Source organism: Oncorhynchus kisutch, linkage group LG14, assembly GCF_002021735.2.
Source record: "Oncorhynchus kisutch isolate 150728-3 linkage group LG14, Okis_V2, whole genome shotgun sequence".
NCBI lineage: Eukaryota > Metazoa > Chordata > Actinopteri > Salmoniformes > Salmonidae > Oncorhynchus > Oncorhynchus kisutch.
In genome coordinates this window covers 62,100,566-62,172,654 of record NC_034187.2, presented here as the reverse complement: position 1 = coordinate 62,172,654, position 72,089 = coordinate 62,100,566, and the positions used below count along the sequence as shown (strand labels likewise).

Sequence of the window (72,089 nt, the reverse complement as noted above, 5' to 3'; positions counted from 1 at the left end):
TGAGCTGAAATAAAGTTAGTGACCATTTATCCTTTCCCAAGATAATCCATCCACCTGAAAGGTGTGGCATATCAAGAGGCTGATTAAACAGCATGATCATTACACAATTGTTGGAACAATAAAAGGCCACTCTAAAATGTGCAGTTCTGTCACACAACACAATGCCACAGATGTCTCAAGTTTTGAGGGACTGTGCAATTGGCATGCTGACTGCAGGAATATCCACCAGAGCTGTTGAACTGAATGTAAATTTCTCCAACGTTGTCTTCAACATGCCTCCAACGTTGTTTTAGAGAATTTGTCTGTATGTCCAATCGGCCTTACAACCGCAAGCCCGTGTATTACATCGTATGGGCGAGCGGTATGCTGATGTCAACGTTGTGAACAGAGTGCCCCATGGTGGCGGTGGGGTTATGGTATGGGCAGGCATAAGCTATGGACAACAAACACAATTGCATTTTATCGATGGCAATTTGAATGCACAGAGATACCGTGATGTGATCCTGAAGTCCTTTGTCGTGCCATTCACCCGCCGCCATCACCTCATGTTTCAGCATGATAATGCACAGCCCCATGTCGCAAGGATCTGTACACAATTCCTGGAATGTCCCAGTTCTCCCATGGCCTGCATATCACCCATTGAGCATGTTTGGGATGCTCTGGATCGACATGTACGACAACTTGTTCCAGTTCCCGCCAATATCCAGCAACAGCCATTAAAGAGGAATGGGATTCCTCATTCCACAGAAAAGTTTGTGGTCATACGCACAGCCTGATTAACTCTATGCGTAGCAGATGTGTCGCACTGCACACCAGATACTGACAGGTTTTCTGATCCACGCCCCTACCTAAAAAAAAAAAAAGATATCTGCATATCTGTATTCCCAGTCATGTGAAATCCATAGATTAGGTCCTAATTTATTAATTTCAATTGAGTGATTTCCTTATATGAACTGTAACTCAACAAAATCTTTGAAATTGTTTCATGTTGCATTTATAATTTTGTTCAGTGTATCTCTGTCTGTTTATGAGTGTTCCAACTTGTTTACCAGGAATGAGTATTTATTGAAGTTTTTCTTGGATAAACCCTATCACTGGATTACTGTCATTAGTGTTGAGCACCCCTCCTACTTCTTGTGTTTACTGAAGCACAGAGGCCTACTTGAAGTTCAGGTCCTGAACTCATAACTCCATGACTTTTTAGCTATTTTGCTTCTCCATCCCGTAATACTACTACTTGTTGTTATACTCCAAACTAAGAAATGCTAACAATCCAATGACTGTAAACATAGCCTATTGTGTAAATATGTTGATAGTGGTGGTGAAAGTTCTTAAGTGGGTTCGTTCAGCGTTTTAATTTCTCAACCGGCAGTGACGTCAGTCCGTCAATTGTACGCACAGTGCGCAAACTGGCAGGAGCCACTGCAGGACACTGTTAGTGATCTCCCGAAACGATGTGTCAACCACCAGATATAGGATAAACACGAAGCTAAACCACGAGACAGGCCAGGCGCACCACTTAGACTATTTGAACATTACTGTCACTATGGGGGAAACGTAAGCTAAGCTAGGAAGCTGTTAGCTAGTGGTTTGCACTGCAGAATAAGAGGATACAGGGTCTAAATGGATAACCATGGCAACAGCAGCAGCAGCAGCAGGAGAAGCGTTGAGCAGCAGCTTACGACAGCGATATAAACACTGAACACAGACGGGGAAGGCATCATACATCCGCCGACAGAAAGGAAAGTGTCGCTGCAGGTTGTGAAGCCAAAGCCTTGTGGATATTAATTAGACAGTGGTGAGCGCATCAGTGAGCAAGGTAAGGTTTGTTACATTGTACTATAGCTATCCTCATTGTCCATCACAGCGTAGTGAGACAGACGGAGAATATAACGGGGCGGCTGTTGCTTGCTGTTGTGTTGTGAAACGGATAATGTTTTGACGAGATTGTAACAGACCGCTAAATTGTTAAAGCTCCCACTCATAATATAGTCACTGTTAAAAGTTCGACGAGTCTATAATAGCAGAATTGGCTATAGCAGCAGCACTAAAATACCAACAGTAGAACGTTGTGTCTGCTATGCACGCACGCAGGCACTGACACACACACAGAGCAAATCGTTTTATGGAAAATATTTGGCAAACACCCATAGCTGCTTGGTCATTTGAAATAGTTTGGGTGTTGATTTAGTGTGATTTATCTAACCACAACTGACAGGACTTAGATGGACTGACACCTACACAATTCAGATGTCTGTCATTTTAAGTACTAGGCAAAACAAACAAAGAAGCTACCCCCCCCCCCCCCCCCCCATCATTATTCAATACATGCGGAGCTCTTGGACCAATATTTGGGATAGCGCAATAACAATGAACCTCTAGAAGTGGCACCTGGTGTATGGCAAGCCCTCTTACACACGGTGTATGCAGAAACCTAGCAAGAATCACTATGAACTATGTTGCTTTCACATACAGTTGAAGTCGGAAGTTTACATACACCTTAGCCAAATACATTTAAACTCAGTTTTTCACAATTCCTGACATTTAATCCTAGTAAAAATTCCCTGTCTTCGGTCAGTTAGGATCACCACTTTATTTTAAGAATGTTAAATGTCAGAATAATAGTAGAGAGAATGATTTATTTCAGCTTTTATTTCTTTCATCATATTCCCAGTGGGTCAGAAGTTTACATACACTCAATTCGTATTTGGTAGCATTGCCTTTAAATTGTTTAACTTCGGTCAAATGTTTCGGGTAGCCTCCCATAATAAGTTGGGTGAATTTTGGCTCATTCCTCCTGACAGAGCTGGTGTAACTGAGTCAGGTTTGTAGGCCTCCTTGCTCACACACACTTTTTCAGTTCTGCCCACACATTTTCAATGGGATTGAGGTCAGGGCTTTGTGATGGCCACTCCAATACCTTAACTTTGTTGTCCTTAAGCCATTTTGCCACAACTTTGGAAGTATGCTTGGATTCATTGTCCATTTGGAAGACCCAAGCTTTAACTTCCTGACTGATGTCTTGAGATGTTGCTTCAATATATCCCCATAATGTTCCTACCTCATGATGCCATCTATTTGGTGAAGTGCACCAGTCCCTCCTGCAGCAAAGCACACCCACAACATGATGCTGCCACCCCCGTGCTTCACGGTTGGGATGGTGTTCTTCGCCTTGCAAGCATCCCCCTTTTTCCTCCAAACATAACGATGGTCATTATGGCCAAACAGTTCTATTTTTGTGTCATCAGACCAGAGGACATTTCTCAAAATGTACGATATTTGTCCCCATGTGCAGTTGCAAACCGTAGTCTGGCTATTTTTTGGCTGTTTTGGAGCAGTGGCTTCTTCCTTGCTGAGCTGACTTTCAGGTTATGTTGATATAGGACTCATTTTACTGTGGGTATAGATACTTTTGTACCTGTTTCCTCCAGCATCATCACAAGGTCCTTTGCTGTTGTTCTGGGATTGATTTGCACTTTTCGCCCCAAAGTACGTTCATCTCTAGAAGACAGAACGCGTCTCCTTCCTGAGCGGTATGGCGGCTGCATGGTCCCATGGTGTTCATACTTGCGTACAATTGAATGTAAAGATGAATGTGGTACCTTCAGGCATTTTGAAATTGCTCCCAAGGATGTGTGACATAATCTGAGGTCTTGGCTGATTTCTTTTGATTTTCCCATGATGTCAAGCAAAGAGGCACTGAGTTTGAAGGTACGTTGAAATACATCCACAGGTACAAAAATGATGCCAATTAGCCTATCAGAAGCTTCTAAAGCAAGACATAATTTTCTGGAATTTTCCAAGCTGTTTAAAGGCACAGCCAACTTAGTTTATGGAATCTTCTGACCCACTGGAATTGTGATACAGTGAATTATAAATTAAATAATCTGCCTGTAAACAATTGTTGGAAAAATTACTTGTGTCATGCACAAAGTGTCCTAACCGACTTGCCAAAACTATAGTTTGTTAACAAGAAATCTGTGGAGTGGTTGAAAAACAAGTTTTAATGACTCCAACCTAAGTGTATGTAAACCTCCAACTTAAACTGTAGGTTATTCTATGCTAGTAGCCTATGTCAGGTTATTCATAAGATAATATAATTATAAAAAGAGATGAGCTTATAAAGTAAAGGACTTCAGACATTTTCATGTCGGTGATGGTAGTCAGGTGCAGTGGATTCCTAATAGCTTATTTCTATGACTGAAGGTCTGCTTAGCGGAGGTCTTGTGCTTTGTGTACTGCACACTGCATGCAGCTGTCCGCTTGGTGAACAGTCTACTCTCCTAGCATTTCAGCAGACCCACACAGCAGATTCCTGAAGTGGTAAAACAATGATCTTCCAGCTGACTTCAACCCACCCAGGTCCATCCCACCCAGGCCTGTGTAGTCAGACCACAGGGGACCTTCGTGTGGAGACAGCATAGATGCTTTTCAGTCTGCTGTTAGACATCTTATTCCACCACCCTCAACCCTCTAACCACTGTACGAACAGCCCCGACCACTGAATCAACAGCCCCGACCACTGAATCAACAGCCCCTATCACTGAATCAACAGCCCCGACCACTGTATCAACAGCCCCGACCACTGTATCAACAGCCCCGACCACTGTATCAACAGCCCCGACCACTGTACGAACAGCACCGACCACTGTATCAACTGCCCCGACCACTGTACCAACAGCCCCGACCACTGTATCAACAGCCCCAACCACTGTATCAACAGCCCCAACCACTGTATCAACAGCCCCGACCACTGTATCAACAGCCCGGACCACTGTATCAACAGCCCCAACCACTGTACGAACAGCCCCGACCACTGAATCAACAGCCCCAACCACTGTACGGACAGCCCCAACCACTGAATCAACAGCCCCAACCACTGTATCAACAGCCCCAACCACTGAATCAACAGTCCCAACCACTGAATCAACAGCCCCAACCACTGTATCAACAGCCCCAACCACTGTACCAACAGCCCCAAACACTGTATGAACAGCCCCAACCACTGTACGAACAGCCCCAACCACTGTACGAACAGCCCTGACCACTGAATCAACAGCCCCAACCACTGTACCAACAGCCCCAACCACTGTATGAACAGCCCAGACCACTGAATCAACAGTCCCAACCACTGTATGAACAGCCCCGACCACTGTATCAACAGCCCCAACCACTGTACAAACAGCCCCGACCACTGTATCAACAGCCCCAACCACTGTACGAACAGCCTTAAACACTGTATCAACAGCCCCAACCACTGTACGAACATCCCCAACCACTGTATCAACAGCCCCAACCACTGTATCAACAGCCCCAACCACTGTACGAACAGCTCCGAACACTGTATCAACAGCCCCAAACACTGTATCAACAGCCCCAACCACTATACGAACAGCCCCGAACACTGAATCAACAGCCCCGACCACTGAACCAACAGCCCCAACCACTGTACGAACAGCCTCAACCACTGTATCAACAGCCCCAACCACTGTATCAACAGCCCCAACCACTGTATCAACAGCCCCAACCACTGTACGAACAGCCCCAACCACTGTATCAACAGCCCCAACCACTGTATCAACAGCCCCAACCACTGTATCAACAGCCCCAACCACTGTATGAACAGCCCCGACCACTGTATGAACAGCCCCAACCACTGTACGAACAGCCCCAACAACTGTATCAACAGCCCCAACCACTGTATCAACAGCCCCAACCACTATATCAACAGCCCCAACCACTGTACCAACAGCCCGACCACTGTATCAACAGCCCCGACCACTGTATCAACAGCCCCGACCACTGTATCAACAGCCCCGACCACTGTACGAACAGCCCCGACCACTGTATGAACAGCCCCGACCACTGTATCAACAGCCCCGACCACTGTATCAACATCCCCGACCACTGTATCAACAGCCCCGACCACTGTATCAACATCCCCAACCACTGTATCAACGGCCCCGACCACTGTATCAACAGCCCCGACCACTGTATCAACAGCCCCGACCACTGTATCAACAGCCCCGACCACTGTATCAACAGCCCCAACCACTGTATGAACAGCCCCAACCACTATACGAACAGCCCCATCCACTGTATCAACAGCCCCAACCACTGTATCAACAGCCCCAACCACTGTATCAACAGCCCCAACCACTGTATCAACAGCCCCGATCACTGTATCAACAGCCCCGACCACTGTACGAACAGCACCGACCACTGTATCAACTGCCCCGACCACTGTACCAACAGCCCCGACCACTGTATCAACAGCCCCAACCACTGTATCAACAGCCCCAACCACTGTATCAACAGCCCCGACCACTGTATCAACAGCCCCGACCACTGTATCAACAGCCCCAACCACTGTACGAACAGCCCCGACCACTGAATCAACAGCCCCAACCACTGTACGGACAGCCCCAACCACTGAATCAACAGCCCCAACCACTGTATCAACAGCCCCAACCACTGAATCAACAGTCCCAACCACTGAATCAACAGCCCCAACCACTGTACCAACAGCCCCAAATACTGTATGAACAGCCCCAACCACTGTACGAACAGCCCCAACCACTGTACGAACAGCCCCGACCACTGAATCAACAGCCCCAACCACTGTACCAACAGCCCCAACCACTGTATGAACAGCCCAGACCACTGAATCAACAGTCCCAACCACTGTATGAACAGCCCAGACCACTGAATCAACAGCCCCAACCACTGTATCAACAGCCCCAACCACTGTACGAACATCCCCAACCACTGTATCAACAGCCCCAACCACTGTATCAACAGCCCCAACCACTGTACGAACAGCCCCGAACACTGTATAAACAGCCCCAATCACTGTATCAACAGCCCCAACCACTGTACGAACAGCCCCGAACACTGAATCAACAGCCCCGACCACTGAACCAACAGCCCCAACCACTGTACGAACAGCCTCAACCACTGTATCAACAGCCCCAACCACTGTATCAACAGCCCCAACCACTGTACGAACAGCCCCAACCACTGTATCAACAGCCCCAACCACTGTATCAACAGCCCCAACCACTGTATCAACAGCCCCAACCACTGTATGAACAGCCCCGACCACTGTATGAACAGCCCCAACCACTGTACGAACAGCCCCAACAACTGTATCAACAGCCCCAACCACTGTATCAACAGCCCCAACCACTATATCAACAGCCCCAACCACTGTACGAACAGCCCGACCACTGTACCAACAGCCCCGACCACTGTATCAACAGCCCCGACCACTGTACGAACAGCCCCGACCACTGTATCAACAGCCCCAACCACTGTACGAACAGCCCCGACCACTGAATCAACAGCCCCAACCACTGTACGGACAGCCCCAACCACTGAATCAACAGCCCCAACCACTGTATCAACAGCCCCAACCACTGAATCAACAGTCCCAACCACTGAATCAACAGCCCCAACCACTGTACCAACAGCCCCAAATACTGTATGAACAGCCCCAACAACTGTACGAACAGCCCCAACCACTGTACGAACAGCCCCGACCACTGAATCAACAGCCCCAACCACTGTACCAACAGCCCCAACCACTGTATGAACAGCCCAGACCACTGAATCAACAGTCCCAACCACTGTATGAACAGCCCAGACCACTGAATCAACAGCCCCAACCACTGTATCAACAGCCCCAACCACTGTACGAACATCCCCAACCACTGTATCAACAGCCCCAACCACTGTATCAACAGCCCCAACCACTGTACGAACAGCCCCGAACACTGTATAAACAGCCCCAATAACTGTATCAACAGCCCCAACCACTGTACGAACAGCCCCGAACACTGAATCAACAGCCCCGACCACTGAACCAACAGCCCCAACCACTGTACGAACAGCCTCAACCACTGTATCAACAGCCCCAACCACTGTATCAACAGCCCCAACCACTGTATCAACAGCCCCAACCACTGTACGAACAGCCCCAACCACTGTATCAACAGCCCCAACCACTGTATCAACAGCCCCAACCACTGTGTGAACAGCCCCGACCACTGTATGAACAGCCCCAACCACTGTACGAACAGCCCCAACAACTGTATCAACAGCCCCAACCACTGTATCAACAGCCCCAACCACTATATCAACAGCCCCAACCACTGTACGAACAGCCCCGACCACTGTACCAACAGCCCCGACCACTGTATCAACAGCCCCGACCACTGTATCAACAGCCCCGACCACTGTACGAACAGCCCCGACCACTGTATGAACAGCCCCGACCACTGTATCAACAGCCCCGACCACTGTATCAACATCCCCGACCACTGTATCAACAGCCCCGACCACTGTATCAACATCCCCAACCACTGTATCAACAGCCCCGACCACTGTATCAACAGCCCCGACCACTGTATCAACAGCCCCAACCACTGTATGAACAGCCCCAACCACTATACGAACAGCCCCAACCACTGTATAAACAGACCCAACCACTGTATCAACAGCTCCAACCACTGTATCAACAGCCCCAACCACTGTATCAACAGCCCCAACCACTGTATCAACAGCTCCAACCACTATACGAACAGCCCCAACCACTATATGAACAGCCCCAACCACAGTTTTTTAAAACATTTTATTTAACCTTTATTTAACTTGGCAAGTCAGTTAAGAACAAATTCTTATTTACAATGACGGTGTAGGAATAGTGGGTTGACTGCCTTGTTTAGGGGCAGAACGACAGATTTTTACCTTGTCAGCTTGGGGATTCAATCTAGCAACCTTTCGGTTACTGGCCCAACGCTCTAACGACTAGGCTACCTGCCGCACCACTGTACCAATAGCACACAGGTCACACCAATGTCATGTTCCTTGGCTAGTTGGATGACTTGATGAGGTGAATTGCTATTATATATTACACTGCTCAAAAAAATAAAGGGAACACTAAAATAACACATCCTAGATCTGAATGAATTAAATATTCTTATTAAATAGTTTTTTCTTTACATAGTTGAATGTGCTGACAACAAAATCACACAAAAATGATCAATGGAAATCTAATTTATCAACCCATGGAAGTCTGGATTTGGAGTCACACTCAAAATTAAAGTGGTAAACCACACTACAGGCTGATCCAACTTTGATGTAGTGTCCTTAAAGAAGTCAAAATGAGGCTCAGTAGTGTGTGTGGCCTCCACGTGCCTGTATGACCTCCCTACAATGCCTGGGCATGCTCCTGATGAGGTGGCGGATGGTCTGCTGAGGGATCTCCTCCCTGACCTGGACTAAAGCATCCACCAACTCCTGGACAGTCTGTGGTGCAACGTGGCGTTGGTGGATGGCGCGAGACATGATGTCCCAGATGTGCTCAATTGTATTCAGGTCTGGGGAACGGTCCATACCATCAATGCCTTCCTCTTGCAGGAACTGCTGACACACTCCAGCCACATGAGGTCTAGCATTGTCTTGCATTAGGAGGAACCCAGGGCCAACTGCACCAGCATATGGTCTCACAAGGGGTCTGAGGATCTCATCTCGATACCTAATGGCAGTCAGGCTACCTCTGGCGAGCACATGGAGGGCTGTGCGGCCCCCCAAAGAAATGCCACCCCACACCATGACTGACCCACCGCCAAACCGGTCATGCTGGAGGATGTTGCAGGCAGCAGAACGTTCTCCATGGCGTCTCCAGACTCTGTCAAGTCTGTCACATGGGCTCAGTGTGAACCTGCTTTCATCTGTGAAGAGCACAGGGCGCCAGTGGCGAATTTACCAATCTTGGTGTTCTCTGGCAAATGCCAAACGTCCTGCACGGTGTTGGGCTGTAAGCACAACCCCCACCTGTGGACGTCGGGCCCTCATACCACCCTCATGGACTCTGTTTCTGACCGTTTGAGCAGACACATGCACATTTGTGGCCTGCTGGAGGTCATTTTGCAGGGCTCTGGCAGTGCTCCTCCTGCTCCTCCTTGCACAAAGGTGGAGGTAGCAGTCCTGCTGCTGGGTTGTTACCCTCCTATGGCCTCCTCCACGTCTCCTGATGTACTGGGCTGTCTCCTGGTAGTGCCTCCATGCTCTGGACACTACGCTGACAGACACAGCAAACCTTCTTGCCACAGCTCGCATCGATGTTCCATCCTGGATGAGCTGCACTACCTGAGCCACTTGTGTGGGTTGTAGACTCCGTCTCATGCTACCCCTAGAGTGAAAGCACCGTCAGCATTCAAAAGTGAGCAAAACATCAGCCAGGAAGCATAGGAACTGAGAAGTGGTCTGTGGTCACCACCTGCAGAACCACTCCTTTATTGGGGGTGTCTTGCTAATTGCCTATAATTTCCACCTGTTGTCTATTCCATTTGCACAACAGCATGTGGAATTTATTGTCAATCAGTGTTGCTTCCTAAGTGGACATTTTGATTGCACAGAAGTGTGATTGACTTGGAGTTACATTGTGTTGTTTAAGTGTTCCCTTTATTTTTTTGAGCAGTGTATATTAGAGCCATGGGATGAATACTAGATCATGTTATCAGCACAGAACAAGTCACTGCAACCCCCACCCACTCTCCACCCTTCCTCAAATGTATGTGTGACTAATCTAAACTAAGTATTTCGACAGTAGCTAATGTCCTTCGAAGAACTTGGCACATAGTTCACTATCACATGATTTACATAATCCTCTCTCTCCTTTACACAGTCAGTCAGACTCTCTCTGTATCACGTCTGTGCCCTTCAGCTCCTTTCCTTACTAGGTGCTTTATTCATCAGGATGGTGGCATTTATTCGTCCATTGTTTCATTAGTCCATCGTTGATATTGTCCCAAGATGCAAAATGCATAATACGGGGGGGGGGGGGGGGGGGGGGATCACTTCTGTATTTTGAAAGTTACATATGTTGAAAACTTGAGTACTGACAAGCAAAACATTTTGGGACTATGTCAACAAAGGACTATTGAAACAAATACCAAAATACAGTTTTCCTTTAAGAAGCGGGTAGTGCATCTCATATAGCCTGGTTATCATGCATCTCATATAGCCTAGTTCCAGTCGGTGCATGGGAGAGACAGATTAGTGTACAACTCCAGTGTTGGCCTGCTGGTATTCTTGTAACTCAGCAATACGTTTAGGCTAATGGGTCTTAAAACCAAGAAAATAGCTATTTAATTTATTGTGTGGCATATAAGGATACCCAGTGTACAGGAGTGTCTTTTCTGCTGGCCGATGTCGTTTTATTCCAGTTTGTTGCCTTTATTCGAAGGGATGGTGTCTTTGCCTTTCATTGTAGCCTGACCCATGAGATGAGGGTTAATTATAAGGTGAATGTGTGAGATTAATTTCCTGTCATGTGACGATGGTGTGTAAACATTTAACCGGTTGTCATGGCACTGTGACTGTGCTATGATTACACCTACACTTGTCTCAGTTATGCCTCTCCAAATACTCACTCCAAATATAGGCAAGTAGCAACCATAGGCTGCTACACTCTGAGTAATATCCCCCTCTGATCCTGAGATATACATATATATATATATATACAAAGGTATGTTTCTGGATTCGGCTATTTCAGCCACAACTGTTGTGTATAAAATCAAACACACAGCAATGCAATCTCCATAGACAAACCTTGCAGTAGAATGGCCTTACTGAAGAGTTCAGTGACTTTCAACGTGGCACCGTCATAGGATGCCACCTTTCCAACAAGTCAGTTCGTCAAATGCCCTGCTGGAGCTGCACCGGTCATCTGTAAGTGCTGTTGTTGTGAAGTGGAAACGTCTAGGAGCAACAACGGCTCAGCCGCGAAGTGGTAGGCCACACAAGCCCACAGAACGGGACAACCGAGTGCTGAGGCGTGTGGCGCATAAAAATCGCCTGTCCTCATTTGCAACACTCAATACCGAGTTCCAAACTGCCTCTGGAAGCAACGTCAGCACAATAACTGTTGGGAGCTTCATGAAATGGGTTTCCATGGCCAAGCAGCCGCACACACGCCTAAGTGTGGGCTGGAGTGGTGTAAAGCTTGCCGCCATTGAACTCTTGAGTAGTGGAAACGTGTTCTCTGGTGGGATGAATCACGCTTCACCATCTGGAAGTCCGACGGACTAATCTGGGTTTGGCAGATGCCAGGAGAACGCTATGTACCTGAATGCATAGTGCCAACTGTAAAGTTTGGTGGAGGAGGACTAATGGTCTGGAGTTGTTTTTCATTGTTCCCGCTAGATCAGTGTGGAAGAACTTGACTGGCCTGCACAGAGCCCTGACCTCAACCCCATCAAACAACTTTGGGATGAATTGGAACGCCGACTGCGAGCCAGGCCTAGTCGCCCAACATCAGTGCCCGACCTCACAAATTTTCTTGTGGCTGAATGGAAGCAAGTCCCCGCAGCAATGTTCCAACATCTAGTGGGAAGCCTTCCCAGGAGAGTGGAGGCTGTTGTAGCAGTAGCTCCATATTAATGCCCATGATTTTGGAATGAGATGTTCTACGAAAAGATGTCCACATACTTTTGGTCATGTAGTGTATGTGTTATACTGTGATGTCAGAAGTAGAAGCAGAGAAGGTAGCCTACCTGCAGACTCTGCAGTCTCAGCATTGTGGCGAGGAAGAACATTTGAATCAATGTTTTGAGTGCCGATGTTCTTTCTAGACCATTTCAGGTCTACCAACTACTTGGAGGTTTATGTAAGAAAATGTTAAGACTGTACTGGGTTTTGTCTTTATTTCAGTTACTAAAATGCAAGTCTATTTGCCAGCTTAACGTACAAGCAAGTTCAGGGAGAGAAGAGCCAGGGGCTTGTTTTGCTTGTTGTGGTTGAGAGATTAGTGGTGACCAACTCAAGTCCCCCCCATAGAGCCCCAGCCTCAGTAGTGTAACCTATAATAGCCTCATAGAGCCCCAGCCTCAGTAGTGTAACCTGTAATAGCCTCATAGAGCCCCAGCCTCAGTAGTGTAACCTGTAATAGCCTCATAGAGCCCCAGCCTCAGTAGTGTAACCTGTAATAGCCTCATAGAGCCCCAGCTTCAGTAGTGTAATAGCACTCAGCATTACTTACTCATCTGAAATAGTGTCTGTAACGCAAGCAGGTGGCACTTTGTCATGATTAGAGTTTAATGATTTTTATCAGCTAGCTCATCAGAACGGTAGGATATGGCCACAAGCAGCAGCACATTAGAGGGCCTATTGTAATTGGACTTCAGAGCATCCCCATCAGCTACTAGCATGGTAAATTATGAAGATCGTACTGGACAACAATCTGCAGGTCTTAGTATTCTGTCTAGACTTCATCTGTTTTAACACTTGAGTTACAGTGTAAGTGAAGGTATCTTTGAATCACAGAGGGTCTGAGTTGTACACATAGCAACAATCTATCTGGCTTATCTCGTACATACAGTAAGCTTCATTTAACTTACTATAAAGAAGTCATTTTGATTAAAAGGAGAGATCAGGTGAGACAAGGCCAGAGCAATTGACCCAGCTGGAGAAGTGCAGGTCAGGGACAATGTGACAATGGCAGAATCTAGCAGCACCTGTTAAATTCTATGGTTCAATGCACACTCTGTGCAAGCAGGCCCACACATCTCTTCTATTGCTATAGTGACTAACACGCTGCTTTAGTGTCAGCAGTCTTTTTCACGTCAACAGTAAACTTTGAAATGGAAGCTGATGGCTCAACAGAGTGGTAGAGACGAGGTGGTAAGGTCCTTTTTTCATCATCATCATCGACATCATCATTAGTATCGTTGTCGTCGTCATCATCATCATCATCAGCGCAAACAGACGAGCTCAGTAGAAATAAGGAAATGATTGTAGACATGTAATACCCTTGAAACTGTTTGTGTGTGTGGATCACAGGGATCCTAGCAAAGTTCTATGTAATTCTATGGTGTGTAGAGATGTTGCCTGTGCCTATTGCTGAGGTTGATAATCAGGGGAGAGAATCCAGCCTCCGCTATATACAGTACTTCTGCTGGCAGTGAACATGATCTAGCGGTTACACTGGGAGTGTGTGTGTGAGAGAGAGAGAGAGAGACGGAGAGAGAGAGAGAGAGAGAGAGGGAGAGAGAGAGAGAGGGAGAGGGAGAGAGAGCGAGACAGAGAGAGAGAGAGAGAGAGAGAGGGAGAGAGAGAGAGAGAGACAGAGAGAGAGACAGAGAGGGAGACAGAGAGGGAGACAGAGAGAGAGAGAGAGAGAGAGAGAGAGAGAGAGAGAGAGAGAGAGAGAGAGAGAGAGAGGGAGAGAGAGAGAGAGAGAGAGAGAGAGAGAGAGAGAGAGAGAGAGAGAGAGAGAGAGAGAGAGAGAGAGAGAGAGAGAGAGAGAGAGATTGAATGATATGCATCCGCCTGTGTTTCTGTAAGGCACACAGTGTTCAGTCCCAGCTCTAGCCTGTATATCCCAGTCAGAGTGAGGGAAATGCAGAGCTCCTGCTTTTGACTCAACGAGATACACTTGACAACAGCTGACTAGAACTGGGCTCAAGCGAAATGTGAGAAAAATGAGACTTAACCAAATACAGTATGCATTTTCCATTGTGTTATACACTCTGAGAAAAAAAGTGCTATCTAGAACCTAAAAGGGGTTTTCGGCTGTCCTCATAGGATAATCCCTTGAGGAACTCTTTTTGATTCCAGGTTGAACTCTTTAGTGTTCCATGTAGGACCCTTTCCAAAGAGGTTGTCACATGGAACCCTACCTGGAACCAAAAAGGGTGCTCCTCTCCCACCAACAACTGTCTGAGGCTGCTGGGTCAAGGCTCTGTGTCAGGACGGGTCACTGTTAATATGACCCACGGACTGGCACAGCACAAACCTCAGCACCCTATCATAACCTTTATTAAAGTAGCCAGTTTCGGCAGGGGAGTGTGTATGTGCATGTGTGTACGTGTGTGTGTGTGTGTGTGTGTCTGCCTGCCTGCCCCCTTACATGTCAATGTGACAGGAAAAGTAATGCCGTGCAGAAGGCAGCAACGCTGTGTCACATATTTCTTCCCTCCCTGCAGGCGGTTTTCATCAGCAGCGGGATAACGAACCACACAGTACAGGAGGAGGCTTTGTTATTGTGTTTCTCAGCCTCTCTGCCTTTTAAATAGAGCAGCATCTTCTAGGCCTGGGGTTCTGAATCTGAATCACATTCAAAAAGTTTGAAAGCCAAAGTTCCTTTTGTCAGCGAGAAAATACAGACAAATTGTTTTGTTACTTTATAACGCTAATCTGCATCCTGCCATTTTTATGCAGAAACATTGTCAAGATAGTGGCGTTAAGGGTGTTTCACTGCTTTTACAGCTCTAGGATTTGGCATAATGGGGACGGCATATTACACATGGTTGTTATACACTCTTCTAGCTTCAAAGACACATCAAAACTAAGGGATCACGGATAACAACATGATCGTTCGACCCCCTTAACGGGGGAAAACAAGCTTTTTGCATGGTTTTTGGAAGTTGATTTGAATGCAGATCACATAGAAAAATGCGATGCAGTATGTTTTATTTTCATTGTGTAGCTTTATTGATAGATGATGTCCTACAGGCGTGGTGGCTAAGCTGTAGTTTGATGGGGCCTCATCGGTCCAGTTGGAGGGTTGTGGGTTTGATTCCCCTTATGTTAAATGTATGCACGCCTGACTGTAAGTCGCTTTGGATAAAAGCGTCCACTAAATGGCATATCTTTTGATACTGTATTTGGTAGAGTTATTAAATGGGGATCAAACAAGCTGAATATATCAACTGTTTAATAACTGTGACTCATCAGTACAGTAGAGGTTGATCACGTCAGCATCTGGGCTTTAAATCGTAATCAAAACAGAGACAATAAACACAAGGGTTGCTACCATACTGTAGTAATGCATGGCAGTAACAAACGTACCCATGCTATTGCTAACTGCTCTTACTATTATCATGATAAAAGGCACGAGAGAGAGTGATGTCGTCATTGAGAGGAAGGCTAGATTTCCTTCTAAATGGTTGCGATATGTGGTTGTTTTATTAACCTAAGCTGATCAAAGTGTAAGTCGCTCTGGATAAGAGTGTCCGCTGAAGGACGAACATGTAAATGGGAATGTGTCAAAGAACACAGTCTACAACATGGCATCATTATGATTAGAAAACACATTAAGGGGTGAATGGGAAGACGCTTAGATTGTGAGTCGACACTTTCCCATGTACTGTAGAGCAGGAGCCGTCCCATCAATTTATAACCTTTTTCTAAAACTTCATCCCGGGTGTCTCTCCATTCATCTCAATTTCCATGCTCAGGTTGTATGCAGTCAAGGTGCCTGTTGACTCTGTGAATAGCATCCTGGGAGATGGAAGGATCAAGGCAAACGCTTCCTGAGTGACTCATTGTTTGTCTAAATAGAAACCATGGTGGAGGAGGGTGTGTGTGTGTGTGTGTGTGTGTGTGTATATATATATATATATATATATATATATATATATATATATATATATATATATATAGGTGCTTCTATATCCAGTCTGGGGTTACCTCCCTAAATGCCAGTTTGCTTCTCACTGTGAGGCCTGAGGTCAACTGAGTCACAGAAGCTCTACAGTGAAGAAGACAAATGACTGTGTTCAATGATTAGGTGATAAATGTCATAGTTGGATTCGATTTTGATTCCTTGTGAATGCCTTTTTTTGTGAAAGGATGCTTACTGGGCCATACATTTACTGATTAATCATGAAGGTACTGCTGGCTTTGTCACTGCAATCATAAAACAATGGGGCTAGTGCAATAGAGCATTTTCCAGTGTGTTCCTCACACTGCAATACCATGTATGTCTTTTGTGACAACATTTTGAGGTCTTGAAATACTGTAACTGTAAATAACTGCATTGCATAACTGTAAATAACTGCACCTTAATAACTGTAAATAACGGCACCTTATAACTGCACCGTATAACTGTAAATAACGGCACCGTAATAACTGTAAATAACTGCATTATATAACTGTAAATAACGGCACCATATAATTGTAAATAACTGCACCTTAATAACTGTAAATAACTGCACCTTAATAACTGTAAAGAACTGCACCTTATAACTGTAAAGAACTCCACCTTAATAACTGTAAATAACTGCACCTTAATAACTGTAAATAACGGCAACTTATAACTGTAAATAACTGCACCTTAATAACTGTAAATAACTACACCTTAATAACTGTAAATAACTGCACCTTATAACTGTAAATAACTGCACCTTAATAACTGTAAATAACGGCACTGTAACGGCGTTCTTCGTTTGTTGAGAGAGAGTCGGACCGAAATGCAGCGTGGTGGTTAATCATGATCATTAATAAAGAAAACGGCGATACATGAAATAACTAAATAAATACGAAAACAACAAACGGAACGTGAAACCTAATACAGCCTATCTGGTGAACACTACACAGAGACAGGAACAATCACCCACGAAATACAAAGCGAACTCAGGCTACCTAAATACGGTTCCCAATCAGAGGCAACGAGAAGCACCTGACTGCTGATTGAGAACCGCCTCAGGCAGCCAAGCCTATACAACACCCCTAATCAGCCGCGATCCCAAATACTACAAACCCCAATACGAAACACAACACACAAACCCATGTCACAGCCTGGCCTGAACAAATAATTAAAGAAAACACAAAATACTAAGACCAAGGCGTGACAGGCACCTTATAATTGTAAATATCTGTCCTTAATAACTGTAAATAACTCCACCTTAATAACTGTAAAGAACTGCACCTTATAACTGTAAATAACTTCACCTTAATAACTGTAAATAACTGCACCTTAACTGTAAATAATTGCACTTTATAACTTTTAATAACTGCACCTTAATAACTGTAAATAACTGCACCTTATAACTGTAAAGAACTGCACCTTAATAACTGTAAATAACTGCACTGTAACGGCTCTCTTCTATCTCCTCCTCTGACGAAGAGGTAGAACAAGGATCGGACCAAAATGTAGCGTGATGATGATTCATGATATATTTTAATGAAGGAAAACCTATACATACAGAAACTACAAAACTAACGAAATGAATTAATGATAACCGAAACAGCCCTATCTGGTGCAAACACAAAGACAGGAACAATCACCCACGAAAACACTCACAGAATATGGCTGCCTAAATATGGTTCCCAATCAGAGACATCGATAATCACCTGACTCTGATTGAGAACCGCCTCAGGCAGCCATAGACTACGTAGACACCCCACAAAAACACACCACAATAACCCATGTCACACCCTGGCCTGACCAAATAATTAAAGAAAACACAAAATACTAAGACCAAGGCGTGACATGCACCTTATAACTGTAAATAACTGCACCTTAATAACTGTAAATAACTGCACCTTAATAACTGAAAATAACTGCACCTTATAACTGTAAATAACTGCACCTGAATAACTGTAAATAACTGCACCTTATAACTGTAAATAACTGCATTGTATAACTATAAACAACTGCACCTTATATTGATTGATATACTATATTTCCTCTCTGCAGGGGATGACCTGGAACATATCATGTCTGAAGTACAGGGGACGTTGGAGTTTTCTGTAGAGCTGCACAAGTTTCACAATGTGGATCTCTTCCAGAGAGGGTGAGTGTAACGGAGGTGGACAGGTGAACCATGCTATGATGAGTAACCTTGCCTTGTGACCTGAAGACTTGGTTCAGCTCCCCGGGCTATTAGTTAGGCTTTAGCTCCGCGGGCTAACACATTCCTGTGGCATGTAGGAGACTTGGGTTCAAACTACAGTCTGACAGTCTCCGTCTGTATCTCTGGCTGTTTCATAGTTCATATTCATACCCACTGCCGCCGCAGTCTTAATGGTAACGCTAAAACGGACAGTTATGATTTAGAAAAGGGTCATCTTTATGCTGCACGGTAGGATGTGTCTGAGGACAGATGTGAGTTCTCTACATAGGGAATAGGGTGCTATCTGGGACACAGACACGATGAAGAATAGGGTCATCTTTATGCCCTACAGACACAGTGTATCTACTGAGAGATTGTGATCTGCCATATGGCTAGCCTCTGGGTTGTGACTCTGGCTGACGGGAAGGTCATCCTTACCCAGATGAGATTTTCCTGGGTCCAAACAGGACAGAGGGGGATGTTATAATCCTTAGCTAAACCTGAGTGCACTAATATGAGAGTTTTTCATGGATTGCCGTGTCTGCCATGTTTCTGCTCCGAACAGCAACAATGAGGGAGTAGGTCTGACGGGAGCACAGAACAGCGAGACAGAGAGTTAGAGAGTCCAACTGACTGCTGGTGTCAAGATAACATTGTGATTTGCTATTGTGAGTTCAGGAGAAATGTGCATTATATAGACAATTAGGTAAAAAAATCTTATATACAGCCCTGAAAAAGCCATTCACTTGTAGGTTTTATACAAACCCTATAGAGGAGTTATTGCATTAAACGGTTTTGTTTGATGTTTAAACCAGGAGATGGTGATAAGAGCAGCGCAGGCCTTCTAGTTGAGCTTAATGGAGGGTGAATTAGTCGCTTCTAACGTTGCTCTTGGTGTTATAATCTGGTTTGATTAATAATCCTGGCTGTAGTTTCGAGGAGCTTGTCTCCATTCGAAGTGTTTATCTGTTGATGGCGTTCTAGCTAGCAGCAGGGACAACGCCACAATGACCGAATGTTTCCGCTGTTGTTTTTATTGGAAATGTGTTCAAATGTCATAATGGTGCAGTGCATGATATCAAGACAGACTACAGGTATATTGAGTATCGTATCCACATCCCCCGCTTCTCTCTGTCATGTTTTTACTACAGTACACTCGGACTCTAAACCGTAAACAGGCCCTACAGTGCGTTGTGTGCAGCTGCGCTCTCACCTGCTTTAAGCTTCTTCCGAGCGATGACTCTACCCTTATTCATTTATCAACCTTAAAAACCTTATCCCGTGCTCTTCACTGTCACGCCTCCATCATCCAGAGGTGGTGCCTCACTAAAACCCTGCTGATACCATGTCTGTGCTCTTCACTGTCACGCCTCCATCTTCCAGAGGTGGTCCCTCACTAAAACCCTGCTGATACCATGTCTGTGCTCTTCACTGTCACGCCTCCATCTTCCAGAGGTGGTCCCTCACTAAAACCCTGCTGATACCATGTCTGTGCTCTTCACTGTCACGCCTCCGTCTTCCAGAGGTGGTGCCTCACTAAAACCCTGCTGATACCATGTCTGTGCTCTTCACTGTCACGCCTCCGTCTTCCAGAGGTGGTCCCTCACTAAAACCCTGCTGATACCATGTCTGTGCTCTTCACTGTCACGCCTCCGTCTTCCAGAGGTGGTCCCTCACTAAAACCCTGCTGATACCATGTCTGTGCTCTTCACTGTCACGCCTCCGTCTTCCAGAGGTGGTCCCTCACTAAAACCCTGCTGATACCATGTCTGTGCTCTTCACTGTCACACCTCCGTCTTCCAGAGGTGGTCCCTCACTAAAACCCTGCTGATACCATGTCTGTGCTCTTCACTGTCACGCCTCCATCTTCCAGAGGTGGTCCCTCACTAAAACCCTGCTGATACCATGTCTGTGCTCTTCACTGTCACGCCTCCATCTTCCAGAGGTGGTCCCTCACTAAAACCCTGCTGATACTATGTCTGTGCTCTTCACTGTCACGCCTCCATCTTCCAGAGGTGGTCCCTCACTAAAACCCTGCTGATACCATGTCTGTGCTCTTCACTGTCACGCCTCCGTCTTCCAGAGGTGGTCCCTCACTAAAACCCTGCTGATACCATGTCTGTGCTCTTCACTGTCACGCCTCCGTCTTCCAGAGGTGGTCCCTCACTAAAACCCTGCTGATACCATGTCTGTGCTCTTCACTGTCACACCTCCGTCTTCCAGAGGTGGTCCCTCACTAAAACCCTGCTGATACCATGTCTGTGCTCTTCACTGTCACGCCTCCATCTTCCAGAGGTGGTCCCTCACTAAAACCCTGCTGATACCATGTCTGTGCTCTTCACTGTCACACCTCCATCTTCCAGAGGTGGTGCCTCACTAAAACCCTGCTGATACCGGGGGAATGCTGGGTGGGGGAATGGGGGATGTCAGCATTGACAGGATGATAATACTATATTGAGTTGTTGTTATATTTAACCCTTATTTTACCAGGCAAGATGACTGAAAACACATTGTCATTTACAGCAACAACCTGGAGACTAGTTACAGGGGAGAAGGGGGGAATGAGCCAATTGGAAGCTGGGGGGTGATAAGGTGGCCAGATTGGGAATTTAGCCAGGACACCAGGGTTAACACCCCTAGTACCAAGTATGCAAGAGACAATTACAAATGATATTATTAGGTATATAATATCTGTTTTATCAGCTATTGTACAGAGCTCTACTACTGTTGACCTTCAAGCACAGACAGCAGCAGACTCACTGAAAGGATGTGCATTATTATGAGTAATGCATTATATATTGCCATTTGATCCTGTCCTTATTAATAATTAAGGTACATTTGTACAATTCCTTACCAGTTGTGTTTAACAGGACAGTACTAGCCTTTCCAGCTATTTCTTTCCATTCCATTCTGAACATTTGTTTCATATGCATTAGTATGTGTGTGGAATGTTTAGTGATGTGTAGTGATGTGTACAGTAGTGCCGGTATGTGTGTAGTAGCTATGTACAGATGTTTATGTTAATTTGATCATCCTGTTGTTGCAGAAATTTTTAAAAGACGGCTAAAGTTTGTAATTTCCACTTTAAGATGTCAGACTTGATTTGCCTTAATGTAAAATGTATCAACCCCCTTCAAAAAATGTCCATTAATTATAATCCACAATATAATTCACAGTTTCAGTTGCTGCAGGATTATTTTCCCGCTGTAGCAAACTGGCTCAAATTAAGATCTTACATCTGTGTAGTAACTGAAGGTATTGTATTGTTTTCTCCCTCCAGATTCTACCAGGTCCGAGCAGGGTTGAAGGTTTCTCCTCGTGTACCACACAGGTTGATAGCAACAACACCAGGGAATGCAGGTAAGAATGATGTCTTCTCACATTGTGTTATATCTCGATAACGCTGGGTGTTTTTAATGCATAGTTTGCATAGAACTGTTTCTGTAGTTTTACAGATACTAATTCCCACACAGTATGAATCTCACTGATTCCAGCAATGGGTAGGTGGGCAAGACCCACACCAGCTTGTAGCAAACTGAGACCTCTATACTGTCTGTATCTATGCAGCCTGTTAGGCCAGGGACTCTGGTGGGTTGAGTGTGAGAGGATCATGGGTTGTCTGACACTGAGAATGTTCTGGTTACCATCCTACTACATGATTACGATCATCTTCTGTGATCCACATTCTTTGGACAGTTTCCTTTGATGTTTCTGAAAACAGTCATCTTTCACCATGTGTGCTTTTTATAGCGTGTGGCCCACTGAAACTCTAGTGAATGGGAACGGTAGTGTGTCGGTAGTGTGCTGTGCTGGAGCCTTGTTCTTGACTGTTATCAGAGGGCTCAGGCCTGGGATTCTGTGTTGAAAGATGCTGTATGTTGAGTTTTATTTTACGGTCACTCTCTAGAATCTGAAACGTTTTGGGGGAATTCAGTCTGTACCACATGCTAACTGTGTGTATGGCCCATATTATTCATGTTTCTGAGGCGTTTGCCATCGGGTCCGGCCACCATTAGCTCTATGGGGTGCTTCAGTGTTGCATGCTGGGCAGGAATCTAAGACGGTCATGAACACTGCTCATCTTTGTCTTAGAAATGCGAAACTAAAAGGTTTATTGAACATCATTGTGTCGACTAATGATTTAAACATGGCAAGTGCCTCAGCTGGCTATAAATAGACTGCATGTTCTGTAACAGAGAAAGTAGTCCCTCTCTTCCTCAGAAGAGTCCCACAGAAAGAAAAGTGACCAAGTTCCCGTGGCAACCAAGTGGCGTCGTCTCAAACAATCTGTTTAGGGGTGTGAAAGTATTCAGGAGAATGTTGTTATAACATGACAGAGTTATATGGCAGAGTTGAAACAAAATTCATGTGTGTTGAGAGAACAGAGGAAAGCTGGCCTTGGACACGCCAACAGAGAGCAGCGTGTCTCTGTTTAATAGTAATACGCCTGGTTGTTATTGGCGGAGTGTTTTCTCTCTGTGGGGAAATGTGAAAATCAGTCTAGCTTATGTGCATGATGTCATTTCTCCCTTTGTGTTGCATCACAACTACAATTGTGTTGACTAGGTACGCAAGACTGTTCCAGTAGACCGGGCTGACACACTGTCATTGTCCTGTACTGTAGTCCCATCAGAATTAGCAGACAGATCTGGTCCTCTGGATAAGCAGGAAGACATATTCCAGACATATTATCGGATTTACTGTAATAAAAAAAAACTATTTATAGTTCATTATGATTGGAAAAGGGCGCAGGGAACAGTGTGTGTGTGCGTGTGCGTGAGTGTGGGCATGCTTTAGTACTTTGGGGTGTTCCTTCTTTGACAAGGGCACGCATGTTTGCGGCTACAAAACCCCCTTGTTCTGTTGGTCTGACCCTGACATTGAGATGTGATACTCAGGCATTTAATCAGACCCACCAGCCACCTGTTCCTCCTACTGAGACATTAATAATGTCATACTGACCTATGTAGGGAAGTCAGGGAGGCATTGATCAGACCAATATGACCTGTTGTATGGAGCAGCTTCTCATGGTGCTGTGCACTATAAAACAACATAGTATTTTACTCCATCAGTTTGTGAAGTAGAGTGCAGTATATAATGAGATTTTAAATGTATATTGAACTACAGTATGTATTGTATCCAGTCTTTGATTAGAGAGGAGAACTGCATAAAGTGGAGGGCATCGACTTGAGCGAAATTGCAGCATTTAGCGCCCATAATATATTCAGTCTGATGTTGATAATGTTTTAGTTTATTGTCCATAATATACTACATGACCAAAAGTAAATGGACAACATTTAATTACAAAATCATGGGCAATAAGTTGGCCATGGAGTTGGTCCCCCCTTTGCTGCTATAACAGCCTCCACTCCTCTGGGAAGGCTTCCCACTAGATGTTGGAACATTGCTGCGGGGACTTGCTTCCATTCAGCCACAAGAGCATTAGTGAGGTCGGGCACTGATGTTGGCTGATTTGGCCTGGCTCGCAGTCGACGTTCCAATTAATCCCAAAGCTGTTTGATGGGGTTGAGGTCAGGGCTCTGTGCAGGCCAGTCAAGTTCTTTCTCACCGGTCTTGACAAACCATTTCTTTATGGACCTCGCTTTGTACACCGGAGCGTTGTCATGCTGAAACAGGAAAGGTTATTCCCCAAACTGTTGCCACAAAGTTGGAAGCACAGAATCGTCTAGAATATAATTGTATGCTGTAGCGTTAAGATTTCTCTTCACTGGATCTAAGGGGCCTAGTGGGAACCATGAAAAACAACCCCAGACCATTAGTTCTCCTCCACCAAACTTTACAGTTGGCACTATGCATTTGTAGTGCCAGTCTACTGCCAATGTTTGTCTATGGAGATTGCATTGTTAGTGTGCTCAATTGTATACACCTGTCAGCAACGGTTGTGGCTGAAATAGCCAAATCCACTCATTTGAAAGGGTGTCCACATACTTTTGTATATATAGTGTATGTGCACATTCAGCATTAATAGTTTGTACTGATTATCTCTGCACTGCCATACGATAACATCTACAAATAATTAGCTGTAGTGCAGAATATTCACATAGCCTAGACCACAGTGTCAGGATTGCCTGCACATACAAAGTGCAGCAGTGTCAAAATATCTGTACACAGTGAGCGCCGCGAGCTACATTGCAGCAATGCACCATACAGTAACATTATATTTCCATATTCTAATTGGAGGGCTTAGCCAGAGCCCTCTTCCCCATCTCCCTCCCCTCTCCTGCACTCCTCCTCTACAAGGTCACGTATTACAGCTATATGCCTTAAAGACAGACAGGACAGACAGGGCTACCAACCATAAATTCACCAGCCAATGATAAGCTCCGCTCTGAACAGCCAGGAGAAAGACATTTATCAACCACAGAGACTTGGGAAATAATCCACCCACCGTACTGTGGGAGATTAAAGTGTTGTGTGCTTGACATTTCAATTGTCTGGTGCCCTTCAGACAAGGTGTGAAGGATTGTCTCGCTTCTGAATCCCAGCCATTTAATGGCTGTAATTCATATAGAAAGACATTGTGGTTTGTTAAATCAGGATGGTGTTATATGAATTAGTTTAGCGTCTACTGTTCTGCTGCCTCCTTACTGTAGCTTAACTCTAAAGGTATTATGTCACACAAACAGTAAGAGAATATCAGAGAGAGAGAGAGGAACGTGAGATGGAGAGAGAGAAAAGAGAAAGTGAACAGGACAACATACAACATTATTAAATCAGTGTACACAAACAACAAGTGTGCGGTTACAATTGACAAAAAACACACATGTTTCTTTCCACAGGGGCGTGGGGTGAGACAGGGATGCAGTTTAAGCCCCACCCTCTTTAACATATATATCAACGAATTGGCGAGGGCACTAGAACTGTCTGCAGCACCCGGACTCACCCTACAAGAATCTGAAGTCAAATGTCTACTGTTTGCTGATGATCTGGTGCTTCTGTCCCCAACCAAGGAGGGCCTACAGCAGCACCTAGATCTTCTGCACAGATTCTGCCAGACCTGGGCCCTGACAGTAAATCTCAGTAAGACCAAAATAATGGTGTTCCAAAAAAGGTCCAGTTGCCAGGACCACAAATATAAGTTCCATCTAGACACTGTTGCCCTTGAGCACACAAAAAACTATACATACCTCGGCCTAAACATCAGCGCCACAGGTAACTTCCACAAAGCTTCGAACGATCTGAGAGACAAGGCAAGAAGGGCCTTCAAAAGGAACATAAAATTCCACATGCCAATTAGGATCTGGCTAAAAATACTTGAATCAGTTATAGAACCCATTGCCCTTCATGATTGTGAGGTCTGGGGTTCGCTCACCAACCAGGAATTCACAAAGTGGGACAAACACCAAATTGAGACTCTGCATGCAGAATTCTGCAAATATACCCTCAGTGTACATTGTAAAACACCAAATAATGCATGCAGAGCAGAATTAGGCTGATACCCGCTAATTATCAAAATCCAGACAAGAGCTGTTAAGTTTTACAACCACGTAAAAGGAAGCGATTCCCAAACCTTCCATAACAAAACCATCACCTACAGAGAGATGAACCTGGAGAAGAGTCCCCTAAGCAAGCTGGTCGAGGGGCTATGTTCACAAACACAAAAAGACCCCACAGAGCTCCAGGACAGCAACACAATTAGACCCAACCAAATCATGAGAAAACAAAAAGATAATTACTTGACACATTGGAAAGAATTAACAAAAAAACTGAGCAAACTAGAATGCTATTTGGCCCTTAACAGAGAGTACACAGTGGCAGAATACCTGACCACTGTAATTGACCCAAATTTAAGGAAAGCTTTGACTATGTACAGACTCAGTGAGCATAGCCTTGCTATTGAGAGAGGCCGCCGTAGGCAGACCTGGCTCGCAAGAGAAGACAGGCTCTGTGCACACTGCCCACAAAATGAGTTGGAAACTGTGCTGCACTTCCTAACCTCCTGCTAAATGTATGACTATATTAGAGACACATAATTCCCTTAGATTACACAGACCCACATTTTTTTTTTAAACAAACCCAATTTAGCTAAACTCCCATATCTATTGGGAGAAATACCTTAGTGTGCATCACAGCAGCAAGATTTGTGACCTGTTGCCACAAGAAAAGGGCAACCAGTGAAGAACAAACACCATTGTAAATACAACCCATATTTGTGTTTATTTATTTTCCCTTTTGTACCTTAACTAGTTGCACATAATATGACATTTGAAATGTCTTTAATCTTTTGGAACTTTTGTGAGTGTAATGCTTACCATTCATTTGTATTGTTTATTTCACTTTTGTTTATTATCTACTTCACTTGCTTTGGCAATGTTAACATATGTTTCCCTTGCCAGTAAAGCACTTAAATTGAATTGAAATTGAATTGAGAGAAAGAGAGAGAGAGAGAAAGAGAGAGAGAAAGATAATGATTGTATGTGCACAGTGGCACAGTGGGTGAAGTATCTCCTTTGTTATGCTATAGAATATTCATTATTTGGTTGCAAACATACTGTATATCTGTACTCGTATTACTCATAACTAATTGCATCCCTTTAAATCACAGTGAAGCCTCTTTAGTGCCTTGCCAGTTCTGCTCACTGTCTCCCTCTGTACCCTCCCTGTAGAGCAGAACTAGAGATGCCATGTTTTTAGATGAGCCTGGAGTACTGAGCATTCACCCTCATTACAACTTTGTTGACAAACCGACTCTTCATCTGTAATAGGCTAGGATTGGTTTGGAATGAAATGAGAGTATTTCCACTAGCTGTAGTACATCATGCTGCCATCACACAACAGCCACACTGCCTTTCACTAAATTTAGTACACAATCTGACACTCATGCTGGTTGAAGCGACTGTTCTTTCTGGAGAGGGCTGCTGAGAGAGGGAGAGAAGGGGAGAACAGAGAGAAGAGACAGAGAAACAGAGGGAGAGAAAGATAGAGGGGGTTGGGGCATAGAGTTCATATCTACCTCTATATCACAGAGGTAGATAAAAGGAGAGCACCTCAGTGGGGTGCTTCCTTCACAAAGGTCTATCACAGCTGCGCCTCCAGCAACCAGCTGCAGACAGCTGCTGTCTCACATCTACTCTACAGAAGCAAGCAGAAAACACCACTGACTATATAGAGATTTACTGGAAAACCTTTTATTTTTATACCCAGAGAAATGTCAGATTGTATATAATCCACTGCTTCTGAGCCTCAATTATGTGGAGGACATGAAATGACAATGGGAATGGTGATGTGTTTGTCATGTATGATGATGATCAGGGCCGCCTCTAGCCTTTTAGAGCCCTAAGCGAGATCTGGTTGGGGGGCATAACCACCACGCTGGCAAAACATTTAAGTTCATTTCCTGCAAATCTACACTCTTTGCCATGGGGCCAAGAGAGCATTTTGCAGTTGAACACATTTCATGCAATTTCATGCAAAGTACTAATTGTGCCATGGGCTGAGAGAAAATTGGGCAGTTTTGAAGCTAACTCTCTACCATTATACACATTTAATCATTGGGTGGATACAATTTTGAAGTTTAAAATATAATTTCCTGCAATTCTACACATTTTGCCATGACCTATACCAAGTCCATTTGATATCTGAGTGAGAGTGACTAGCAAAATCAATGTGACCAGGCACGTTGTCACGCCCTGGCCATAGAGAGGCTTTTATCCTCTATTTTGGTTAGGCCAGGGAGTGACTAGGGTGGGCATTCTATGTTCATTTTCTATGTTTTGGATTTCTTTGTTGTTTGGCCTGGTGTGGTTCTCAATCAGAGGCAGCTGTCTATCGTTGTCTCTGATTGAGAACCATACTTAGGTAGCCTTTTCCCACCTGGGTTTTGTGGGTAGTTGTTTTCTGTTTTTGTGTCTGCACCAGACAGAACTGTTTCGGTCAATCTCTTTGTTGTTTTGTTATTCAGTGTTCAGTTCGAATAAAAAAAGATGAACACGTACCACGCTGCACTTTGGTCCTCACCTTCTTCCACCAACAGCCGTTACACACATACCTTGCTTGCCTGGTCAGTAATTCAGCCATGATTACTACAAGGTTTAGATAGCTGGCAAGACTAACTTATCTAGCTATCTATAAAATGTTAGCTGACATGGGCAAATTGATTGACTGTCAATAACTGACATAACAAGAGAAACTGCTGATGCACTACCAAATGTCTAAATTGCACCTTGTGTATTCTACTATTCTAACTGTCAATAATAGGTTGAGAGCCCAACTGACTTCCAAAAAATAAATGCAAAAATAGACAGACAAGTTATTATATTTTGGTCGGGGCCCCCTAGCTGCCACGGGCCCTGCGCGCAGCACGTAGTTTGCGGCAGCACTGGTGGTGATGATGATTACGATGATGATGATACTGCAGCTGCTGCTGCTCTCTTCCCCTAGGGGACTGTAGTTTCAGCTCTGCGGGGGTCCATGATGGGGTCCATGAGGACACTACGGTGTTCAGCCGGATCTTCCAGATCCTCTACCGAAACGAAGAGGTCAACGTCGATGACCGCATGCTCTTCAAGGTCCACCTACTGCTCGATGGGGAGAGGGTGAGACACACACACACACACACACACAAGGTCAATTTAACCACTTGAAGAGCTTATTTCCTAAATGCTATATCAACCAATTGATGTTACAAATGTATAATTTGTACAGTTCTTTATTAAAAATGAAGTTATTTGTTACATTTGACTGTGAGGCGGATATGTAACATTTAGCAAAAAAACATGATCAAACCAAGTGATAGATTTTAAACAAATACATGTCTGTCATTTAATGTTTAGATGGTGAGTTTTTTCACTATCACTTTCATAATTTCTTTTAAAAAAGCGAATATATGAACATTTCTGAAAATGGATATATAGCGTTTTGGAGTAAAACTCTTCACTTGTATCTTCACCCATATGGGGGTGTATGGGTGAGACAGACTGAGGAAGCTTGTGGAGCTGCCAGACAGCTATTGATCAAGTGTCATATACAGTTGAAGTTGGAAGTTTACATACACCTTAGCCAAATACACCTTAGCCAAAGCACCCCCACAATATGATGCTGCCACCCCCGTGCTTCACGGTTGGGATGGTGTTCTTCGGCTTGCAAGCCTCTCCCTTTTTCCTCCAAACATAATGGTCATTTTGGCCAAACAGTTCTATTTTTGTTTCATCAGACCAGAGGACATTTCTCCAAAAAGTACAATCTTTGTCCCCATGTGCAGTTGCAAACCGCAGTCTGGCTTTTTTATGGCGGTTTTGGAGCAGTGGCTTCTTCCTTGCTGAGCGGCCTTTCAGGTTATGTCGATATAGGACTCGTTTTACTGTGGATATAGATCGTTTTGTACCGGTTTCCTCCAGCATCATCACAAGGTCCTTTGCTGTTGTTCTGGGATTGATTTGCACTTTTCGCACCAAAGTACATTCATCTCTAGGAGACAGAACACGTCTCCTTCCTGAGCGGTATGACGGCTGCATGGTCCCATGGTGTTTATACAGATGAATGTGGTACCTTCAGGCATTTGGAAATTGCTCCCAAGGATGAACCAGACTTGTGGAGGTCTACAATTTTTTTTCTGAGGTCTTGGCTGATTTCTTTTGATATCCCCATGATGTTAAGCAAAGAGGAACTGAGTTTGAAGGTGGGCTTTGAAATACATCCACAGGTACACCTCCAATTGACTCCAGTGATGCCAATTAGCCTGTCAGAAGCTTCTAAAGCTAAGACATCATTTTAGGAATTTTTCAAGCTGTTTAAAGCACAGTCAACTTAGTTTATGTAAACTTCTGACCCACTGGAATTGTGATTAAGTGATTACTTGTGTCATGCACAAGGTAGATGTGGAGTGGTTGAAAAACAAGTTTTAATGTATGTAAGCTTCCGACTTCAACTGTATATACAGGAACCTACAACCTAACCTACAGAGTTAAACAGGAATCCTGGTTTCATCAGATTCATCTTCAGCTTGTTGGGTACATGGCAGGTCAGCTCTCCTAATTTATTTATTTAAAGTTGGCTACCTACCTGGCAAGTCTTCTAAATTTAGAATTTTTCATTAAATGCATGACACATTATTTATGTGAAGGTGAGAAAGAGAGAGATAGAGGCTGTGGGCTAGAAGGGTAGATCAGATTTCAGCCATCCCCTCTTCTTCCAGAGGTTAACTCCTTTTATTTCTCTATCTATCCCTCTCACTTTCTCCATTTCCCTCTCTCTCCCCCCTAACCTCTCTCTCTACCTCTCTAGCCCCTCTCTCTCCTTCCCTCCCATTCCTATCTTCCCCCCTCTCCCCCTTCTCTCTTTCTCTCTGTCTTTCCCTCTGTCTCTTTCTCTCTCTCTGTCTCTCTCTCTGTCTCTCCCTCTGTCTCTTTCTCTCTTTCTCTCTCTCGTTCTCTCTCTCTCTCGCTCTCTCTCTCTGTCTCTCTCTCTCTCTCTCTCGCTGTCTCTCTCGCTGTCTCTCTCGCTGTCTCTCTCACTGTCTCTCTCGCTCTCTCTCTCTGCTGTCTCGCTCTCTCTCCCTCTCGCTGTCCCTCTCGCTGTCTCTCTCGCTGTCTCTCTCACTGTCTCTCTCTCTCTCCCTCTCGCTGTCTCTCTCGCTATCTCTCTGTCTCTCTCTCTGCTGTCTCTCTCTCTGCTGTCTCTCTCTCTCTCTCTGCTGTCTCTCTCTCTCTCTCTCTCTGCTGTCTCTCTCTCTCTCTGCTGTCTCTCTCTCTCTCTCTCTCTGCTGTCTCTCTCTCTCTCTCCGCTTTCTCTCTCTCTCTCTCTCTGCTGTCTCTCTCTCTCTCTCTGCTGTCTCTCTGTCTCTCTCTCTCTCTCTCTCTGCTGTCTCTCTCTCTCTCTCTCGCTCTCTCTCTCTCTCTCTCTCTCTGCTGTCTCTCTCTCTCGCTCCCTCTCGCTGTCTCTCTCTCTCTCGCTGTCTCGCTGTCAGACTCTGATAAGAAGGACAAAAATAGAACTCAATTTCCCCAGAGCGTGTGTTTAATCAATCAGAATATCAATAGGATTTGACAGTGCTGTTTGTTCTACTACACAGAGCTGTGTGTGTGTGTGTGTGTGTGTGTAAGGCAGAAGATACTGTATTATTGTCTCACAATAATATTGTTACACTGATATGGATGTTTTATTACCCAAATATGTTTTGTTTTAGATTTGTCTAATTGAGGTTGATCCAGTCTTGTTGATATTGTGACTGTTTCTGTTCTCACAGGTGGAAGAGGCTCTGAGTGAAGTGGACTTTCAGTTGAAGCTGGACCTTCACTTCACAGACAACGAGGAACAGTATGTTACAGACTCGGTTACATATTTTCTTTTCTCTGGCACTTTCTCTTTCTCCCCATCGCTCTGTCTCTCTTCCTATCCTCCCACCCCGTCTCTCTTCCTATCCTCCCTCCCTCCCCATCTCTCTGTCTCTCTTCCTATCCTCCCTCCCTCCCCATCTCGCTGTCTCTCTTCCTATCCTCCCTCCCTCCCCGTCTCTCTTCCTATCCTCCCTCCCTCCCCGTCTCTCTTCCTATCCTCCCTCCCACCCCGTCTCTCTTCCTATCCTCCCTCCCCATCTCTCTGTCTCTCTTCCTATCCTCCCTCCCTCCCCATCTTGCTGTCTCTCTTCTTATCCTCCCTCCCCATCTCGCTGTCTCTCTTCCTATCCTCCCTCCCTCCCCGTCTCTCTTTCTATCCTCCCTCCCTCCCCGTCTCTCTTCCTATCCTCCCTCCCTCCCCATCTCGCTGTCTCTCTTCCTATCCTCCCTCCCTCCCGTCTCTCTTCCTATCCTCCCTCCCTCCCCGTCTCTCTTCCTATCCTCCATCCCTCACCGTCTCTCTTCCTATCCTCCCTCCCTCCCTATCGCTCTTCCTATCCTCCCTCCCTCTCCGTCTCTCTTCCTATCCTCCCTCCCTCCCCGTCTCTCTTCCTATCCTCCCTCCCCGTCTCTCTTCCTATCATCCCTCCCTCCCCGTCTCTCTTTCTATTCTCCCTCCCTCCCTGTCTCTCTTCCTATCCTCCCTCCCTCCCCGTCTCTCTTCCTATCCTCCCTCCCTCCCCGTCTCTCTTCCTATCCTCCCTCCCTCCCTGTCTCTCTTCCTATCCTCCCTCCCCGTCTCTCTTCCTATCCTCCCTCCCTCCCCGTCTCTCTTCCTATCCTCCCTCCCTCCCCGTCTCTCTTTCTATCCTCCCCCCTCCCTGTCTCTCTTCCTATCCTCCCTCCCTCTCCGTCTCTCTTCCTATCCTCCCACCCTCCCCGTCTCTCTTCCTATCCTCCCTCCCTCCCCATCTCGCTGTCTCTCTTCCCTATCCTCCCTCCCTCCCCATCTCGCTGTCTCTCTTCCTATGCTCCCTCCCTCCCCATCTCGCTGTCTCTCTTCCTATCCTCCCTCCCCGTCTCTCTTCTTATCCTCCCTCCCTCCCCATCTCGCTGTCTCTCTTCCTATCCTCCCTCCCTCCCCGTCTCTCTTCCTATCCTCCCTCCCTCCCCGTCTCTCTTTCTATCCTCCCCCCCTCCCCGTCTCTCTTCCTATCCTCCCTCCCTCTCCGTCTCTCTTCCTATCCTCCCTCCCTCCCCGTCTCTCTTCCTATCCTCCCTCCCTCCCCGTCTCTCTTTCTATCCTCCCCCCCTCCCCGTCTCTCTTCCTATCCTCCCTCCCTCTCCGTCTCTCTTCCTATCCTCCCACCCTCCCCGTCTCTCTTCCTATCCTCCCTCCCTCCCCATCTCGCTGTCTCTCTTCCCTATCCTCCCTCCCTCCCCCCCCTCCCCGTCTCTCTTCCTATCCTCCCTCCCTCGCCGTCTCTCTTCCTATCCTCCCTCCCTCCCTGTCTCTCTTCCTACCCTCCCTCCCTCCCCGTCTCTCTTCCTATCCTCCCCCCTCCCCGTCTCTCTTCCTACCCCCCCCCCCCCTCCCCGTCTCTCTCCCTATCCTCCCTCCCTCCCCGTCTCTCTTCCTATCCTCCCTCCCTCGCCGTCTCTCTTCCTATCCTCCCTCCCTGTCTCTCTTCCTACCCTCCCTCCCTCCCCGTCTCTCTTCCTATCCTCCCCCCTCCCCGTCTCTCTTCCTATCCCCCCCCCCTCCCCGTCTCTCTCCCTATCCTCCCTCCCTCCCCGTCTCTCTTCCTATCCTCCCTCCCTCGCCGTCTCTCTTCCTATCCTCCCTCCCTCCCTGTCTCTCTTCCTACCCTCCCTCCCTCCCCGTCTCTCTTCCTATCCTCCCTCCCCGTCTCTCTTCTTATCCTCCCTCCCTCCCCATCTCGCTGTCTCTCTTCCTATCCTCCCTCCCTCCCCGTCTCTCTTCCTATCCTCCCTCCCTCCCCGTCTCTCTTTCTATCCTCCCCCCCTCCCCGTCTCTCTTCCTATCCTCCCTCCCTCTCCGTCTCTCTTCCTATCCTCCCTCCCTCCCCGTCTCTCTTCCTATCCTCCCTCCCTCCCCGTCTCTCTTTCTATCCTCCCCCCCTCCCCGTCTCTCTTCCTATCCTCCCTCCCTCTCCGTCTCTCTTCCTATCCTCCCACCCTCCCCGTCTCTCTTCCTATCCTCCCTCCCTCCCCATCTCGCTGTCTCTCTTCCCTATCCTCCCTCCCTCCCCATCTCGCTGTCTCTCTTCCTATGCTCCCTCCCTCCCCATCTCGCTGTCTCTCTTCCTATCCTCCCTCCCCGTCTCTCTTCTTATCCTCCCTCCCTCCCCATCTCGCTGTCTCTCTTCCTATCCTCCCTCCCTCCCCGTCTCTCTTCCTATCCTCCCTCCCTCCCCGTCTCTCTTCCTATCCTCCCTCCCTCCCCGTCTCTCTTCCTATCCTCCCTCCCTCCCTGTCTCTCTTCCTATCCTCCCTCCCTCCCCGTCTCTCTTCCTATCCTCCCTCCCTCCCCGTCTCTCTTCCTATCCTCCCTCCCTCCCCGTCTCTCTTCCTATCCTCCCTCCCTCCCCGTCTCTCTTTCTATCCTCCCCCCCTCCCCGTCTCTCTTCCTATCCTCCCTCCCTCGCCGTCTCTCTTCCTATCCTCCCTCCCTCCCTGTCTCTCTTCCTACCCTCCCTCCCTCCCCGTCTCTCTTCCTATCCTCCCCCCCTCCCCGTCTCTCTTCCTACCCCCCCCCCTCCCCGTCTCTCTCCCTATCCTCCCTCCCTCCCCGTCTCTCTTCCTATCCTCCCTCCCTCGCCGTCTCTCTTCCTATCCTCCCTCCCTCCCTGTCTCTCTTCCTACCCTCCCTCCCTCCCCGTCTCTCTTCCTATCCTCCCCCCTCCCCGTCTCTCTTCCTATCCCCCCCCCCTCCCCGTCTCTCTCCCTATCCTCCCTCCCTCCCCGTCTCTCTTCCTATCCTCCCTCCCTCGCCGTCTCTCTTCCTATCCTCCCTCCCTCCCTGTCTCTCTTCCTACCCTCCCTCCCTCCCCGTCTCTCTTCCTATCCTCCCCCCTCCCCGTCTCTCTTCCTATCCCCCCCCCTCCCCGTCTCTCTTCCTATCCTCCCTCCCTCCCCGTCTCTCTTCCTATCCTCCCTCCCTCCCCATCTCTCTCTCCCTCTCTCCTCAGTTGTGAGAGGTCCTCAGTTAGTAGTGCTGAGGTCCAGGTCTTAATGATGTCCTGCCTGTGAAAAGCCTCTGGCTCTAATAGACTGACAGACTGCATAGTCAAGAAAAAAACAATAGTCCATTAAAAACACTACTATATCACGTCTCTGTGCGGACTTGCATGTGTGTGCACAAATTGTGTGTGTGTGTGTGTGTGTGTGTGTGTGTAAAAGATGAGTTAGTGTTGGATCTGCACATTTGGATCTGTCACTCCAAGTGTGACCTCTGTGTGTTTGAGCTCAGTAGGTACTGTGGGCCACAGATAGATGATTTGTAATGGCTCCTGGATGGCTCATTAAATATCCCATTTGGAGCTCTTGCAACTTCTCAGACGTTGCTGCTCAGAACTGATACTATTTGGAGTCCCCCAGTGTTAGTGTGTGTAGAACATGACCAATTTCAACTTTCAACTTTTATTGCCCCAGAGGGAAATTAGTTTTTCACCATACTTGGATGCTCTTTTGAATTGACTATTGTCCTAGCTGGATAATAGCAGTTAAATAACCCATAACGTGATGTCCTTTAAGCAGGTAATAGTTGGCAAAGTTGCACAATGCATTTTAAACTGGCATCCACTGTCCTTGGCACATGTATGATGCTGTGACTGAATAATGTTCTGACATGACCTGCCAGTTGTTGTCCTCAGGCTGGGTTAGATACTAACTGTGTTGTCTCTAGGTTAGGGGACATCGTGACAGTCCCAGTCATCAGCAGTAGAACCCTGGGTCTCCACTTCCACCCCAGGAGAGGTCTCCACCACCATGTACCTGTCATGTTCGACTACTTCCACCTGTCCGTCATCTCTGTTTCCATACACGCATCCTTGGTGGCCTTGCATCAACCTCTCATCAGGTGTGTGTATGCGTGCTTATCTACTTTACCACCAACATGTCACACTGATGCCCACTACTTAGCTGTCACACCACGTAGCTCCTCTCCTGTTAGAATGGGTTTAGTTTGGCAACCTGCTCTGAGAGGGCATCCACTGGCCTGCTACTTGAATAAATAGTTTTCTTAACACTTAGGTGGTAAATCCAGCTGCCAATATCTTAACGTGAATGTTCAGCCATCCATTACCCTGATTAACCATTACTCTGAGCGCTCTATTGATTACATAAGGACTAACTGATCTTCTCTCTCTTTCTGCCCCCCCCCCTCTATCTCTCTCCATCCCCCTCTCCATAGTTTTGCCCGTACAGGGAAGGGTTCCTGGTTGGGAAAGGGCTCTCCGGAGAACGGTACAGACGTGTCAGCCATGGGGGTATCCATGGAGAACCTGATGTTTGGGGCTGGATACTGCAAACCTGTCATCACAGAGGTACGGTCAAATCAAGTCAAAGTACATTGTAAGTGTATGATTACAAGGTCTCTCAATACACTTTACAGAGGACAGTAGTTGATCAACCCAAACAAGCCTAGTCTTTGACTTTAAAGGACTCCAGAAGGGCAATCTGAATTTGGGAAAGCAGCCCACAGAGTTCACACTGAAGATGAGAGAATCAGGAGACAGAATATCTGAATCAAAGCTCTCTCTCTCTCTCTCTCTCTGTCTGTGTGTTCTGTGTGTTTTTGTGTGCAGTGGCTACACAGGTAAACATGATCACCTGTGAATGGGTCAGTTAGCGTGACCCTCTCTCTCGCTCTCTCTCTCTCTCGCTCTCTTAAATTCTTTCTTTCTCTCTCACTCTCTCTCTCACACTTTCTTTCCATGTCAGGCTGTGTATAAAGGTGAAGTCAGGTGCAGGAGAGCAGAGTATGATAAATAAAGCGCACTTTATTATAGTTCCAAACCGGGAGCACAACAAAACAAACACTCTCAAAACACGGAAGTACGGAGTAAAGCGCTAAACGAACATAACTAGACATGAAAACAATTACACACAAAACTTGATGGGAAACAGAGGGTTAAATACAAGTAGTTTGATTGGTGAAATGAAAACCAGGTGTGTATGAAAACAAGACAAGGCAAATGGATATATGAGAAATGGAGCGGCGATGGCTAGAGAGCCGGTGATGTCGATCGCCGAACGTCACCCAAACAAGGAGAGGAGCTGACTTCGTGAGAGTACCCCCCCCCCTTGACGTGCAGCTCCAGCGGAGATGGTGAAACTCCCGCAGTAGTTCAGGAATCCAAAATATCTGCAACCGGAATCCAGCACCTCTCCTCTGGTCCGTACCCCTCCCACTCCACGAGGTACTGAAGGCCCCCCCCCCACACCCGATGCCTCGAATCCAGGATGGAACGAAGGATGTACGCCGGGGCCCCCTCGATGTCCAAAGGGGGCGGAGGGACCTCCCGCACCTCAGATTCCTGGAGCGGACCAGCCACCGTCCGGCCTGAGGAGAGACACATGGAACGAGGGGTTAATACGATAATAAGCGGGAAGTTGTAGTCTGTAACATACCTCGTTCACCATCCTCAGGACTTTAAATGGCCCCACAAGCCCAAACCCAGCTTCCGGCAGGGCAGGTGGAGGGGCAGGTTACGGGTCTAGAGCCAGACCCGGTCCCCCGGTGCGAACACAGGGGTCTCACTGCGGTGACGGTCCACGCTGGTTTTCTGACGACGCGCGGCTCGCTGGAGATGGACACGAGCAGCCTTCCATGTCTCCTCCGCGAGCTTAAACCAGGAGCCGCAGCCGCAGGAGTGTCAGTCTGACCCTGATGCCATGGTGCCAGAACCATCTGGTACCCCAATACACACTGAAAGGGGGCAAGGTTAGTAGAGTAGTGGCGAAGTGAGTTCTGTGCCATCTCGGCCAAGGGAATTAACGCAGCCCACTCCCCCGGCCGGTCCTGGCAATAGGACCGCAGAAAACCTGCCCACATCCTGGTTGACTCTCTCTACCTGCCCATTACTCATCACCAAGATGATGACTCTCTCTACCTGCACGTTACTCTGAGGTAAGGCTGATCGAGACCCCAGACGTTCCATGAACGCCCTCCAAACTTTCGAAGTAAGCTAGGACCCCGATCCGACACTATATCCTCAGGCACCCCGTAGTGCTGGAAGACGTGTGTAAACAGGGCCTCCGCAGTCTGTAGAGCCGTAGGGAGACCGTGCAGAGGGAGTAGACGACAGGACTTAGAAAAACGATCCACAACGACCAGGATCGTGGTATTTCACTGTGAAGGAGGAAGATCGGTTAAGAAATCCACTGACAGATGTGACCAAGGTCGTTGTGGAACGGGTAAGGGATGTAACTTACCTCTGGGCAGGTGTCTCGGAGCCTTACACTGGGCACACACCGAGCAGGAGGAAAGATAAACCCTCACGTCCTTTGCCAAAGTGGGCCACCAGTACTCCCCAGTCAGACAACGCACCGTCTGACCGTTCCCCGGATGACCAGAGGAGGGAGACGTGTTGTCCCAAGAGATCAACTGGTCACGGACAGCAGACGGAACGTACTTACGCCCAATGGGACGCTGGAGGGGAGCAGGCTCCGTACGCACCGCCTGCTCAATGTCCACGTCCAGCTCCCACACGACCGGCGCTACCAGGCAAGAGGCCGGGAGTATGGGAGTCTGATCCATGGGCCGCTCCTCTGTGTCATACAGTCTGGGCAGTGCGTCTGCCTTCTTATTCTCGGAACCTGGTCTGTAGGACAGGGTAAACACAAAACGAGTAAAGAACATGGCCTACCTTGCCTGACGAGGATTCAGTCTCCTCGCTGACCGGATGTACTCCAGATTGCGGTGGTCAGTCCAGATGAGGAAAGGGTGTTTAGCCTCCTCAAGCCAATGTCTCCACGCTTTCAGCGCGTTAACCACAGCCAACAACTCCCGGTCTCCCACATCATAGTTACGCTCCGCTGGACCAAGCAGGACCCCCCTTCAGCAATGAGGTAATGGGCGCAGCAACCTGGCCAAAACCCTGGATAAATCTCTGGTCGTAATTGTCAAACCCTAAAAATCGCTGCACCTCCTTTACCGTGGTGGGAGTCGGCCAATTGCGCACGGCTGAAATGCGGTCACTCTCCATCTCCACCCCTGATGTGGAAATGTGATACCCTAGGAAGGAGACGGCCTGCTGGAAGAACAGGCATTTCTCAGCCTTGACATACAGGTCATGCTCCAACAGTCGTCCACGTACCTTACGCACCAGGGACACATGCTCGGTGCGTGTAGCGGAGTAAACCAGAATGTCATCAATATACACCACTACACCCTGAAAATCTTGTCTACAAAGGATTGGAAAACTGATGGAGTATTCTTCAACCCGTATGGCATGACAAGGTACTCATAATACCCTGTGGTGGTACTGAAATGCTGTCTTCCACTCGTCTCCCTCCCGGATACGCACCAGGTTATACACACTCCTGAGACCCAGTTTCGTGAAGAAGCGCGCCCCATGCATTGACTCAATCGCCGTAGCGATAAGAGGTAGCGGGTAACTGTACCCCACCGTGATTTGATTGAGACCTCGATAGTCATTGAACGGGCGTAAACCTCCGTCCTTCTTCTTTTTACAGAAGGCGAGAGCCAAATCGGCATATTCTGGGGGATGTGCATGGTGGAGACCTGATCTGGACTTTCCACCGTAGTAGCACCAACGGAAACCCCTACACACCTCCCTGAGCACTCTCGCGACCACCTCGTGAGAGCCCTCTGTTGCCAGGAAATAGTGGGGTTATGCAGAGCCAACCAGGGAAGGCCTAGTACCACAGGAAATGCAGGTGAGTCAATGAGAAAGAGACTGATTTTCTCCTCATGACTCCCCTGCATAACCATGGCCAAGGAGATGGTGGCCTCCCTGATTAGCCCGGACCCTAATGGTCCACTATCTAGAGCATGTACCGGGAAGGGTCTAACTATATGAACAATGGGGATCCCTAACCTAATGGCTAATGTTCTGTCGATAAAATTCCCAGCTGCGCTTGAATCGACGAGCGCCTTATGCTGGGAATGTGGGGAAAACTCCTCAGGGAAACAAACAGGCACAAACAGTTGATCAACAGAGGACTCTGGATAAGTGTGGTGCAAACTCACCTGGGGTGAAGCCAGAGTGCCCTGCCTGTTGCCTCGAATCCCAGAGGAACCAACACGGCACCGACCGGCAGTGTGACCTCTGCGGCCACAGATGGTGCACGTGATGGCTCCTCCTCCCGTCTCCCTATGCCCTGCACCTCCTAACTCCATGGGCACCGGAGCGGGGGCGCTGGATGATGGAACCAACAGAGCCCCCTCTGGACGTCCGCGGTTGACCAGCAGGTTATCCAACCGGATGGACAAATCCACCAGTTGGTCAAATGTAATGGTGGCATCCCTGCAGGCCAGCTCACGTCAGACGTCCTCTCGTAGGCTGCATCTATAGTGGTCGATGAGGGCTCTGTCGTTCCAGCCTGCTCCGGCAGCCAAGGTACGGAATTCAAGGGCGAAGTCCTGGGCGCTCCTCGTCCCCTGCCTCAAATGGAAGAGCCTCTCCCCTGCCGCTCTGCCCTCGGGTGGATGGTCTAAGACGGCCCTGAAGTGACGGGTGAAATCCTCAAAGTGGTCTGGAGCCGTGTCTCCTTCTCTCCAAACAGCGTTTGCCCACTCCAGCGCTTTTCCTGTGAGACAGGAGATGAGAGTGGACACTCTCTCCCCTCCTGAGGGAGCTGGGTGCACAGTGGCCAGGTAGAGGTCCAGTTGTAACAAGAGTCCCTGGCACTGTGCTGCCGTTCCATCATACTCCCTGGGAAGGGAGAGACTCATCCCGACGGAATTCTCTCCGGATGGAACGGGTGGAGACAACCCCGGTTGTGCTGGTCGAGGCACTGGAGACCTCCTGTCTCTCCCAGCGGTTCATGGTCTGGACAACGCGATCCATCATGGCACCAAGATGATGTAGCATGGCTGAATGTTCTTGGACGCGCTCCATTCAATCGGTGTGTAATTCTGTCAGGCTGTGTATAAAGGTGAAGTCAGGTGCAGGAGAGCAGAGTATGATAAATAAAGCGCACTTTATTATAGTTCCAAACCGGGAGCACAACAAAACAAACACTCTCAAAACACGGAACAATAAAGTAAAGCGCTAAAGAACATCGTATGACATGACAACAATTACACACAAAACATGATGGGAAACAGAGGGTTAAATACAAGTAGATTGATTGGGGAAATGATAACCAGGTGTGTATGAAAACAAGACAAGACAAATGGCTGTATGAGAAATGGTGACGTCGATCGCCGAACGTCGCCTCTCACTCTTTCTCTCTCTCACACTTTCTCTCTCTCTTTCTTTATTTCTCTCTCTCTCTCTCTTTCATTCTCTCTCTCTCTCTCTCTCTCTTTCACTCTCCCTTCCTCTCGCTCTCACACTTTTTCTCTCGGTCTCTCTCTCTCTCTCTCACTCTCTCTTCCTCTCGCTCTCACACTTTCTCTCTCTCTCTCTCTCTCTCTCTCTCTCTCTCTCTCACACTTTTTCTCTCTCTCTCTCTCTCTCTTTCTCTCTCTCTCTCTCTCTCTCTCTCTCTCTCTCTCTCTCTCTCCCCCCCACACTTTTGTAAGGCCAGGTCATCAACCAGGTCCCTCTAGAAGTATTAGAGACAGTTTTAGTCCCCCACATGAGTACTATTAATGTCTCATTAACCCACATGGCCAGACCAGTCTCGCAGGACACGTCCCAAATAGCCTTATTCCCTGTATAATGCTCTACACTGGTCAAAAGTAGTGCATTTTGTAGAGAATAGGGTTTCATTTGGGACACTGCCCGAGGCTGGCAGGACACTGAGACAGGCTGAGCTACTGTAGCCTGGTGTCTGGAGGAGAAACAAGGGTTCATCTGCCTCTGGAGAAGAAGACTAAGAATAATAGTATACACTAGTGATGGTTTCTACAGGTGTAAAGGCTTAAGTGGGGTGAGAGCTGTGGGAAGCCAGAGAAAGTGCTTAGCTGGATTGATACATCAACCACAGCCACCACTCACATGTCTCTTGCTTCTGGAGGTGTGTGAGGGTGTGTATTTGAGGTGTGTGTGTGTTTGTATGAGGTGTGTGTGAGGGGTGTGTGCGGGTGGGATTGATAACTATATGGTTGTGTACATCAAGCAGAGAAGCTATTTTTCATTAGATCATTACGATGTGTCTTATCCAGCATAGGTCATTTCCTGTATGGTAGGACACTACTGTGATTGGAAACCTGTTGGTCGCACAAACATGTGTCTCATACACACACCCTAATCCAGCCCTTCGGCCCCGAGGGCCGACGTCACAGACTAGGCAGTAAATCTTAATGAGAGTTGGGCTTGTCCCCCCCCCGTCCCCTCCTCTCTATTTGTCTCCCTTGTTCCTTGGTTACACACACACACACACACACACACCCACCCTAGGCTCGGCCCCCCCTGTTTCTGGGTTTTACACAGCGCCTCCAACAGGGAGCTTTAATAAGCACTGCATTTAGCCAGGCGGGGGGGCGATGTTTGATCCCCGTAATGAGTTCTCCTCCAACCGCCATGTAGCTTAAATGTACCTGCATGTGAAATGTGTACAGAGCCCAGTGTGTGTGTGTGTGAGCCATCCCTCTCTCCCTTTCTCCTCTCTTCCAGCCCTTATTTATTTAAGGCTTTCTACCTGCAGGGTATAAGCACATTTTCAGCACTTTCACTGCTGGAGCGTTTCCATGCTAACCAAGCTACTTTTTCAATTTTTTATTCATTACTAAGAGTGTCGTTATTGCACAATCTGGACACGTGTCGTTGGAAAATTCCATCGGTATCAGCTGAATTATAGTGGTGCTGCCTCTCTCTCTTGTGGTGGGCAGGAAATGGATGTTGCCTTTCTTTTTCCATTTAGACCTTTCACGTTTCCTCATTGGTTTAAAAATGTGTATCTCAGAAATATCAGAGGCGATAAAGATACATTTTCTGAGAGCTCCTGTTAAGAGTGAGATACTCGTCTTCGACCCTCGTGGGGTGGTTGAGAATGTCAAGTAGCAATCCAAGAGGATAGGCAGATATCATCAAATAATACTGAAAGCACACAGTCTTTCAGAGAGAGAGACCTGTCCCGCTGTTTTTACCAGCTTGTCTGTCTGACAAGCTGCTGGCTTGTCCCTCGTTCCCATTGTATATAGATGTAAAGTGAGCCATAGAAATAGAATTACTAGATTAGGAGTTCCCATTCATGTTAGTGTTCTGTAATTCTTAGGTCTATTTCTACCCGAGCAGATGGACCCCCTGTGACTAGGTCTCCCACGGTGCACTGCAGCAGCCATCCGATCCAGTATGTCACCTGGGTCCTCAGCCCTGTGTTCCAGTAGCAGACTGTCAGCTTCACATGACGCTGCTGCTGACAAATGGGACTTAAGAAGACTAATACAGTATCCCAAAGAAAAATAAATGTACTGTATTTATACAGAATGTCTCGGACCCTCTTGCTTGGTAAGCTCTGGCTCCCCAAGTCCCCTAGTGGATATACACTACACAAGGCGGACTTCCTCTCTGGGTGGAACGCAACCACGACGTGGAGAAAAGACACCTGACTCCGCCCTTGCACACGCCCGGACGTCGATCGACAGAGTGAAGTGTGTAGAGACTCTTAGACTACAAGTTGGGTAGAGGTTGAACAGAACACAACTCATCCATTGTCAGTTAAGAATAAACTGTTTTGCTTTGTGGGGGAGGGGGGATAAGGACTGTGTTCATAGGGAAAGAAATAGCTATTTTTGTTCTTTGCCTCTGTAGTTGCTTCAAGTCCCAACCCCCATATCCCAGCATGCCTCTATAAAGGTAAAAGGAATTCTGAAAGTAAACATACAGGTGTTCCTTTCTGGTTGTGGAGGATCCAGCAGTAGTAACTGTTATTACAGAGCAGAGTACAGCATTGATGATAGGGCCTTGTGCTTTACTGCCCCCAGGTAAATTATAGTAGGCCTTCAAACTCACATCCACCAGCATTACATGCCTTTGAAACTAACACACATACAAAGGCATTATCCACACATACACCAGCATTACATGCCTTTGAAACTAACACACATACACAATTGTTATCCACAAATCCACCAGCATTACATGCCTTTGAAACTAACACACATCACAGGCATTATCCACACATACACCAGCATTACATGCCTTTGAAACTAACACACATACACAGACATTATCCACACATACACAGACATTATCCACACATACATCAGCATTACATGCCTTTGAAACTAACACACATACACAGACATTATCCACACATACACAGACATTATCCACACATACATCAGCATTACATGCCTTTGAAACTAACACACATACACAGGCGTTATCCACACATACATCAGCATTACATGCCTTTGAAACTAACACACATACACAGGCGTTATCCACACACCAGCATTAGAGCGTTGGGCCAGTAATCGAAAGGTTGCTGGATTGAATCCCCGAGCTGACAAGGTAAACATCTGTCGTCCTGCCCCTGAGTAAGGCAGTTAACCCACTGTTCCCTGGGCGCTGAAGACATGGATGTTGATTAAAACAGCCCCCCCGCACCTCTCTGATTCAGAGGGGTTGGGTTAAATGTGGAAGACACATTTCAGTTGAATGCATTCAGTTGTACAACTGACTAGGTCTCCCCCTTTCCCCTTACATCCATTTAAAACTGCCAGAACAGCCAGGCAGTCACAAGAAGATGGACCCAACCCAGGGAACTGACAGGGGCCAGGGGCCAGGGGCCAGGAGGGTCCCAAAGGGCTGGGGCCTGTGTGTGGTGGAACTGGGAAGGGGTCAGAGGTGACCCAGTCTGACCTGACCCTGCCTTGTCTCTAAAAAGATGACAGCCGGCATCTGAACCGATGGGTGTTGTTTGGGTCCTTGACTAGAATAACTTCTTTCACAATCTTACTCTTGACCTGGATATGTAGTAGCTGGGCTCTGTGGCTCCTATTGATTGCAGAAGAGACCAGAACTGTTTCTGTAGGTTACAGGCCTGTACAGAGAATAGGATGAATATGATTGTCCAGTGAATGTACTGTGTGTTTTGGGGTTAGAGAGCCACCTGCTGGGGAGAAATAGGAACACTTTCCCTGAAATGGTACTAAATCAAATCAAATTTTATTTGTCACATACACATGGTTAGCAGATGTTAACGCGAGTGTAGCGAACTGCTTGGGCTTCTAGTTCCGACCATGCAGTAATATCTAACGAGTAACCTAACCTAACAATTTCACAACAACTACCTTATACACACAAGTGTAAAGGAATGAATAAGAATATGTACATATAAATATATGGATGAGCGATGGCCGAACGGCATAGACAAGATGCAGTAGATGGTATAGAGTACAGTATATACATATGAGATGAGTAATGTAGGGTATGTAAACATTATATAAAGTTGCGTTGTTTAAAGTGGCTAGAGATGAGTCAGTATGTTGGCAGCAGCCTCTCTGTGTTAGTGATGGCTGTCTACCAGTCTGATGGCCTTGAGATAGAAGCTGTTCTTCAGTCTCTCGGTCCCAGTTTTGATGCACCTGTACTGACCTCACCTTCTGGATGGTAGCGGGGTGAACAGGCAGTGGCTCGGGTGGTTGTTGTCCTTGATGATCTTTTTGGCCTTCCTGTGACATTGGGTGGTGTAGGTGCCTGGAGGGCATTTAGTTTGCCCCCGGTGATGCGTTGTGCAGACCTCACTACCCTCTGGAGAGACCTGCGGTTGTGTGCGGAGCCGTACCAGGCGGTGATACAGCCCGACAGGATGCTCTCGATTGTGCATCTGTAAAGGTTTGTGTTTTGGGTGGTGTTTTTGGTGACAAGACAAATTTCTACAGCCTCCTGATGTTGTACTACACAGTGACATCATTGGGGGACAGATTGGCTTTTGATCCATTACCTTCCCTGTCTAAGAAATATTGTATGAAACATCACAAGTGATTGTTACTGATGTCTGGGTAGTTTGTGGTTACTGGGAAGTGTGGGGTTAGTTCGATCCTGTCCACAGGACATGTTAATGGTCATTCGGCTCCTGTCTTCTACATCTTCCAGTGCCACGACCACATCCATGTTACTGAGACTTTACACATTGGTGTTAACTCACTAAACAAGGTCCATAACAAGGTCCTGTTCCAGACCAAGGTCAATTACAAGGCTACACGGAGGGAGTACATTGGTTCTTACTGCGGAGGCCGTAAAGTCCCAGTATGTGAACTTGGCCGTCATTAAAGCAGCTCATTATCTTTTTATCTAAACGGAGTAACCAACGTTTTCTTTTCTTCCCTGTGTCTTCCCCTGTCTCTCTTCTTCCCTGTCTCTCTTCTTCACTGTCTCTCTTCTTCCCTGTCTCTTCCCCTGTCTCTCTTCTTCCCTGTCTCTCTTCTTCACTGTCTCTCTTCTTCCCTGTCTCTTCCCCTGTCTCTCCTCTCTCCGTCTCTTCTCTCTTCCCTGTCTCTTCCCCTGTCTCTCCTCTCTCCGTCTCTTCTCTCTTCCCTGTCTCCTCTCTCCCCTGTCTCCTCTCTCTGTCTCTCCTCTCTCCCGTCTCTCCTCTCTCCCGTCTCACCTCTCTCCCCTGTCTCTTGTCTCTCTTCTTCCCTGTCTCTTCCCCTGTCTCTCCTCTCTCCGTCTCTTCTCTCTTCCCTGTCTCCTCTCTCCCATGTCTCTCGTCTCTCCCCTGTCTCCTCTCCCGTCTCTCCTCTCTCCCGTCTCACCTCTCTCCCCGTCTCTCGTCTCTCCCCTGTCTCCTCTCTCCCGTCTCATCTCTCTCCCATCTCACCTCTCTCCCCGTCTCTCGTCTCTCCCCTGTCTCCTCTCTGCCATCTCATCTCTCTCCCATCTCACCTCTCTCCCCGTCTCTCCTCTCTCCCATCTCCCCTCTCTCCCTGTCTCTCCTCTCTCCCCTGTCTCTCCTCTCTATGTATCTCCTCTCTCCCCTGTCTCCTCTCTCCTCTCTCCCCTGTTACTCCTCTCTCCCTGTCTCTCTCCTCTGTCTCTCCTCTCCCCCTTGTCTCTCCTCTCTCCCCTGTCTCTCTACTCTCTGTCTCTCCTCTCTCCCTATCTCTCCCTTCTCCCCTTTCCTGTATCTCTCCCCTCTTCCATGTGTCTATCCTCTCTCTACTCTTCCTCTCCTTCTCCCCTCTCCTACCTTCTTCCTGTTTCTCCCCTCTCCTCCCTCCTGTCTCTCCCCTCTCCTGTCTCTCCCCTCTCCTCCCTCCTGTCTCTCCCCAGGGTAGTTTCTACGTCCCTAGTGAGAACTGTCTTCAGAGAGCTCACACGTGGCATGGTAGACTCTGTCGCCTCCTACTGGTGGTACACCGAGGCGTACGCTCCTACTACACCACTCTGATGAAGGAGATACCACAGCTGGACCAAGTGGAAATAGGTGAGGCAACAAGATGCATTTCCTCAATATTTAGCTATGTCTATGTGGCCATCAATCAAGTCAATTATTTTGTTGTACTTAGTAGACTTGAGCTATGCTGTAGTAATCTCTTTCTCTTGTCTTTCTCTCCACAGAGGAGCTACCTGTGGAAGAAACATTAAATCAGCTCACAATAGAATTACAGGTATGTGGTGTACGAGACATACAGTACTGCTAAAAACCAAGATCAACATTTTATATTAGCTATGCTTTCTTTCCTATGTTCTACTTGTATTTCCATCAACAATTTGATCTTAACTGCCTAATTAAATAAAGGTTAATTAACTACAACTTAAATAAAAATTCCATTATTAATTTTTTAACTTGAACAACGTAGAGGTAACTGCCAAAATAAAGGAAACACCAACATAGTGTCCTACTAGGGCGTTGGGCCACCACGAGCCAGAACAGCTTCAATGCATAGTTACGACATGTGTCTGAAACTCTATTGGAGGGATGCAACACCATTCTTCCAAATAAATTCCATAGTTTGGTGTTTTGTTGATGGTGGTGGAAAACACTATCTCAGGCGCCACTCCAGAATCTCCCTTAAATGTTCATTTGAGTTGAGATCTGGTGACTGAGATGGCCATGGCATCTGGTTTACATTGTTTTCATGCTCATCAAACTATTTAGTGACCACTCATGCATGGGGGCATAGCCATGGTAGCCGAACTAATGGCCTTCCCCGCATTTTTATACATGACCCTAAGCATGATGGGATGTTAATTGCTTAATTAAATCAGGAACCACACCTGTGTGGGAGCACAGCCTGCTTTCAATATACTTTATATCCCTCATTTACTCAAGAGTTTCCATTATTTTGGCAGTTACCTGTACTATATATCTAAGATAGCAGTGGCATCTGGATAAAGTCATTGAGTATATAAATAGATACTATCTGTATCCACTCTCTTCTCCTCCTCTAGGTTCAGGGAGGCCATGAGAAGGAAGCAGAACATATCAGTAGAGACCTGACCCAGCTCTGGTCCACCTAACCTGCCCTTTGACCTCCAACCAGCCTCTAACCAGCACCACACACTGACCCTCGTCTGTCTCCTCTCTCCTCCCCTTCTCTAGCTGCAGGGGGGCCATGAGAAGGTAGCAGAACAGATCAGTAGAGATCTCACCCTGCTCTGCTCCCAGCTGTCGGCTTTGTGGACCCGCTTCCTGGAGGCTGCCGTACCCAACACACATATCCTGTCCCACCTGGCCCAGGAACACCACACACTCAGGGTGAGCCCTAACCCCTGACCTCCTCAGGAACATCACACACCCCCCTAGATACTATCTGATATATTATGAAGTATGCAACACTAGAGGACGAGGCCTTGAACCCTCCAGAGTCCACTATTCTGATTAGGTTTTGTGTGTGAGATTGCGTAAGAGTTTTACTGCCAGATAAAACACACCAGCTGATGATTAGTCCCTATAGACCTCAATGCCTTGAATAGACATTATATCTGAGAATCCCAAATGTAATTTGCATTTAATCATTGGAATGATTCATATTAATGTAAGACTATTCCCACTTCCCACTCAGTGTTGCTAGCAGGTCTCCAGGCTCTTGTCTCTCACAGTGTTAGTTTCATCTCTCCTGTCTGTCTGTCTGTCTGTCTGTCTGTCTGTCTGTCTGTCTGTCTGTCTGTCTGTCTGTCTGTCTGTCTGTCTGTCTGTCTGTCTGTCTGTCTGTCTGTCTGTCTGTCTGTCTGTCTGTCTGTCTGTGTGAGTCATAATGAACACAGCATGTCTCCATCACAGGAGGTTGGTGACGCCTTAATTGGGGAGGACGGGCTCGTGGTAACGGCTGGAGCGGAATAGGTGGAATGGTGTCAAACACATCAAACACATGGTTTGATGCCATTCCATTAGCTCCGTTCCAGCCATTATTGGGCGCTGTCCTCCCCTCAGCAGCCTCCACTGGACTCTCCATATTAGTTTACCTTCAGGGGTTAGTTTCATGGTTCCACCCACAGGAGGGTGGGATTTTAATGAACATTCATTGTGTAATTATTCTAAGGAACAAACATACAGAAACACTGTAACACTGTTTCTTGATGCTCCTGACTCTGTCTGTCTTTGTGACTTCATAACAGGAGGCAGGTTTAGTTACACTTTAGTGGCATTTTTGTATTTATTTCTGTTTGACAGATTTTTATAAATGACTCTAAGCATGATGGGATGTTAATTCATTGCTTAGATAACTCACACCTGTGTGGAAGCACCTGCTTTCAATATACTTTGTATCCCTCATTTACTCAAGTGTTTCCATTATTTTGGCAGTTACCAATACTTTTACACCATTTCTCTTTTTGATGTTGTTATTTTGAAGATCAAGTCATTGCCTTTTGTGCAGACAGTACTAACTCGGTAAGTTTCTCAGTGAGGAAATTAAGATTTGTATTTTGTGCCGATGTCAGGTCAGGCGATTTTCAGAGGCATACTTCTTCACAGAACACCCCAAAGAGACATCCCTGACATTTCAAGAGGACCTGTGAGTACTGCCATTCCAGGAGCACAATGATGCAGTTTTATCACTCTGTTTTAGATTTAATTTGATGTTAATGCTTTATCTAAGACATCCTTCTATGAATGGAGAAAAGGTAGGCCTAGTGTGTTTGAGTGATTATGACAGATATCTTCTATCTCCTGGTTAAAGGATCAACAGACACTGTCAGATAGCTGTGGAGGTGCGTAACTCCAACTACCTGACCAGGATGCCACCATTACCTGTAGAGTGCCTGGACATTGACGGAGACTGGAACAGCCTGCCTATCATCTTCGAAGACCGATATGTAGAGTCTCCACGGACAGGTGAGTCCAGGATTTCATTCAACAGCGATAGACTTTAACCCTTGGCCTATAATTTCTGTGACCCCACAGAAATCTAATAAAAATAATACAAAAATCCCCATTAAAATCTGTGTAGGGGCCTCCCGGGTGCATCGCAGTGGTAGCTGTGCCACCAGAGATTCTGGGTTCGAGCCCAGGCTCTCTCGCAGCCAGCCGTGACCGGGAGGCCCATGGGGAGGTGCACAATTGGCCCAGCATCGTCCGGGTTAGGGAGGGTTTGGCCGGCAGGAATGTCCTTGTCTTATCGCGCACTAGCGACTCCTGTGGCGGGCCGGGCGCAGTGCACGCCGACCAGGTCACCAGGTGTACGGTGTTTCCTCTGACACATTGGTGTGGCTGGCTTCCGGGTTGGATGTGCATTGTGTCAAGAAGCAGTGCAGTCAGGTTGTGTTTCGGAGGACGCATGGCTCTTGACCTTTGCCTCTCCCGAGTCTATACGGGAGTTGCAGTGATGAGGCAAGACTGCCAATTGGATACCACGAAATTGGGTAAAAAAATAAAAATAAATAATAATCTGTCTGTTAGAGAGATATGTGTTTGTTTTTTGCATGGGCTGCGTTTCAATCCACTTCATCTGCATCCGCCCTTCTGCGTCTGCGCTGAAAGGTGGCAGAGAGAGAGTGGTGTTCGTCATACCATAAGACATCTAGAAAAATCTGTCTTCTTACGAAAACCTCTGTAGCTTCTGAACTGTTTGGCTTACAAACTGTTATGACCACGATGCTCTAGGATGCCCACAAGCCTCACAAGCCTCATCTGAATGCCCCCGGTACCATTTAAAACAATGTATGGAAGTATATATAGAGAATGTTTAGTATCTAAAATAAGGGGATTAATACATGTCAAATATCTTTCTTATATCTCTCAGATAGATTCAGAACAAATTCAGAACAAACTTCATTTCGATGTTTGGGACTATCTGTTGTTTCATGGAGTGAATCTGTTATTAAATTGGCTAAGAGCAGTAATGCCAAATTCGATGTTTCATCCAATATGTTTTTATATTTTTTTGAATACCTTAAGGGGTCTTAAAATTCAAATCAAATAGCTAAATGATCCTTGGTATGACCTTAAAACAATTCCATATTTTAGCTTAGAGGATTAAACGCAATTTCCTGACGTTAGCGGCGATCTTGATCGCTGTTAGCTCAACAAGAATTCACCTTTAAGCAGTACGTAGGTAGTTTATCTGTTTTAGTTTGAATCCTGACCTGAGTCTGCTTTTATTTTTGCTAACAATACTGTTTAATCTGGTTCAGATCCATACGTATTTAAGTAGTGTAGACCAGTATAATTTAAACATCTAGCATTAGCGTAAGACCTAACATTTTTCTCCATCTTTATGTATAGATTGGGGATCATATGCACCAACACGTCTGCCCACCAGTGAGCAGGCCACCCCCAAGCCTCCTGTCACTGATACAAACATTAGTCCTCCTGCCATGGACCAGCTCGCCAGCTCACCAGCAATACCAACCCAGGAGCCTAAAGACAGTGAGGCTATGTACAGGTCTCTCATAGGAGAGCAGAGCACCAGCGTTATTACTGACAAGATAGGTTCTCCATCTATTGAGACTCCAGACCCAGACCAGGCAGAAACAGACTGGGGAGAGCCAGTCCAGCCAGGGGATCCAGAGGAGCAGACTGAGACAGAGGAGATCTCAGAGGAGAGCCCTGGTTTAGGCCTGAGGTTCCTTACAGTCAGACCCACTGATTTGGATCCGTTCAGAGGAGAGGCAGTGCTCTCCTCCAAACACTGTACAGACCCACAACATACTTCTAACAGTGAAGACACAACTTGGAAAGACTTGGAGAACCATCAAGACATCATCACACAGAGATACCAGAACATTATCAGTACAGGAATTGACTTGGATGTAGAAGAGAAGGACGTTGCTATAGACGCCGACAGCAAGGATGTTCCTCTGAGCAGTCTAACCACTAACTCCCAGGCTCCACTCAAAGATCATCCCCTCACGCCCCCTCTACCTACAGACCTGAGGAGAGAACTGGCCAACCGAGGGGTGGGGGTTGGTGGCTCCAAGATCCTAAACCGCTCCCCCTCCGTCATCTCAGACTCTGGCATCGAGAGCGAGCCCAGCTCGATGGCCTGGCCCCTGGATGTTTATCGGACGGGAGGAGGGCGCCCTCTGGAGGAGAGCCTGGTACTGCAGCGCCTGGCAAGGAGAAACCCGGCCCACCGCAGTTCCCTAGAGGGCCTGCAGACAGAGAGCGGAAACAGCAGGGGCAGCCTGCCCAGTGGAGGGGGTGGCAGCGCTGGCATCCAGGCCTCCCTCACCTCCATCTCCTCCCTGCCCTACGAGGACGACGAGGAACAGAGGAACCAGCTCAGTAAACTGACCAAGTCTGTCTCAGCTCCTCAGATCTCCAGCCCTGAGGACACAGAAGAGGACCAGGGAGGAGCGGAGGAGGAGGTAGACACGGAGAGCGAGAGGACCAGCGGGTACCACGACCAGGAGGAGGGATACACTACCATCTCCACTGCTGCCACTAATGTAACGACTGGGGATGTGATCAGACACCTGGAGTCCTTATCCGGGGTTAACCACTCCTCTCTGGAGGACATCCAGGAGGGAGAGCTGCCTGAGGTTGGTCTGTTTGACTGGGGAGCAGCTCCGTCACCACCCCAGCAGGTGACCAGAGCTCATCAGGAGAGTGGTTGTGATCTTAAAGAAACTCTTAGATCTAATGAATCTGCTCTGCCAGAGGCCCTGTCAGACACTCAGGACATGAAGGCAGTCTTAAGTGGCATTAGTCGAGTTCCTGAAGTCTTGCTGTTCCAACAGTATGTTGAAGGTCATGATGACGTGAAGGATCCAGCTATAGTCCGTCAGATGGAGGATAAGAACCATCACAGAGGAGATAGCAGTGGTGTGTTAAACTTAGTTGACCCAGGTCTCTGTGAAGTAGAGATCACCCCCTGTAGCTGTGAGACCAAACCCTGTGAACATGACAGCAGTGTGCTGGTGGCTGATGTGAAGGATAATCCAGTCAGGGATGACTGTCAGAGTCTCCATCAGCTTGGGTTGAATGACCTTGTTGACCAGGAACGGCTGGATCATCAACAGACTCCGTCCCAGAGCCTCCATCGGGTCGGGTTGCGTGACCTAGTGGTGGTCTCACAGAGGAAGAGCCTCCATGACCCCAGGCCTATCCCCTCTATCCCCAACCACAAAGAGAGACCCATCCACCTCCTAGGCCTTATTGCCAATGATACGGCCAGGCCTGATGACCTCATAGGGCTCCCGGCCAATGAGAGAGAGGAGCTGGATCTCAACGGTCAGACCAAGCTGGCTAAGATCCCCAGTAGCTCGGGGTCAGGGGCGGGCTTGGGGTCAAGCTCAGGGTCAAACTCAGGGTCAGGCCTATCCTTTATGAACAGGAAGATGGTGGAGGTGGTGAATATGTCTGTGTCCTGCGCTCCGACCTGTCTTCCCTTCTCCTCCGTTGTCCGGGACTCACCGTCCATTAGCGGCATCTCCACTCGACAAGCCACATCCCCCATTACCCATCAGCCCCTGGGCTCCTTCGGCATCATCTCTTCGTCCTCGTCCAATGCCCTGGGGCCAGATGATGAAACAAACGAGAGGATGCTGCAGTGAGTTGTTTAATCTTTCTAGTTTTAGAATGAGAAGAAATGCTGCAGTGAGTTGTGGGGAACCAGTCATAGATGTGTGAGAAGTCAGACATTTTCATTGCTCTTTTTCCTCTTTGATGATGAGTTCTTCTGAGCGTGTGCATATGCATATAACATTGTGATTTCCCATAATGATGCTGCTGTGATTTCCCATAATGATGCCACCTCTGCCTGCATTGTGTTCCAGTTTCTACAGGTCCAAAGAGGATCTGGTGAAGGAGCTGGTATTCCAGGCAACCCTGTACAGTGACCTCCCTCACCTGGCCTCCGACCTGCCCTACTTCCCCCCTGAGGAGGAGGATGAGGAGTTTGAGGATGGCATACACCTGGTCGTCTGTGTCCACGGCCTTGACGGTGAGACCAATCAATCAACCAATCAATCAAATCAACCAGATCAGCCAGATCCTGATCCACCAGGTTGTATATGTCCATTGCCTAGATGATATCACACATCACACATCCAATGCTAGAACAATAAAGCTTTACTCAAAAGAACTGAATAGTTCAGAATATGGTTTGGGTCCGCCCTCTATACTTACATACTGATCAGGGCCAGGAGTTTAAAGCTGTATTGTTGTATTGTGGTCCTAGGCAACAGTGCAGACCTTCGCCTAGTGAAGACCTTCATAGAGCTGGGATTACCAGGGTCCAGACTGGACTTCCTCATGTCTGAGAGGAACCAGGTAAAATACTGAGTATTCTGTCCGCACATTAATACAATAAACATTGATTTTAGGGAATCGATAATAGGTATGAGTGAATCCTGTGAATATGCTTTAATTTTAGGCTACGTCTGCCAGATCACCCTTGTAAATAAGATATTTTGATCTCGGTTGGATTTCCTGGTTAAATAAATGTGAAAATGTGTTGTTTTCCTCTTCCTTGGCTGTAGACTGACACGTTTGCAGATTTTGACACCATGACGGACAGGCTACTAGACGAGATTATCCAGCACATTCAGCTGTACAATCTCACCATTGGACGGATAAGGTCAGTATCCTAACCACTACACAACATTAAAGTCATTCTCCTAACCACCACACAGCATTAAGGTCAGTTCTAACCACCACACAACATTATGGTCAGTTCTAACCACCACACAACATTAAGGTCAGTATCCTAACTACCACACAACATTAAGGTCAGTTCTAACCATCACACAACATTAAGGTCAGTTCTAACCTCCACACAACATTAAGGTCAGTTCTAACCACCACACAACATTAAGGTCAGTTCTAACCATCACACAACATTAAGGTCAGTTCTAACCACCACACAACATTAAGGTCAGTATCCTAACTACCACACAACATTAAGGTCAGTTCTAACCACCACACAACATTAAGGTCAGTTCTAACCACCACACAACATTAAGGTCAGTTCTAACCATCACACAACATTAAGGTCAGTTCTAACCATCACACAACATTAAGGTCAGTTCTAACCATCACACAAGATTAAGGTCAGTTCTAACCACCACACAACATTAAGGTCAGTTCTAACCACCACACAACATTATGGTCAGTTCTAACCACCACACAACATTAAGGTCAGTTCTAACCACCACACAACATTAAGGTCAGTTCTAACCACCACACAACATTAAGGTCAGTTCTAACCACCACACAACATTATGGTCAGTTCTAACCACCACACAACATTAAGGTCAGTTCTAACCACCACACAACATTAAGGTCAGTTCTAACCACCACACAACATTAAGGTCAGTTCTAACCACCACACAACATTAAGGTCAGTTCTAACCATCACACAACATTAAGGTCAGTTCTAACCACCACACAACATTAAGGTCAGTTCTAACCATCACACAACATTAAGGTCAGTTCTAACTATCACACAACATTATTAAGGTCAGTTCTAACCATCACACAACATTAAGGTCAGTTCTAACCACCACACAACATTAAGGTCAGTATCCTAACTACCACACAACATAAAGACACAGTACAGTAATAGGAGGCAATGGAGAAACAAAATTGATGTAGTATTCTATATACCCACTAGATGGAGGCATATGAATACATGATGATATTACATGATGAGATTCCCTGGCAGGTCCTCAATTGCGTTCACCTTGCATCCTCAGAGGCATTCCCCTCTGACCTTCTCCAATGGGTTTTGAGAAGAAGACGAGGAGATAGTACGCAAAAGCAGTACTTTGAGATCTTCCCCACAGCCTTTTATCAATTCGATTTGCTCACCTCCTCCGTCCTCTCTCCTCCGTCCTCTCTCCTCCATCCTCTCGCCTCCGTCCTCTCTCCTCCGTCCTCTCGCCTCCGTCCTCTCGCCTCCGTCCTCTCGCCTCCGTCCTCTCGCCTCCGTCCTCTCGCCTCCGTCCTCTCGCCTCCATCCTCTCGCCTCCGTCCTCACGCCTCCTTTCGAAAAGGTCAAAGTTAATGAAGGAGAGTCAGCGTGGGTGGAAATGTGCTTGCTTGAAATGAGATGGTCCTTCTCCACTCACAAGTCATTGGGCAAATGACGTTCACAGAGGTGGATCCCAAAATAAATATGTAAAGTGATCAAAACAAATGAAGTTATTTTTGCACTGCATTTTATAAAAAATAATAAGTAGTGTATTGTTTTAAAACGTGTGCATGTAATTCTCCTCTGACAAAGCAAAATCTGATTTAAAGGGTGTGGCAGATTTCCACTTATCGGTTTTCAGGTCATGGAGGAGAGAAGACGGAGGATGGACTTTTGCCCAAAAGAGAACACCCCCCCCCCTGTCTCAGCTCAATTCCAAACCCTATCAAACTGATGGCCAGTTAAAGCAGAGGAGGCTGGTGGGAGGAGCTATAGTAGGACGGGCTCATTGTAATGTCTGGAATGGAATAAATGGAATGGCGTCAAACATGCGGTTTCCATATGTTTGATGTATTTTATACCGTTCCATTTATTCCAATCCAGCCATTACAATGAGTCCGTCCTCCTATTGCTCCTCCCACCAGCCCCCTCTGAGTTAGAGGTTTTAATAACCCAGTGAGGAAGGATATTCCCATGCACTGTCAATCACTTAGCATTGTCTTTGATATGAAGAACTGAAACATTTAAATTATTTTATTTAACCTTTATTTAAATAGGCAAGTCAGTTTAGAACAAATTCTTATTTACAATGACGGCCTACCGGGGAACAGTGGGTTAACTGCCTTGTTCAGGGGCAGAACAACATATTTTTACCTTGTCAACTCAGGGATTCGATCCAGCAAACTTTTGGTTACTGGCCCAATGCTCTAACCACTAGGCTACCTGCCGCCCCGGCATATTTTTCTCCGTAGCATAACACTTCTAATAGGTCCAAGTACAGTAATTCATCATGTACAATAATTGCCCTAAATATGCCAATGTTCCTATCTGAGTTTCTGGGTATGCTATTTAAGTATGTATTCTTTTCAACATTGTTTATACTCTGAAAAACTGTGAATAAAGACATGGAGTGCCACAGAAGAAGCTGTCTCTCTCCACATCGCCTCTATACTTAGTGTTAGAGAAAACCGATGAAGAAGTTGTCAGGAGCTGGTGTTGAGGGAAGCTGCCCAGTACTTTGATGATGGTGATACTACTGTAATTAGCAGATGGGAAATGAACATCTAAGGAAATCTAGTGTCTCATTGACTACTGGGACAAAGCAGCTCATTACTCTAGCTTCCACTATCGTAGCCATTAAGACGGCACGACGGCGCCTTGCTTTGGAGGACAATTATTTGAACATTAATCATTTATTTGGAGTTAACAGCAGATTGGATGAGCTACCCTCATCCTGAACACTTTATACTAATAGAGTAAATACCAGGGGGCAAAGAATTGGAGGCACTTATTTCTGTGCATAGCTTCTATTCTGGAGGTCTTGTCATTTGGTACTCTTTTGTCTAACGAGATCTGGGTAGCAGCAGAGTGATTTTTCTGAGTGATCTCTTTTCAACCCTCAGTTTCATCGGTCACTCTCTGGGGAACGTGATCATCCGGTCGGTTCTGACAAGGCCTCGGTTCCGCTGCTACCTGATCAAACTGCACACCTTCCTGTCTCTGTCCGGACCACACCTGGGAACTCTGTACAACAACAGCACGCTGGTCAGCACAGGTGAGGTGGGGAGGGGTCAGTATACCTACCTACTTGGACCTTTGAAATCCTTGCAAAACCTAGGCCATTGTTGACTCAGCATGGAGAATAGAAACGGCTCATTGCAGATATATACTGTCTTACTGCAAGAAGTGTTTCTGATTTTCGTCTTACCATTCTGTGTAGTAATTGCATTCAGCTCTGCTCTGTCCTCCTCCCAGTGTCTTCAAAGGGGGGAGTGTATGTCTAATTCAGAGGACTGTTACAGGTCTGTGGCTGATGCAGAAGCTGAAGAAATCCGGATCGTTGCTGCAGCTTACCTGCAGAGATCATACCGATCCTCGGAAAACATTCCTCTATCTCCTCAGCCAGAAACCAGGTAGATACTGCTATAATGGATGAGGAGCTATACTGTAAGAGCACAATGAGTTTAAATATTCATAAATACATTTGGTCATCTTGTCTTTTTTTTCCCTCTCCATATCATGTGGCTAACTCATACTCCACTAGCTAGCTCTGTTCTGGGAAGCCCCCCTCCACTGTGTGAGATGAACAAAGCAAAGACACCAAGTAGATTAAACCCTGTTTTCTTCGAGCTGTGTCGGGCTGACAAAATGATGCAAACCCTGTCAACCCTGAAACCCAGCAGTGCACTCCTTTAAAAGCACAGTGACAAGAGACACGAGAAAAAACACTGCTTTATCAGTCGAGGGCTGTCAAACGATGATGATGGCACCAAGTCATACATAAATATAACCTACAAACACTTTTGCTCTCTCTCGCTCTCTGTCTCTGTCTCTCTGTGTATCTCTCTCTCTCTGTCTCCCTGTGTCTCTCTCTCTCTGTCTCTCTCTCTCTGTCTCTCTCTCTCTCTGTGTCTCTCTCTCTGTCTCTCTCCGCCCTCTGTTTGTCTGGTTTCTCAGGGCTCCAGTTTTTCAAGAATGTGGTGTTGGTGGCATCACCTCAGGACAGATATGTTCCCTTCCACTCTGCCAGGATAGAGATGTGCAGGACTGCACTCAAAGACAGGACCACAGGTTAGCACCACTCACTGCAGCTCCTATTTTCTTATTGTTCTCCACCAAATGTATCTAAGAAGCATTTCATGACATAATGTACCTATCTCTTTGCTGACGTGCCAATGTGATTACATAAATACAGAAAGCTTTTAACGTTCCGTCAGAGACTGAACCCTAACATGTGTCTGTCTGTGTTTCCACACTGTAGGTCTCCATGTAAACTAACTGACATGCGCTTCTGTCTCCATATCCAAGGTCCAGTGTACACGGAGATGATCAACAACCTACTCCAGCCGTTGGTGGGGTCTAAAGACTGTCGTCTGATTCGCCAGAATGTGTTCCACGCCCTGCCCAACACCGCCAACACTCTGATTGGCCGAGCCGCCCACATCGCCGTGCTCGACTCTGAACTCTTCTTGGAGAAGTTCTTCCTGGTAGCAGGGCTCAACTACTTTAAATAAAACTTCAAACTACTTAAAACAGTATTTCAAACTACATTAAAGGGATACTTCAGGATTTTGGCAGTGAAATCCTTTATCTTCATCCCCAGAGTCAGATTAACTTGTGGATACCATTTGATTGTTTCTGTGTGCAGTTTGAAGAAAGTTGCTAACTAGCTTTAGCACAATTGCTAACTAGCGTTAGCACAATGACTGGATGTCTATGGTAACTGCTAGCATGCTATATACCATAGACTTCCTGTCATTGCGCTAATGCTAGTCAGCATTTGCTCACAAAACGACCTCTAACTTCCTTCATACTGGATGCAGATACATGGATAAAAAATGTTCATCTGACTATGGGAAAGTAGAAAAAGGGCTTCATTGCCAAAAACCCGAAGTATCCTTTAAATAGAGGCTCACCTACTTCAAGTACAGGCTCAAATACTTAAAGTAGATCCACTACTTCAAATAGAGCTGTAGCTACAAATAAACTGTGTGTATGTGTGTATGTATGTATGGCTTAGAGAGGCCCTAGGTCTTAATGAAGATCTCCTTGTTGTGGTTGACCGGATAGGAGGATTTGGCGAGAGAAAGGGGGTTGCACCACGACTATATTGTGTGTGTGTGTGTGTGTCTGTGTGTGTGTGTGTGTGTGTGTGTGTATACACACAGTACCAGTCAAAAGTTTGGACACACCTACTCTTACCAAGGTTTTTAAAAAACAAACTATTTTCTACATTGTAGAAAGAAAAGTGAAGACATCTAAACTATGAAATAAGACATATGGAATCATGTAGTAAAAGCTCAAAAAAATAAAGGGAACACTAAAATAACACATCCTAGATCTGAATGAATGAAATATTCTTATTAAATACTTTTTTCTTTACATAGTTGAATGTGCTGACAACAAAATCACACAAAAATTATCAATGGAAATCAAATGTATCAACCCATGGAGGTCTGGATTTGGAGTCACACTCAAAATTAAAGTGGAAAACCACACTACAGGCTGATCCAACTTTGATGTAATGTCCTTAAAACAAGTAAAAATGAGGCTCAGTGGTGTGTGTGGCCTCCACGTGCCTGTATGACCTCCCTACAATGCCTGGGCATGCTCCTGATGAGGTGGCGGATGGTCTCCTGAGGGATCTCCTCCCAGACCTGGACTAAAGCATCCGCCAACTCTCGGACAGTCTGTGGTGCAACGTGGCGTTGGTGGATGGAGCGAGACATGATGTCCCAGATGTGCTCAATTGGATTCAGGTCTGGGGAATGGGGGGCCAGTCCATAGCATCAATGCCTTCCTCTTGCAGGAACTACTGACACACTCCAGCCACATGAGGTCTAGCATTGTCTTGCATTAGGAGGAACCCAGGGCCAACCGCACCAGCATATGGTCTCACAAGGGGTCTGAGGATCTCATCTCGGTACCTAATGGCAGTCAGGCTACCTCTGGCGAGCACATGGAGGGCTGTGCTGCCCCCCAAAGAAATGCCACCCAACACCATGACTGACCCACCGCCAAACCGGTCATGCTGGAGGATGTTGCAGGCAGCAGAACGTTCTCCACGGCGTCTCCAGACTCTGTCACATGTGCTCAGTGTGAACCTGCTTTCATCTGTGAAGAGCACAGGGCCCCAGTGGCGAATTTGCCAATCTTGGTGTTCTCTGGCAAATGTCAAACGTCCGGCACGGTGTTGGGCTGTAAGCACAACCCCCACCTGTGGACGTCGGGCCCTCATACCACCCTCATGGAGTCTGTTTCTGACTGTTTGAGCAGACACATGCACATTTGTGGCCTGCTGGAGGTCATTTGGCAGGGCTCTGGCAGTGCTCCTCCTGCTCCTCCTTGCACAAAGACGGAGGTAGCGGTCCTGCTGCTGGGTTGTTGCCCTCCTACGGCCTCCTCCATGTCTCCTGATGTACTGCCCTGTCTCCTGGTAGCGCCTCCATGCTCTGGACACTACGCTGACAGACACAGCAAGCCTTCTTGCCACAGCTCGCATTGATGTGCCATCCTGGATGAGCTGCACTACCTGAGCCACTTGTGTGGGTTGTTGACTCCGTCTCTTGCTACCACTAGAGTGAGAGCACCGCCAGCATTGAAAAGTGACCAAAACATCAGCCAGGAAGCACAGGAACTGAGAAGTGGTCTGTGGTCACCACCTGCAGAACCACTCCTTTATTGGGGGTGTCTTGCTAATTGCCTATAATTCCCACCTGCTGTCTATTCCATTTGCACAACAGCATGTGAAATTTATTGTCAATCAGTGTTGCTTCCTAAGTGGACAGTTTGATTTCACAGAAGTGTGATTGACTTGGAGTTACATTGTGTTGTTTAAGTGTTCCCTTTATTTTTTTGAGCAGTGTATATTTTATATTTGATATTCTTCACAGTAGCCACCCTTTGACTTGATGACAGCTTTGCACACTCTTGGCATTCTCTCAGCCAGCTTCATGAGGTAGTCACCTGGACTGTATTTCAATTAACAGGTGTGCCTTGTTAAAAGCTAATTTGTGGAATTTCATTCCTTCTTGATGCGTTTGAGCCAATCAGTTGTGTTGTGACAAGGTATGGGTGGTAAACAGAAGATGGCCCTATTTGGGAATAGTATAGTATGTATGGCAAGAAGACATCAAATAGTATAGTAAGTATGGCAAGAAGACATCAAATAAGCAAAGAGAAACGACAGTCCATCATTAATTTAAGACATGAAGGTCTGTCAATCTGGAAAATTTCAAGAACTTCAACTTCAAAAACCATCAATTGCTATGATGAAACTGGCTCTCATGTGGACCGCCACAGGAAAGGAAGATCCAAAGTTACCTCTGCTGCAGAGGACAAGTTCATTAGAGTTACCAGCCTCAGAAATTGCAGCCCAAATAAATGCTTCACAGTGTTTAAGTAACAGACACATCTCAACCACAACTGTTCAGAGGAGATTGTGTGAATCAGGCCTTCATGGTCGAATTGCTGCAAATGTACCACTACTAAAGGACATCAATAATAAGAAGAGACTTGCTTGAGCCAAGAAACCCAAGCAATGCACATTAGACCGGTGGGAATCTGTCCCTTAATCTGATGAGTCCAAATTCGATATTTTTGGTTCCAACCACCATGTCTTTGTGAGACGCAGAGTAGATGAACGGATGATCTCTGCATGTGTGGTTCCCACCATAAAGCATGGAGGAGGAGGTGTGATGGTGTGGGGTTGCTTTTCCAGGTGACACTGTCAGTGATTTATTTAGAATTCTAGGCACACTTAAACGGCATGGCTACCACAGCATTCTGCAGCGATACAACATCCCATTTGGTTTGCGCTTAGTGGGACAATAATTTGTTTTTCAACAGGACAATGACCCAAAACACACCTCCAGGCTGTGTAAGGCCTATTTGACCAAGAAGGAGAGTGATGGAGTGCTGCATCAGATGACCTGGCCTCCACAATCAGCCGACCTCAACCCAATTGAGATGGTTTGGGATGAGTTGGACTGCAGAGGCAAGGAAAAGCAGCCAACAAATGCTCAGTGAATGTCAGAACTCATTCAAGACTGTTGGAAAATAATTCCAGGTGAAGCTGGTTGAGAGAATGCCAATAGTGTGGAAAGCTGTCATCAAGGCAAAGGGTGGCTACTTTGAAGAATCTAAAATATATTTTGATTTGTTTAATACTTTTTTGGTAACTACATGATTCCATATGTGTTATTTCATAGTTTTGATGTCTTCACTATTATTCTACAATTTAGAAAATAGTCAAAATAATGAAAAACATTTGAATGAATAGGTGTGTCCCACATTTTTGACTGGCACTGTAAATATATAAAATATGTTTACCCCTGTTGTCAAGGAGGTGGTCATAAGCTCTATACAATCCTTCCATATGAACAGTTGTATTCAGTATGTCAAGTGAAATGACTGACGTAGCGCATCGTGTGGCTCATGTTGATGTTGTGTAGGCCTCATGAACTCCCCTTCATCCCAAAGTATAGTCAACGTAATGTTCATCCCAAAGCACTACCAAATGATATTTATACTCAAGAACATTTCTTTTTTTGGTCATGAATCCTGACCTGAAATGGCTAGTCTCAATGAATCACTGGATAAAGGATCTACTTGAAGGATTGCATGTATGAAATTGATTTAAAAAACTAATAAGATAGTTGCTTGGAATTGAACTACTTGATTGTACATTTTATAATAGACATGTTTCAAACTCTACAGATAACTATTGTATAAAGTACAATTGTTCCTTTTTACGAATGCAATTTAGATATCATTTTAAATAATGTATTTTTTATTATGTCATATCCATACGTTCGTCAGACTATGAACATTGTAGTGTGGATTTTATATCATAACAATTTCAACATATAACATGAAGGCCAAATCAAGAGGTTAACCCTCTCTGCAGTATACACTGTAATATATACAATGCAAGGAGAAGGTGTTCCATATATGTATTGTATAAGTTGATATATATTACATATCTAAAAAGTGTGTGTTTGTGGAACGAATGTGTGTGTCAATCAAACTGCTAAGTTGAGTTGAATGCTTATCAATGTAATGCCTTTGTGTTCTTTAAAATAAGGTATATCCCAACCTCCATAAGGTATAATTTACCTTCTACCGACTGTATTGATCCTATTGAGATATAAGCATTACTACACTGAGATATGATAATTGCTATACTGAGATATGAGTATTACAATACTAAGATACAGTTGAAGTCGGAAGTTTACATACATCTTATCCAAATACATTTAAACTCAGTTTTTCACAATTCCTGACGTTTAATCCTAGTAAAAATTCCCTGTCTTAGCTCAGTTAGGATCACCATTTTATTTTAAGAATGTGAAATGTCAGAATAATAGTATGATTATGATTATGATTATTATAATAGAATTATTTATTTATTTCATCACATTCCTAGTGGGTCAGAAGTTTACATACAATTAGTATGGGTCAAACATTTCAGGTAGCCTTCCACAAGCTTCCCACAATAAGTTGGGTGAATTTTGGCCCATTCCTCCTGACAGAGCTGGTGTAACTGAGTCAGGTTTGTTGGCCTCCTTGCTCGCGCATGCTTTTTCAGTTCTGCCCACAAATGTTCTATGGGATTGAGGTCAGGGCTTTGTGATGGCCACCAATACCTTGACTTTGTTGTCCTTAAGTCATTTTGCCACAACTTTGGAAGTATGCTTGGGGTCATTGTTCATTTGGAAGACCCATTTGCGACCAAGCTTTAACTTCCTGTCTGATGTCTTGAGATGTTGCTTCAATACCTGTATATCCCCATAATTTTCCTCCCTCATGATGCCATCTATTTTGTGAAGTGCACCAGTCCCTCCTGCTGCAAAGCACAAAATGAGGCTGCCATCCCCGTGCTTCACGGTTGGGGTGGTGTTCTTCGGCTTGCAAGCATCCCCCTTTTTCCTCCAAACATAACAATGGTCATTATGGCCAAACAGTTCTATTTTTCTTTCATCAGACCAGAGGACATTTCTCTAAAAAGTAACATCTTTGTCCCCATGTGCAGTTGCAACCTGTAGTCTGGCTGTTTTTATGGCGGGTTTTGGAGCAGTGGCTTCTTCCTTGCTGAGCGGCCTTTCAGGTTATGTTGATATAGGACTCGTTTTACTGTGGATATAGATACCCTTGTACCTTTTTTCCTCCAGCTTCTCCACAAGGTCCTTTGCTGTTGTTCTGGGATTGATTTGCATTTTTCGCACCAAAGTACATTCATCTCTAGGAGACAGAACGCGTCTCCTTCCTGAGTGGTATGACGGCTGCATGGTCCCATGGTGTTCATACTTGCGTATTATTGTTTGTACAGATAAACGTGGTAACTTCAGGCATTTGGAAATTGCTCCCAAGGATGAAGCAGACTTGTGGGGGTCTACAATTTTTTTTCTGAGGTCTTGGCTGATTTCTTTTGATTTTCCCATGATGTCAAGTAAAGAGGCACTGAGTTTGAATGTAGTCCTGTAAATACATCCACAGGTACACCTCCAATTGACTCAAATTATGCCAATTAGCCTGTCAGAAGCTTCTAAAGCCTTGACATCATTTTCTGGAATTTTCCAAGCTGTTTAAAGGCACAGTCAACTTTGTGTATATAAACTTCTGACTCACTGGAATTATGATACAGTGAATTATAAGTGAAATAATCTATCTGTAAACAATTGTTGGAAAAAAATACTTGTGTCATGCACAAAGTAGATGTCGTAACCGACTTGCCAAAACTATGGTTTGTTTATAATGAATGTGTGGAGGGGTTGAAAAACGAGTTTTAACGACTCCAACCTTAGTGTATGTAAATGTCCGACTTCAACTGTGTGAGTATTACTATACTGAGATATGAGTCTTACTAACTACACTGAGATATGAGTCTTACTAACTACACTGAGATATGAGTGTTACTATACTGAGATATGAGTGTTACTATACTGAGATATAAGTGTTACTATACTGAGATATGAGTCTTACTATCTACACTGAGATATGAGTCTTACTATCTACACTGAGATATGAGTGTTACTATGCTGAGGTGTGAGTCTTACTATCTACACTGAGATATGAGTCTTACTATCTACACTGAGATATGAGTCTTACTAACTACACTGAGATATGAGTCTTACTATCTACAATGAGATATGAGTCTTACTATCTACACTGAGATATGAGTCTTACTAACTACAATGAGATATGAGTCTTACTATCTACACTGAGATATGAGTCTTACTATCTACACTGAGATATGAGTCTTACTATCTACACTGAGATATGAGTCTTACTATCTACACTGAGATATGAGTCTTACTATCTACACTGAGATATGAGTCTTACTATCTACACTGAGATATGAGTCTTACTATCTACACTGAGATATGAGTCTTACTAACTACACTGAGATATGAGTCTTACTAACTACACTGAGATATGAGTGTTACTAACTACACTGATATATGAGTCTTACTAACTACACTGAGATATGAGTGTTGCTATGCTGAGGTGTGAGTCTTACTTTACTGAGTCCATTGTGTAATTATCTGCGTTGATTAAGATTTTAAATATCATAGAATCATGAAATAACAATGGCTTTGCCACATATCCCTTGGAAACTACCATAGATTTAAAAAAAGAAGATTTATCACACTGTTTGTGCGTTACTTTTAGATGTATATTTTGTATGCACTGATCGAACGTTTAAATGTTGCTACCTTGTCTATGACAGGAACAGTATAATAAGGAAGTCACCTTCCTGCCTCTGAGAACAGTGTCTCTCCTATAGACACTGACTGGTAGGCACTGTGCTTCTGTTCATCAAGATCAAATAATGTTTACATTTTTAGATTTACAGGGATGTTGTCATGGCATCACATGGAGGGTGACTGAAGGTGTGTCTATGGAGGTCATATACCTATACAGACCTGTATTTATTCTTTGCACTGGTTTGACTGACAAGTGCTCTTTATGGTGGACGTTTACATCAAGTAGGCCAAAAGAACCACTTGCTTTACGAAGTCCACGCACTCCAACGTTGTCCTTCATGGATGGATACTTTACATGATATTGTACATACTCCGTTCTCCCTGCACAGGTCAGCTTTAAAGGATGTGTCCATGCACACAAAGCTTGACCTTACTCGTCTCCTATTGTAACGTCTCCTAGTGTTCTGTTGTCACTGTCATTAAGCCCTTTCCTAGTGTCCTTGCAGTACAAAAGGTGACATCTCCAAGTGGTATTTTTCTTAAGTTGAGCTCCTGCGGCTGCTCTGTGTGCTACAGTGCTGCCTGGTAAGCAGAGTGTCACTGTGATTGACTTGAATTAAATGGCTCCCGTTAGGACACACACACATGAGCGCACGCACGCACGCCGCGCACACATACACACCAATAGAAAGGTGGCTAGGTTTTCCCGTTAGGACGATGAGGAGATGGCTGGTTGTGAAACCTCTACAGCAGCTGTGTCAGCAGTCTGGTAGAGCTAGCAGGCTTCATGCATCATTTCCTTCTGACATCCCTCTTGCCTGTTTGCTTTTACCCCCAAAGGGCCAAGTTCTGTTTGTCTGTTTGCCCAAAGGTTTACATTGTTCGTGAAGTAAAGGTTTGAGTTTTCATGCTCTCCAAGGGCATGTATGGATTTTTGATTTTGATGTCCATGCTTTACAGGTTGTGTGGTTTAAGGTATTGATATGTCATAATAGTTTTGTGTGTCTATATTTTCCTGAAGGTACATAATAGAGTCAGTGTAGGCCTACACATCTTTATGCTCAACATGCAGCTTTATTCAATGGATTTTGATCATTATGTTTCTTTGGTCAAACAAAACATTCTGATAGGAAAATCCTTGTCTGCTTTCGCACAGTCAGACAGGTCTGCTGTTCTGGTGTTGTTATGAAGAGATGAACACTTTCCATTTCAAATTGTTTTAACTTTATTTAAACATAGTTATTCTTTATTTCATGTTCACCCCTACAGTAGATATGACTTACCTCTGTCATCTTAACAACCCCTAACTTTTTGTATTTGATTAATTATTATTCATCATTGTGAGAGTGAATACTTATTTGTTACACTGTGTGTGTGTGTGTGTGTGTGTGTGTGTGTGTGTGTGTGTGTGTGTGTGTGTGTGTGTGTGTGTGTGTGTGTGTGTGTGTGTGTGTGTGTGTGTGTCACAGGCCGACTGGTGGCACCTTAATTGGGGAGGACGGGCTCATAGTAATGACTGGAATGGTATCGAACACCATTTCATTCAATCCATTCCAGCCATTATTATGAGCCGTCCTCCCCTCAGCAGCCTCCTGTGGTGTGTGTGTGTGTCCTCTATGTGTGCTTCTGTATAAAATTCTCCAAGGGGAGACCTAGTCAGTTGTACAACTGAATGCATTCAACTGAAATGTGTCTTCCGCATTTAACCCAACCCCTCTGCAGCTTTGTGTCATGTTTCTGTAGTGAGTTTATGTAGATGGTATTATCATTGTCTGTCTGCTGAGGATTGTGCTGGAATATGACACTTTTCCAGCTGTTTGGCGAGAATGGAAAAAAAAAAAGTCAACTTGTGAATAACATTGTATTTATTTATTGAATCAAGTATTTTCTTTTTGCTAACAGTATAATAGAATCCGTGCCAATAATACTAATCTAATGGTTTTCTATGTTTGCTTACTGTATGTGTCCCTTAGTAGCTGGTGCCCATGTAAAAATATACATACATATATTACAGAACATTATGATATAAACAATATCAACATAATAAAAAAGTATGTTTCTTTATGCAATTGTGTGTTTTGCCTTTGTTCTCAACTAAAGAAATGAATTGTAATGCAATATCTCAGTATTAAGCTTAGTACAGATGAATGTAAGCATTACAAAACAAAGACCTATGGCATATGGTTGTTCAGTGTAAGAGGACTGTTTCCCACCAAACTCCTTAACTGGACCCTCTGAAAACTAAGCATTTTCTGTATGATATTTACAGCCCTAACCCATTCATAAAAAAATGTGATCTCACTATTATCTTAGTTAATACCAAGTTGGTTTTTGACCTAGCACTACACAGCTGATTCAAATAATCAACTAATCATCACACTTTGATTATTTGAATCAGCTGTGTAATGCTTTGGCAAAAACCAAAATGTGCACCCCTTGGGGTCCTGAGGACCGAATTTGGGAAACACTGGGATAGTAGTAACACAGTCCACCATTCTCCATTCGAGGGCAAACATCTGTTTGCTAAGTTGGTAAGTGCAGGTAGCCTTAAGGAGAACTGAACATGTCTAATAGATTTGGCTCAAAGTGCATGAAAGACATTCCACCTGCTCAGTGAGGCTGCGGCTGATTGGTCCTATACCATCCACCTGGCCAGGCCTGTACAGAGGGACAATGTTCTGCTCCACTGCACATTGAAAATATCTCACGCTCTTCCTTCTCTCTCTCTCTCTGCTGTCTCTCTCGCTCTCTGCTCTCTTCTCTCTCTCTCTCTCTCTCTCTCTCTCTCTCTCTCTCTCTCTCTCTCTCTCTCTCTCTCTCTCCGTCTCATAATTGCCTGGGACAATTACTGACCACACAAAATGACAATGGAATACATTTCTCAGTTTCATCAAAGCATTGAAGATTGGTCTCTCTGTTCACAGGTTATATGGGTGGGATGTGTCAGAATATGAATTAAAAAATGTATCATAAAAAGAAACACCAGCTGTACTGTAGATAGATGTGTCAAATCCACTCGAAAGAGCAGAAAGTAATGAGTATCTGTCATATTAAATTATTTATTTATGAGGTTTATTGAATGTTAAAATGATGGGTTGGAGTATCAGCCACCACACCACTACTATCAACCTACTCATTCCAGGGTTTTTCTTTGTTTGTACTATTTTCTACATTGCAGTGAAAACATCAAAACTATGAAATAACACATACGGAATCATGTAGTAACCAAAATAGTGTTATATTTTATCATCTTCAAAGTAGCCACCCTTTGCCTTGATGACAGCTTTGCAAACTCTTGGCATTCTCTCAGCCAGCTTCATGAGGTAGTCATGAAGCATTTCAATTAACAGGTGTGCTTTGTTAACAGTTCATTTGTTTCTTTCCTAATGCGTTTGAGCCAAGAAGTTGTGTTGTGACAAGGAAGGTGTGGTGTACAGAAGATAGCCCTATTTGGTAAAATACCAAGTCCATATTATAACAAGAACAGCTCAAATAAGCAAAGAAAAATGACAGTCCATCATTACATTAAGACATGAAGGTCAGTCAGTAAGGAACATTTCTAGAATTTTGAAAGTTTCTTCAAGTGCAGTCGCAAAAACCATCAATCGCTATGATGAAACTGGCTCTCATGAGGACCACCACAGGAAAGGAAGATCCAAAGTGACCTCTGCTGCAGAGGATAAGTTTATTAGAGTTACCAGTGTCAGAAATTGCAGCCGAAATAAATGCTTCACCGGGTTCAAGTAACAGACACATCTCAACATCAACTGTTCAGTGGAGACTACGTGAATCAGGTCTTCATGGTCGAATTGCTGCAAAGAAACCACTACTAAAGGACACCAATAATAAGAAGAGACTTGCTTTGCCCAAGAAACCCGAAACCAATGTCTTTGTGAGATGCAGAGTAGGTGGAAGGATGATCTCTGCATGTGTGGTTCCCACCGTGAAGCATGGAGGAGGTGGTGTTATGGTGTGGGGGTGCTTGGCTGGTGACACTGTCAATGATTTATTTAGAATTCAAGGCACACTTAACCAGCATGGCTACCACAGCATTCTCCAGTGATATGCCATCCCATCTGGTTTGCGTTTAGTGGGACTATAATTTGTTTTTCAACAGGACAATGACCCAAAACACACCTCCAGGCTGTGTAAGGCCTATTTGACCAAGAAGGAGAGTGATGGAGTTTTGCATCAGATGATCTGGCCAATTGAGATGGTTTGGACAACAGAGTGAAGGAAAATACTGTTGGAAAAGCATTCCAGGTGAAGCTGGTTGAGAGAATGACAAGAGTGTGCAAAGGGTGGCTACTTTGAAGAATCTCAAATAGAAATCTATTTTGATTTCTTTAACACTTTTTTTTGGTTACTATATGATTCCAAATGTATTATTTTAGTTTTGATGTCTTCACTATTATTCTAAATTGTAGAAAATAGTAAAAAATAAAGAAAATCCCTTGAATGAGTAGATGTGTCCAAACTTTTGACTGGTACTGTATGTATGAATATAATGATTTTTTCCCAAATATTATATAAATGTATCAAACCATTGACATTGTTATGGACAACCTAGGTGGTATTATCTAGCCCGTGTGCCAGTCTGTTTCTCCTCTCTTGCCAACTCCTTATGGAATTGTGTTGCCAAATATTTAGCTTAACAATGACATTGACAAAGGTCAAAAGCACAAACAGATCTGGGACCAGCTAGGTATTTTCTAAGCTACAGTACAATTTACAGTATTTCTGTGCATGCATAAGGATCTCTGCATCTACTGGCTACAGAGCTGGTGGTTCTACTGGTATATAGTAGTTACAGAGCTGGTGGTTCTACTGATTTTTAATTGTTACAGAGTTGGTGGCTCTACTTGTTTCTACTAGTTACAGAGCTGGTGGTTCTACTGGTTTCTACTAGCTACAGAGCCGGTGGTTCTACTGGTTTCTACTAGTTACAGAGCTGGTGGTTCTACTGGTTTCTACTAGTTACAGAGCTGGTGGTTCTACTGGTTTCTACTACCTACAGAGCTGGTGGTTCTACTGGTTTCTACTAGTTACAGAGCTGGTGGTGCTACTGGTTTCTACTAGTTACATAGCTGGTGGTTTTATTGGTTTCTACTAGTTACAGAGCTGGTGGTTCTACTGGTTTCTACTAGTTACAGAGTTGGTGGTTCTACTGGTTTCTACTAGTTACAGAGCTGGTGGTTCTACTGGTTTCTACTGGTTACAGAGCTGGTGGTTCTACTGGTTTCTACTAGTTACAGAGCTGGTTGTTCTACTGGTTTCTACTAGTTACAGAGCCGGTGGTTCTACTGGTTTCTACTAGTACAGAGTTGGTTGTTCT

The 72,089-nt window shown here is 45.7% G+C and overlaps 1 protein-coding gene across 1 annotated transcript; it reads left to right on the top strand.

The window, feature by feature from the left end:
- The first annotated feature begins 18,494 nt into the window (after positions 1–18,494).
- LOC109904422 (protein FAM135B) lies at positions 18,495–59,680 on the top strand. The gene is made up of 19 exons (XM_031788711.1): positions 18,495–18,584; positions 21,904–21,983; positions 29,025–29,179; positions 31,828–31,898; positions 35,847–36,020; positions 36,354–36,486; positions 47,299–47,452; positions 47,587–47,636; positions 48,572–48,727; positions 49,912–49,985; positions 50,151–50,305; positions 51,695–53,963; positions 54,190–54,356; positions 54,594–54,685; positions 54,895–54,992; positions 57,950–58,101; positions 58,349–58,459; positions 59,004–59,117; positions 59,355–59,680. The coding sequence occupies exons 1-19, from the start codon at positions 18,508–18,510 to the stop codon at positions 59,558–59,560; spliced, it is 4,488 nt and encodes a 1,495-aa protein (XP_031644571.1). The 5' UTR covers positions 18,495–18,507; the 3' UTR covers positions 59,561–59,680.
- Positions 59,681–72,089: the final 12,409 nt, after the last annotated feature.

Excerpts from the sequence above, each read along its gene's own strand:
- LOC109904422 (XM_031788711.1), top strand. The coding sequence starts at position 18,508 with ATGTCTGAAGTACAGGGGACGTTGGAGTTTTCTGTAGAGCTGCACAAG. Across the intron at positions 54,357-54,593 it reads CTGTGTCCACGGCCTTGACG|GCAACAGTGCAGACCTTCGC; the intron begins GTGAGACCAATC and ends TTGTGGTCCTAG. Across the intron at positions 58,460-59,003 it reads TCTCCTCAGCCAGAAACCAG|GGCTCCAGTTTTTCAAGAAT; the intron begins GTAGATACTGCT and ends CTGGTTTCTCAG.